Source organism: Staurois parvus, unplaced genomic scaffold (assembly GCF_062004578.1).
Source record: "Staurois parvus isolate SC_StPar_1 unplaced genomic scaffold, SC_StPar_1.0 ptg000141l, whole genome shotgun sequence".
Lineage (NCBI taxonomy): Eukaryota > Metazoa > Chordata > Amphibia > Anura > Ranidae > Staurois > Staurois parvus.
Window position 1 is genome coordinate 3,333,537 of NW_028317937.1, and position 72,089 is coordinate 3,405,625.

The window sequence follows — 72,089 nt, forward strand, 5'->3', positions numbered from 1 at the left end:
CCAGAAGAGTTGAAGCTGTTATAGCTGCAAAGGGTGGGCCAATTCAATATTGAACCCTACGAACTTAGTGTGGGATGCCATTAAGGTTCTACATTAAAGTCTACTTTGTCACTCTTATTAATACCTTGTCATCCAGTCCTCATCGTGTCTTCTCTACTTTTAACTCTCTTTCTCCACCACCACCTCCACCCAGTATTGCACTCACTGCCCACAAGATTGTCAATCATTTCAAAAACAAAATTGATGCAATTCATGAGGGCATCTCCACTGTACAGACATCTATCCCACTTAGCATACTTTATACTAAACCTTCCTCAGCACTTTCCTCTTTTGACCTTGCTACTACTGAAGAGGTCACTAAAGTTTCTCAGAAGCCCGTCTCACCACCTGCCCCCTGGATCCTGTTCCCTCACAACTACTATGGTCACCCTCTTCTTCTATCCTATACTTCCTCACTCACATCTTCAAATCACTCCCTCTCTACTGGCACCCCCGCCTTCCCTCTAAAGCATGCACAGATCACTCCCCATACTTAAAACGCCCTCACTGGACGCCACAAACCATACCCATTTCCCTGCTCCTGTTTACCTCTAAACTCTTGGAACGGCTAGTCCACAATTGCCTGAGCTCCTACCTCACGGACAACCTTCTTGACCTTTTTACAGTCTGGCTTTCGCTCACTACACTCCACTGAAACTGCCCTACTAAAACCCACTAAATGATTTACTAACTGCTAAATCCAATGGCCACTACTACATAGTCTTACTACTTGACCTCTCTGTGGCTTTTGATACTGTTGACCATCCCCTGCTCCTAAAACTCCACTTTCTTGGCCTGCAAGACTCTGCTCTCTCCTGGTTCTCCTCCTACCTATCGCAGCGCTCCTTCAGTGTTACCTATCACGCTGTTTCCTCCTGTCCACTTCCTGTTTCTGTAGGGGTCCCCCTCAAGGTTCTGTCCTTGGACCCATTCTCTTCTCCATCTACACCTCCTCCCTAGGTCACCTGATAAACTCCTATGGCTTCAAGTACCACCTCTATGCTGATGACACACAAATCTATCTTTCTACTCCTCAACTCAGCCACTTAAGTCTCCTCTTGCATTACTAACCTACTGAGTGACATATCAGCATGGATGTCACTCCACTTTCTCAAAATCTTTCTAAAACTGAGCTCATAATATTCCCTCCAGCCCGTGCCCCCTCCCCTGACTTCTCCATCAAGATCAATAATACAACCATCAGTCCATCCCCTCATGCCAGGGTACTAGCTGTAATCCTGGACTCCCATCTATCCTTTCAGTCCAAATCTTGTAGACTTCACCTCCGCAACATCACCAAGATGTACCCCTTTTTATCCACTGAAACCACTAAGCAACTTATTCTCTCCCTTGTTATCTCTCACCTTGACTATTGTAACTCCCTTCTCATTGGCCTACCTAATCGCAGGCTATCCCTTCTTCAGTCTTCATATATGCTGCTGCCAGACTCATCCACCTTACCAACAGTTCCACGTCTGCCATCCCTCTCTGCCAATCCCTCTACTGGCTTCCCATTGCCCAACAAAAGAAAATTAAAAAAACATTAACAATAATATATAAAGCCATTTATAACTCTGCCCCCAATTACATCACCAATCTTGTCTCTAAATATCACCCAAACCCTCCTCTCTGCTCCTCCCACAAGCACCTGCTCTCTAGCTCCCTTGTCTCCTCCTCCCAAGCTCATCTCCAGAGCCTCCCCCATCCTCTGGAACTCTCTACCCCAATCTATCCGACTATTGCCTACTCTACCCACTTTTAGGCAATCTCTAAAAACCTCTCTCTTCAGGACAGCCTATCCTGCCTTCAGCTAATAACCAAATCTTCTATTTTTCCTATCACTTCGTCCCGCACAGTTATTACCTTTTGTACCACCAGCCCCTCCCTTTTAAATTGTAAGCTTGAAGGAGCAGGGCCCTCCTAACCCTCTTGTATTGAACTGTATCATTGCTGCATTGTCTCGCTTTATATTGTAAAGCGCTGAGCAAACTGTTGGCGCTATATAAATCCTGTATAATAATAATGTGAGTGTAAAGGCAGATGTCCCAATACTTTTGACAATATAGTGCATTTTTTAGTTTTATAAATCGGCCTAAAATCAAAAGCAAGCATATAAATCGATCAAGCAGTGGCTAAATAATGATCAGGTGTTACAAATAAATCAGCAAGGTTTACGATCATGGTAACCATCACTACAATAACTCTAAATCATTCGGATGATATAGGTAAGTATTAAGTGCAAAAAAGCCATATCCCTAAAGGCCTATTCACAGTCACTGCAGGGATGGCTCTTCTCCTGCATCCAACCACATAGGTTAGCAACTGTATGAACAAGAATAGAAAGGAGCAAGAAACGAGAGTAGAGGGGGAGAAGAAAAGTCAAGAGACAAGGGGAGGGAAGGAGTTATCACAGACTCAGAAGCAGTCAGATGAGCAAGTTGGTTGGAGTGAGGGGAACTCATAGGAGATCCATGGTTACCAGACCTTGAGAAATTTAGACTGTGAGTCATTCAGATTACTGGACATCTGCTCATGGAGCATTATAGCAGTCATGTGTGTCTTCACCCCTTGAAAAGGCAATGCGCAGTGTTTTCCAGGCCTAGGCTATGGTCCATTTGGCTGAAATAAAAAGATAACCAGATTCTGTTGGGTTGTTTATAAGCCAGGTATCAGACAATGGAGTAGAGCCAATATTGTGTCCTTGCGGACCATTAGATGGAACAGGTTCTGGAGCAGGCTGAAAACCTTAGGCCAGAACCCTACTGGTCTTGATCAAGACCAGCAGATATGCAGGACATCCCCTTGTTGTCCACAATTACAAAAACATCTGTCACTACACCTGGAGGTAAGCATTTGCAACTTAGGCAGGGACCCAGTACCACCTGAACTGAACCTTATACACAGCTTCAAGCGTGTTTGTGTTGAAGGAGCATTTGGCAACTGTTTTCCAAGCCTTACTCCAGATCTATGGGGGACTGGAGGTCCCGCTCCCATTGGGACAGAGGGATGCCAATGACAGGTGTCCATTCAGGTGGAGTATGTTCATCTTTTTTCAAATTCTTTTAATTGAATACAGATTGTTAGGGCCCCTTCACCCCTACATGCTGTTGCATACACATGAACATGTTAGCACATCTTACATTATATATATATTATATATAAAAATATAATCGAAATGTAAAATCACATTTATTTTTACATTGTATTTCAATTATTTCTAACCTACTCCTAATCTGAAAAATCTTTAAAAACGGAGTTCCAGTTGTTTTTGTGTTTATTAAAAGTCAGCAGCTACAGTTTTTGTAGCTGCTGACTTTTATTAAACACACACTCACCTAACCCAGGATCCAGCAATGTGCTTACCTGCACTGTCCCTTCTCTCGCTATTTTCCCTCTGGTGTGGGCACCCAAACTTTGGGCACCTGAATGGTCCGGCAGTCCAGCCAGACTGGCAGCTCAGTTCGCCATAGAGAACGGAGCTGAAAGTGGCAACGGGTGCATGTCAAAACCAGGTACTCGCTCCCCCCACCCCAAAAAGTGTAGAGTGGGGAAGGGGGGGGGGGGGGGGAGTTGGGGAAGGAGGCAGACAAGCAGAGCCTCCCCTTTTGGGTTGAGCTCCACTTTAAGTCTGTAAACTTACTTTGTGACAAACCCTTAATGTGCTACACATTCCACAGATCCTGCCTTCTGAACTAGAGGCGCTGAAAAGAGAAGTTTCAGGAAGCGAAGTCAGTACAGGAGTCACAGCTTGCCGACAGGAAGGTACCATGGGATATGTAGTCCTTAGAAACTGAACGTGAACAGCAGAGTAGAAGCTGCAAAGCTTGCAAGGAATCCAAGTTGAGGAAAGATGGCCAGTAGACAGGCAGAACTCTCAGCATGAAAGATTTTTCAAGTAAGCTTATATTGGATTGTGAAATATAACCACTGTTTCTATTACTACAGACCTGATGCTATAGAATGAGAAATGTATGCTCTGACTATAGATCAAGTTAGAAATTTAGAATGCTTTGTCAATACATGACAGCTGAAGGAAAAGCGTGTCAGTAATTTCACAACACATTCTGTGGTAGGGTGCAGCACAGGTTTGTCAATTCCTATTGTACTTGTGCATTGGAGTGCTATTTTAAATGAATGATACTACAACCCACTGCACCCAGCAACAGCCATTCTAAGGCTTCCTGCGGTGTACCACAGCACACTGTTAAGGATGGACCATATATGAAGAAGAAATCTCTCTAACAGAGCTCTAGCTGGCCAGGTGATGTAGAGACAGGAGAAGCTACCACCTCAGCTGCACCCTATTGCCACTTTAAACATATTTAAATTTTCCTTTTCACATAGGGAGAGAGCATACCAAGATCTTCCACAATCTACCATAAAACCGAATGTTAGCCCCCAAAACAGATGGTATATTTCATGTGCTGTAAATTAACTTATTAAAAAGACAAAACACAACTGCATACTATGCAAGCATGATGGCAAATGCCAATAGTACAATTACAGTTGTCCAGCCACTGCTGCTAAACCCAAAACCAAAAATGTAGTGTATTGCAACTTACCAATTCTTAAATGTGATGGCTGCATTAGTTCTTTTTTCAAGCTTTTTTTCTCTTTATTTTCACCTGGTGATCCAGCCAATAAGTCTGTTATTTTTCAATTTATTTTAACAGATCAAGCTGTTCAGACAAAGAAGGTTGAGACAAACCATTTAACACTGACAAGGGTCCTTACAATGGTCAGTGTTTATTAGTTTATGTAAAACCTTTATCCCAAAAGAAAAACAAAATGCTGTAAAGGTATTAGATGGACTTGCCTAACAAATTGAAGCTGAACTCCAGCTAAGTGCTGGCTCGCACTGATGCAAATTCTACGCGGATCAGATACAATCCAAAAAGCATAATTTTCATGTAATTTACAATTATTTCCAATGCAGGCCGTTCACATAGATGAGGTGCGAATTTGATCCAGTCCAAAAAAGGGTCCTGTGCGAGTTTAATACAGGTGTGGAGCGAATTTCATCACGTGCTATGCCCAGTCCCCTCAGAAATCGCATTCAATTCGCACCTGTCACAGCAGAAATCGCACTGTGATACTGCACTGTGACATTGCATCAGATTCGCACCACATCAGTGTGAACCAACACTAAATCTGCTAGACCACCTAACACTGCCCTCTCCCCAGACTAACAATGCTGCTATCCAAAGGGTTGTTTTACTACTTCATCCAGAATGCAGACACCCTAAAGGTTGGTACACATGGGCTCAATATCGGCTCTCCCCTTTGTTGATCTGTACATATTTTTTATATAGTAGACATACAGCGGGTAAAATAAGTATTGACCATATCACCATTTTTCTAAGTAAATATATTTCTAAAAGGTGCTCGACATGAAATTTTCGCCACAGGTCGGTAACAACCCATGCAATCCATACATACAAAGAAACCAAACAATAATAATAAAACAAATAATAATAAACCAAAACATAGAAGTTCAGAAATTACATTATGTGTAATAAAATGGTATGACAGAGAAAGTATTGCACACATGAAAAAAGGGAGGTGCAAAAAGTCAAGGAAAGCCAAGACACCAGCTGGAATCTATTGGTAATTAGAAAGCGATCCTGCCCCTTGTCAGTGCAAATATCAGCTGATTCAGTCTCAACTGATGGCCTGTAAAAAGGTGTCTTATTACCAAGGTGTAACACAAGAAACACATCACGATGGACCTTCGTAACCTTATTGTTGCAAAACATGCTGATGTCATTGGTTACAGAAGGATTTCTAAACTTTAGAATGTGCCAGTGAGCACTGTTGGGGCCATAATCAGAAAGTGGAAATAACAATTTCACCATAAACCAGCCACGACCAGGTGCTCCTCGCAAGATTTCTGATAGAGTAACAAGAATTATTAGAAGGACCACTTGTGGAGAGCTTCAGAAAGACTGGGAATTAGCAGATACAATTTTCAAAGAAAACAAGTAATCCATTCAACCGCTATGGCCTGTATGCAAGCTCACCATGCAAGACTCCACTGCTGAAGAAAAAGGAGGTTGAAGCTCGTTTAAAGTTTGCTGCACAACATTTAGACAAGCCTGTGAAATACTGGGAGAATATAGTCTGGTCAGAGGAGACTAAAATTTAACTCTTTGGATGCCATAACACACACCATGTTTGGAGGTCAAATGGCACTGCACATCACCCCATCAACTAATACACACCATGTTTGAAGGTGGGAACATCATGGTGTGGGGCTGTTTTTCAGCATACAGTACTGGCAAACTTCATATCATTGAAGAAAGGATGAAAGGAAAAATGTACCAAGACATTATTGATAAAAATCTGCTGCTATCTACCAGGAAGCTGAAGATGAAACGAGGGTGGACATTTCAGCAAGACAATGATCCCAAACACAAAGCCAAGGAAACTCTCAACTGTTTTCAAAGAAAGAAGAAAGCTGCTAGAATGGCCCAGCCAATCACCTGACCTGAATCCAACAGAAAATCTAAGGAAAGAACATCGGAGATGTTAAAGGTTCCATGGGCCTCTTCTATGATTTGAAGACTGTGCGGAAGAAAATCACACCTGAGCAATGCATGCGACTAGTTTCTCTATACAGGAGGCATCTTGAGGCTATCATTTTCCCTGTGTCATTCCATTTTATTACAAATAACTTAATTTTTTAACTTATTTGGTTTTTATTATTTGGTTTCTTTGTATGTGTGGATTGCATGGATTGTTACCGGCATGTGGTGAAAATTTCATGCCAATAGCACTTTTAGAAATAGATTCACTGAGAAAAATGCTGACGTTTTCAATACTTTCTTTACCCGCTGTATAAACATACATACTCACACCTCTTGAAGATAAAAGCCTAGTAAGTGCACAGCACAAAATTTTCCTGTGCTCAGCTCTGCTAGACAGCATAGGATAATGAAAGCCCATTTCCAGTATTAAAAAAAAAAAAAAAAAAAGAAATGGGTTGCTTACATTTGCAATTTGGAAAATCCCCACACACTGTTCTGCAACACTGTGCTGGGACAAGCTAACATAGGGGCTTAAAAAAAAAAAAAAAAATATGACACAATAGAGGGTTAGACGTTCATATGCGTGTACCAGCAAACACAAGCAAAATGCAATATGGCAAGTAACTCTCATATTCAGAAAGGAAGACGCACACTGAGAAGAATTTATAGCAACTGCAAGACCAAATCCCTTTGCCTTCAGCTGTACTAGGAAGCAGAAATGATATGAAAACAATATCCATAGAAATCTACTGCTTATACTTTTAGGAAGCTGAACTCCAACTGGTATACTTAATTTAAGAACTTAAAACCTAATTTAATACAGTTGGGTATTCCTTTATTGCAGAATATGGTAAAGTTAACAGTCTGCAGGAGAGTAACATCTGGGCAATGGGTTTAAAAGTTCCCTGTTGAAAATAACTAGTCAGATGTAGTTAGCTTAGATGTATCCTTGATTGTCTAACTTTTTGCAGTGCTCTTTTTCTCTGACAAAGATGCCAAACCTTGCACCTTTACCAAGATGGCACTGAAACTGTGCAGAACAAGGCATGGTAAGTCAGTAATGGAGGAAAGATCAGAAACCACAGAAAACGTAGCTTCCAAAGTTCAGCTGCTCTTTAAGGCTGGGTATACATTATACAATTTTCCTTTAGGTTTGACCTCATATTGTATGGTTTTGGTAAATCTAAACACTATCAATTTGTATGTAATTAAGCAGGCCCTTGAACTACATAATTGAAGGTAAATCTAAAGGAAATTGAATAAGAAAATTGTATAATGTATGGCCAACTTAAGGATGCACCTAATGTGTTTATTTGTAAAACAAAAAATAAATAAATTAAGTGTGTGTGTGTACATACACATATATATATATATATATATATATATATATATATATATATATATACACACACATACACACACACACACACACACACACACACACTCTCCTAGATTGTAAGTTCCAAGCAGCAGGGCCCTCTAACCCCTCATGTATCGCACTGTATTGTTATTGCACTGTCTCATGTATTGTCCCCCATTGTAATGTAAAGCGCTGAGCGAACTGTTGGCGCTATATAAATACTGTATAATAATAATACTACACACACATATATACACACACACACACATATATATATATATATATAGGGTATAGGTACAATTATAGCTTCTGGTTAAAAACATATTGATAAATCCACATGGAGGTCTTTTGCACCAGAAACCAACTCTCTACTGGTAAGATAATGCACACCACATGTTTCAGATAGAATATTTATTATCATATATACAAACACCATTTATCAATTTCATGAGGTACAATTAAATAGAATGTTGGGTGCTGTGCACAAATCTGTCTCAGTATGTACTCAGTCCACTGAAATTAAAACCATAAACTCACTCCAGGCTGTGCATAGGGGAAGTTGCTGCATCCAGATTAGTTATCCATAATTATGCAACTATTCACTCTGTAGCAGCAAGGCTCATCTCTGCCAACCACATTCTTAAAAACAAAATATATCTGCTATGGGTCAACGACAAAGTTGGCACTGTATGCCTCTACAACAAGCTTTCAGCAAAGCCTGACCAGAGTCAAAGACTCAAGAGGGACATTATAAAGACAAAATTAGAATGTTAGAATGCCAATCAGGTCACAAGTTTACCAAAATTTCAAATATCACATTTATAAACACCCCCACCCCCCACAAATTTCACTTGGTTATGGTTACATTTCCTTGTGAATCAGTTGCAAGTTGGTCCTTAACATCCACGCTCCAAAACTTTCATATTATCCCTCATGTTATTTTATTAAATAGCCACATGGGTAAGCAAATAACCCCAAAAAGGACCCCCCCCCCCCTCCAAAAAAAAAGTTAAAAAGGAGAATTTGTTGTATCATCACTGTCAAGAAGGTTACAGGACTGTCTCTTTTTCCAAATGCAGTTTCGCTTGATGCAAAGTCACTAAATTGTCTGGCAGAAACGCTTTAACTGATTCAATACATGAAGGTCAGGTTCATGCATGTTTACAAAAAAAAAGTCACGTCAAAGAGAGTAAAAGGAGGGGGGAAACTTAACTTTTATAGGAAAACTCTACTCCATCCTTTCTTCTGTGCCAGCCATGTGTCCTAATGCCTATTCAGTTGGAATCATGTGGACAGAATAAAGCTGGCCATACATTGTTCAGTTTTTTTCAAGCAGCCCTCTGGCTGATCAAAAAAAAAAAAAAGGAACAGATTGCCTCATTCACACATTCAAGTTCGATAGGGAAATCCCCCCACTGCACCTTTTTATTGTAACAGCTGGACACCCCTGCTGTCAGAATACACTTATCAGCGCTGCAACCGACTGGATGTATGCGGTGATCGTACAGAAATTTACCACCAGTCTTGTTCGGACTTAGGCCTGTTTCATTAGTATTGGTTAAAAGGTTTTCAACAACAGAGAATTGTAATATCTCTCATGTCCGAACTTTAAAGCTTCTGCACAAAAACAAACATTTGCTGTAAATCATGAAAAAACATTTATCTATCAATTATTAGCTAAATCACAAAATGGTTGTCTTAAACAAATAAATCTTAATTCATGAGGATTTTGCAGCGGTCAAGGTTTGGAAATAATTTTATTCCAGTTGTTAGCTTTTATTTAAACTAGGGTCACATTTTTTTTTAGTTGAACTACTTTATTTGTTTTCATAGTAGACACCCTGTTGGAGATTCTGCAATAGCAAACTAAACTGAGCGCCTAAGTATTTAACCTATCCAGAACTTAAAAAAAAAAAAAAAAAAAAAGAAGGTGTGTGTATGTGTGTGGAGGGAGGGCAGTTGGGTTTAAATTTTTGTGACACCATAAGTAAAATTTACTTTAGTTTACATATTATATCATGTCAAATTACTCTTGGTAAGGAAGGCAACATGAGCACAGTGTGACAAATGTGCATACATTAAATATTTCTTTAGGGAACTTATTTTTGGCTTAATTACATTATTGCACCAGGCAAAAAAAAAAAAAAAACTGCAGCAATAAAGGAGGAAATGCAGGAAATTTTAAGACTAGTAAGGTACATAAAAGGTCGACAGCCCATTGTGTGCCGATTATAAATTAATGACAATTAAACTATTCAATGACATATCAGAAGAAAGACAATACAATATTGCCATTACTACAGTCACTGGCGAGTCCTAATAATGAATTACTCATGAAGGCTAGTATTAAAACTGTTTCTTGAAGAAAACATATCCATTTCTAGAAGCAGCTCCCAATATGAATAGGACACAGTCAAATTCTCTCCCAATTTTGTGCCCTTGACAGTTGTGATGGCAGCTTTTTTGCAGGAGAAAAGGAAGTGGACTTTACACTCTACAGTGTTTCCTTAGTGTTCAAAGCTCCGCCAAACTGGCAGTGATAAGGGCAGAAAAAATTATTTTGGCCCCATGTAAAAACTGCATAACTATGCATATGGATTTTACCAGAACTGCTAATCTGCTATTATGAATACAGCTATAGTTTGCAGCAAGCCAATATGTTTGTTTTATATAGTTTTTTCTAAAGCACATAAACAAGTGCATGTAAGTATACACTAACATACACAACAATTTATAGGATTATACAAAAGTGCAAGATAAGAGAAAAACATATTTCACGCATTTAGGATGATTTATGGAGCTGGAAGAAAGCAAACTGCAACAGTTGCCAAAATTAACCAAATGCCTGCTTTGTGTCAGAGGTGGTTAGAAAATTAAAGATCCGATTTGTTGTCCTGGCCAACATGGACACCTTGCAATGCTTCACAGTTAAACAGCAGGCCTTAAACAAACACAGGCCTTGCCTGCAGCCACAGATAAAAAGGCACATATACATAAATAGGTTGTACACAAGCTGTGTTACAACCAGCTCTCCAAACTACATGGGACAACTTTGTAACAAATTTGAACTCTGCAAGTATATTTCTCCCCGCTTACACACTTACATTCCATAGAACTGTAAGCAGGGAATATGTGGATGTAGATATAAAAACACCAGACTCTGAATCCAATCTTTAAAAATTCCTAAACAAACTAATCAGATCACCCGTGAATTGCCTTTCTATTGTGGGGTAATCTCAAATCTATGATTTTCTCTCCTTATAAAGAAATTAAACAGCAGCGGATCGTTAGAATATTTTTTTGTTTATGAAATATGACTGATCGTAGATGAGCAGTTTAACATTCATAGGTAGGGAAGAGAGTGCACAGCATATATGCCCACAAAATACCCTACATTAAAATGTTAAGGAAACATTACCTCTGCTCTATGCATCTGAATTTTTCCAGATTGAGACTTTGTGGCATTTAGCTTAAATGACAGAATAAAAATGAAACTAAAGCAAATGCAGTCAAGTTTGAGTGCGTGTACACCAACACACGCATGCACTGGACTGAATGTGCAGCAGGCCCCTGACTCCAATAGCAGAGGAATAAATCTACCATACAGCCCCTTGCTAGGGGAAAGTACTTTTCTCCCTAGTCCCCCATATGAAAGTTGTATGGAAAGAATATTTTGGAGAGAGACTCTGTTCAGGAGTCCACAGCAATATGCTCTGTATCATGTGCATTTGGCTGTGGAGCACTAGCTTCTGTTAGCAGCCCTGATGAGAGATTGCTTTGCTCTGAATTATCAAGGCTGGTATCTAAAAATCCTGGGTTACAGTCTGAGGGAAGGGATCCATTCTCCACTTTGGGTTCAGTCAGTTTGTGAGGGCTGTTTCCAGGTGTAGCAGTAGGCAACCTGGGAGGAGGATCCCCAGTCTGTGTCACTTCTGCAGTACTTTGTTCAAGGAGTTCACTGCAAGCAGCTTCCATAGTTGATTCTTCAGACTGTGGAGCTATACGAGGTGTACCAACTTCTATAGGTGATGTTTCGGCACTGCCCACGCCGGAGTTAGGATCCGTTAAAATCACGCCTACAGCACCCAAACTAGATGTAGTCGGTTGAAGGGCAAGTCCAGGAGCAGGCGGGGGGTTTACAATGGATGGCTCAGATGCAGTATTGTTATTTAGGTTATCTTGAAGGCTTGTCTGGTTCTGACCTGCCTGCTGGTTCTGAAGGAGCATTTCCTGAATCCGAATCTGCTGGAGGATTGCAGGGAGTTCATAGTGATGGAAAAAATAGATCATTGAATGCTGGAAAGAATAAAAAAAAAAAAAAAAAGTTACACATACAAAAAGTTATCTAGCTGCACTAAACCTGTTATGTGAGCAGTTTTTTATACTAATACAGTATGGAAGCAACATATCACAATCTATGAAAATAATTCTGAAACGTTCCCCAACTGTTCTTGAGAAAGGAGCCATGAGCATAGACGTGTTGACAGGTATACCTGTAGGTGGGCAAGACAGGAGTCAGCACAGAGGTGGATTCAAGAGGGATTCACCATAAAAATGTACACTGCGCAAAACAATTAAAAAGAACACTTTTTAATCAAAGTCTAGCATCAAATCAATTAAACTCCTGGAACATTGATCTGGTCAGTTAGGTAGCAGAGGGGGTTGTTGTTCATTTCATCAACACCAAAGCAACTGAAACTGATTAACAGGTGCACTAGATGGGCAATAATGAGACAACCCACAAAACAGGAATGGTTTTACAGGTGGAGGCCACTGACATTTTTTTCCCTACTCCACTTTTCTGACTGTTTTTCACTAGTTTTGTATTTGGCTAGGGTCAGTGTCACTACTGGTAGCATGAGGCAATAACTGGACCCTACGGAGGTTGTACAGGCAGCCCTACTCCTCCAGGATGGCACATTACAATACATGCCATTGCCAGAAGGTTTGCCGTGTCTCCCAGCACAGTCTCAAGAGCATGGAGGAGGTTCCAGGAGACAGGCAGTTACTCTGGGAGAGCTGGACAGGGCCACAGAAGGTCCTTAACCTATCTGCAGGACTGGTAACTGTTCCTTTGTGCAAGAAGGAACAGGATGAGCACTGCCAGAGCCCTACAAAATGACCTCCAGCAGGGCACTGGTGCGAATGCCTCTGACCAAACAAAATCAGAAACAGACTTCATGAGGGTGGCCTGAGTCAACAGTTTGCACAGCGCTTTACAATATAATGGGAGACAGTATAATTACAATATATTTCTGTACAGAAGGAATTGGAGCCCTGCTCATAGAGCTTATAATCTAAAGGAAGGGGGTGATGAAAGCAGGTTCACCCTGAGCACATGTGACAGACGTGAAAGGGTTTGGAGAAGCTGCGAAGAACGTTATGCTGCCTGTAACATCATTCAGCATGACCGTTTTGGTGGTGGGTCAGTGATTGCCTGGGGAGGCATAACCATGGAGGGACGCACAGAGCTCTACAGGCTAGACAATGGCACCCTGACTGCCATAAGGTATCAGGATGAAATCCTTGGGCACATTTTCAGACCCTATGCTGGTGCACTGGGTCCTGGGTTCCTCCTAGTACACGACAATGCCTGGCCTCATGTGATCAGAGTATGCAGGCAGTTTCTGGAGGAAAAAGGAATTGATACCATTGATTGGCCCCCACGCTCACCTGACCTAAATCCAATAGAACACCTCTGGGATATCATGTTTTGGTCCATCCGATGCCGCCAGGTTGCACCTCAGACTGTCCAGGAGCTCAGTGATGCCCTGGTCCAGATCTGGAAGGAAATACCCCAGGACACCATTCGTCCTCTCATTAGGAGCATGCCCAGACATTGTCAGGAATGCATACAAGCACCTGGGGGGCAATACAAACTATGGAGTACCATTTGGAGTTGCTGGAATTAAATTTCAGCAAAATGTACTAGCCTGCTGCATCATTTTTTCACTTTTTCAGGGTGTCTTTGAATTCAGTACTCTGTAGGTTGATAATTTTCATTTCCATCAAATGATGGGGCATCCTAATGTGACTAACACATTGCCCAGTCCATATCAGTATAGATATCCAGCATATGTTTCCCCATTGAGATATGATGTGTTTTTAAAGTGTTCCTTTAAATTTTTTTGAGCAGTGCATGTACAGACCCACTTATAGACAACGAAGCTTGCAGTGGACAGGATCTGGAACACTCAGACTTTAAAACACAAGACAAAATGGTGTCCAGAAAACACCAAAATACCAGCAACAGGGCAAGGTTTGTACCTGGAGTGGCCCACTGTATTACAGCAATGCCTTTACAAAAAACACTATAAGCTGTTCCTTTTTATAGCCTAATCTTTAATTCTGTCTGGGGTGTACCTTTAGTAGTAAAGTTAGTTTTTTTTTTTTTTTTTTTAATTTACAAATAAGCCTATAATAAGGCTTGAGAACAAAAGGACATTCATCAGCTGCACTCCAAACAATCCACTTTACTGATCCAAGATAAAACCAATACAAACAGTGGAAATACAGTGGGGGACTGGCAGGTAAACGCATTTCACGCTAAAGACAGAGCTTATTCATTACCCCAACGCTGCCTTTAGCGTGAAACGCGTTTACCTGCCAGTCCCCCACTGTATTTCCACTGTCTGTTTTGGTTTTATCTTGGTTCAATAAAGTGGATTGTTTGGAGTGCAGCCGATCAGGCGTCCTTTGTTCTCATCTAAGCAGAGCTGGGCTAACACCTACAGGAGGAGTTGTGCTTGGAGATTGGGAGTCTCCCTACCTTGAGCAGTGATAAACACCTATAATAAGGCTTACCTACAGTAACTATCTCCTAATTGTGCACCGTTTAGAAGATATTTACTTTAGTTACAGCCGGTGACATCACCGACTGCACTCTGTGGACAGCCTCCACTGAGAGAGCTGTGCATGCCTGGGAGTGATGTCACTGAGGCTCAGCCATTCAAATGGCTGGAGCCCGCGAACCCAGAAGGAAGCTGGTGAAGATATAAGCCCTGTCAATGGTGACACTGCGCCACTGGAGGGCTTTGTTTTAAGGCAAGTGTCATAATACGCTAGTATGGGATGCATGCTAGCACATGCAGTATGACATCAACCTGCAGGGGCACCATTTTTTTTTTTTAGGTTTACGTTAAAAACTTTAAGCAGCATTCCAAGCTAGTACTGCATTTTGTAGTGTTTAGTGGCTGTAAAAACAGAAGGTCATTACCTGGATGAAAAGCCAGGATGTCACAAGTGCCAGGCTGCTGTACTGTCCATTGAAGCGATAGTGGTAGGCATAAAATGCAAAGTGATACAAGTAGAAAAATCTGTAGGAAAAGAGCAATTAGATAAAGATAACACAGAAAACTATAAAATAAAAAAAAATAAAATAAAAAAAAAAACAAACACACAGAATACACTCCTTCCTATACTTAGGGCATTTTTACTGGCTTGTTATTTTGAATTGCAATTGAAGTAACAGAGGTATACAAACAGTTGTATATGATACTCCATCCATCATAGGCACCAGAGAACACAAAGTTCTGTTAGTAATCACCTTTCAACAAGAGAAACAGTCATTTACATCCACTCTTCCTAAACAAGTCTGTCTGAATACGTTTGCTGAGTAGTGTGGTTGTTACTCAAGTGCTACAGCAAGTCATGGTATGAAGGGTCAGCACCAGCATAAGGGCACTGGACTGGGAGGGGGGGGGTGGGGGGGACAACACTGTAAAATCACACTCTCCAGCCACTTGCTGGGTATTCAGATTGTTATAATACCAGTCGTCTGTTCCCCCCAGCAGGCAAATTAAACTTCCACACTACTCCCAGTAGGAGACAGGTCGTAGCATGGAAGTTTTCATTTGCCTGCCATTTACTAGGCTGCTGGCAGAGTGTGGAGAGTACAGAATAGAGGCAGGGCAGTCTGCATGTCTCGCTGTCAGAATGGACCTGCCAAGATGCAGAGGAGGGCGGATACCCGGTGTGTGCAGGGAGAGGTTGGGGCCCACTGTCAGGCAGGCTCTGGTCAGGAATGGTGGCATGGGTGGGTCAGGCTAGGGGTGCCAGAGGAGGGCCCTGTGGAACAGAAAGAAGAAGATGAAGTCCAAATGAATGAGCCCCCAGCTCTTTCCTGCAGCTGCCCCTGGAGATCATCTTCTGCCTGCCCGGGACTCAGCTACACCCCAGGAAGTTGTGAAAAGAGATGACCAGCTGACAGCAAATAACCACATAAAAGAAGCTTTTTCAAATAGGATTATATTGGATTGCAAAAATAACTAATTTGTATTGATATTATAATGCTGTTGCTTAAAAAAAAAAAAAAAAAAAAAAGAAGAAGTAAGTATGCTGTGACTGTAGAACTCCTTTAAAATTGACAACAGTCCTAAATTATCTCTCAGAATTTAAAATTCTATCTATACACAGACAATTATGAAGGATACCAACAGCAACTACAAAATCCCAGTACAAGCGTGCTGAGTAGATTCCTGAACAGAGCTCTGTATATCTTATAGAGACAAGTCTGAAGAATAGTTTGTAATGATGAACACATGTAAACTCGAAATTCAATCCACTGGTTTAAAACTTTACAAAACAGGCATGGTTAAAGTCTCTCCTTGGATTTGTACAGTTATTCACAGGCAGCAACCTATGCTACTGTGTCCACATCAAGGAGAATAAAAAAACCTGTAAATAAATTAACACAGTTCACAGGATGCACTTATCTCCTTATTCATTGAAGTGCTTACGTTCCTTGCTTTATGCTCCCAGCTTTTTATAGCAAATTGGAATCTCCATGTGTTTCAGCATATAGGCATAACGCGCGCATCATGTAGCTTTACCTGACCCTGTTAGAGCTATACATAAACGTGTTACAAGTTCCAGGTGGAACTTCTTTAAGATGTACCTGCCCTACTTCGAGGTTTTCAAACAGATAGAAGTGCATATAGCATGTCAATGAACAAAGCCTTAGCTGTATTCACACCTAACCTTATTGCCCAACAGTGTGTACCTACAAGAACCCTAGAGAAGTATCTGTGTGAGGCAGCCCCATTGAAAGCAATGGGAGGGAGACTGTTTGCGTCCAGGGCCAACCACTTGCAGGTACTTGCCATATAGCGATTATATGCAAGTGTCTGCAATTAGCTGCGGGAGCCACCTGCCTCCCCATTGCTTTCAATGGGGCTGCCTCCCACTGCTCATCATCCAGACCCCCTTGCTGGGGTTCTCCCAGGTACATCTGTCAGGCAAAAAACACCGGTGTGAATGTAGCCTTAACCCATTCATTATCAAATTGCTGTTTGTCAATACACTTTTTCTTTTTTGGGGGGGGGGGGGGGCTGTTGGGGAATGACTGCTAGTAAGATGAAACGTGATTTCAACGTAAGATGAAAAAGCAGAGAATTTTTTTTTATATATACATTATCCCATATATCCTACTTTTTAAGCTATAAAAAGTCCCTCTACAAGGGCTAATATGAAGGAAAAAGACTCCCTTTAAGCCTTTAGGGCAGGCATGTCCAAAGTCCGGCCCGCGGGCCATTTACGGCCCGAGGGTCGGTTTAATACGGCCCTCCATGTCAGTGTGTCAGTGTGTCTTATGGAGCGAATATGGAGCGGCCGGTCCGGTATTTCCACCGCGGCCGTGTCAGAATACCGGGCCGGCCGCTCAGCTCTGCAGCGGGACCTTACCTGTTCCTCTATCCAGCGGCGCGCTGTCTTCCCGGCTTCTGTAGTGTGGGCGCTGGGCATGACAGCCGGGTGCCAAGTGCGCATGCGCAAGAAGCGGTGCTTTTTGTGAATGGTAAGGCGGTATCTGGGACACATGACAGATCCCAGAAGCCGCCGGACCAATCACAAGTGCTTCTCGCTCATGCGCACTGGGCACCCGGCTGTCATGCCGAGCGCCATTACAGAAGCCGGGAAGACAGCGCGCGGCTGGTTCGAGGAACAGGTAAGATCAAAGAACAACTGCGGAAGTAAGAGCGGGTACCTGTCAAATTCAGGTACCCGCTCCCCACCTCCCCAAAGGTCAGCAGTCATCTGTGCTGTCCGCAGTCTCTGGTCATCCCTGTGCTGTCCGCAGTCTCTGGTCATCCCTGTGCTGTCCGCAGTCTCTGGTCATCCCTGTGCTGTCCGCAGTCTCTGGTCATCCCTGTGCTGTCCGCAGTCTCTGGTCATCCCTGTGCTGTCCGCAGTCTCTGGTCATCCCTGTGCTGTCCGCAGTCTCTGGTCATCTCCTGTACTGTGTCTGCAGTCCATTAGTTCAGAATTTTTTTTTTTTCCTGTTTTCTGCCTCTAAAACCTAGGTGCGTCTTATGGTCAGGTGCGTCTTATACGGCGAAAAATACGGTAACTTGGCATAAAATAATTTATTTGCATTTAATTGTAATGGTTCAAAGAATGTTTGGAAAAATGTTCGGCCCTCCACCATGTTCACTTCATCCAATCTGGCCCTCTTTGAAAAATGTTTGGACACCCCTGCTTTAGGGGATGCTCCATTACATTGTTCGAAATGTTATATTTTAATATTTTATTATAATTTTTGCATAAATTGTACTTTCATTTTTCAAATATACAATAGCCCGCACTTACCAGCCTTTGGTAAAAAATCATAAATCATTTGCAAAAGATACAGGAAAGGGGGGGTGGACAATTGATGGCTAGTGAGCCTGGACATTGAATCTTTGGACATCTCCATATCACCTGCTGCTGGTTTAATTGACTGATAACTTTACTTGGTGATCTTTATAACACAATTACTTTTGTTTGAAGATTATTTTGTCATTGGACGCCCACCCAGAACTGGACGACTGTGCTGTAGTCATCATTCAGCTGTACCGCAGTAGGGAAATGGTTAAAAACCAGTGCTTGCACAAATATTTGCTCGCAATAGTTATGCATGGTAATTATATATAATTATAGGAAAACTGGATAAGCTGCAGGGGTACATGTAAGCAAAGTGCTTAGTTAAAGAAGACTATTGCATTAGATTGAAGTAACTGACCTGAGCCAATGCCTTTTGCTGGTGTTAGTGTGGCAGCAAATAGCATCATACTGATCAGCAAGCCACACGATAAGAATAATGTAGAAGGCTGTAGTTGTGTCATTGAAAAATTCAGACATAATGGCTTCCATTCCTGTTTGGCAAGATAAGATTTATAAGTACAGGTTTACTGACAACTGAACAAAAATGAATCAGGATATGAAATAGACCACTTACCTACAAGTGCCAGGATCACAGTGAGCAATGGAGCTGCTGGGAATGCAATACTCATATTCATCTCCAACATCTGCAGAAGGTCAACTGTGTGGAGAAGGGGGTTACACAGAAGAAAGCACACAGGTAAATATTAAACCAGGAATGACAACGGCAAGATGAAAAAAATTAAAGAGCAATGAAAGGTTAAAGAGCAACTTACCAATGAAGACAAATATTTGATGATGAGAATACCGTAGGAGCATGGAGACTGAGAGAGTCTAAAGAGAAAAATTAGTACACAATTATGAAACAATAATACGCTAAGGTTTCAGAATGGATTCATTTTGAAGAAACTTGGCAATCTTACATAGTTTAAAATTAAGTTCAGGAAGCGCTCTTTTTTTTTCAACCAGTGCCTAGTTGACATTGGGCATACGTGTCCATGAACACGTTGATCACAATGCACACCATGGCATTGGTTTTCTCACTGTGGAATGCCTGCATACAGCATGAAAACCACAATCTCCCACATCTGCATATTGACAGTCAGAAGTGACCTGTGGTTATCAGTGCATTTAGGGGGCACTACAGGGGGTTCTGCAGGCAACAGAGTCTAGTGGGCTTTCAGTGCACTGTCTCCTAGTTGAGAAGACTGTATCCTAGCAACTCCTGTGTATGTGTCCCTATGTTTTTGTGGGAAATTGAAGAGTACACACCATTTTTTTATTTTTTTTTATTGCTTGTCTCGAGAAATCCTATCCCACATAACAATTACTTAACAGCATAACTTTAGGGATCTTCAGAAGACATATTTCAGTACATAAGCTCCTTCCACTACTCTGTAGTGGCGTTAACCACTTGCCGCCCAGCAACCGCATATAAGTGGTGGCAGGGCGGCGCTCGTAGGCAAAAGCACGTTTTAAAACGGCTGCCTTCAAAACAGGTAGGGGGCGCGCCCTACCTGTCCCGAGGGTGTCAGCAGCGGGTCTCCACCGCCGGGTCACGGCCGGTTTTTACCGGCCGTTTTCCCGCGATGAGCGGTGATCACTAACACAGAGCAGGGCTGCATTGTTTGCACACAGCCCTGCTCTGTGACAGTTCACCGACAAGCTGAAGAGGGAGAGAAGAGTTTCTCCCCCTCGATCAGCTCCCCCCTCCCTCCCCCCGTCCAGTACACACCCCTGCCCCCTAGTAAAACACTCCCCTTACACAGCAAATTCTAAAAATGTTAACCCCTTCCTCCCCCGTGACATTAGTACAGTTTCAGTGTTTTTTTTTCACTGATCACTGTATTGGTGTCACTGGGGATGTCAGTGACCCCAAGTCAGTCCCCCCCCCCAGTGTCAAAATGTCCGCCGCAGTCCCGCCATAAGTCGCTGGTCGCCGCCATAAGTCGCTGATTGGCGCCATTATTAGTATAAATAAATATTAAAAATTCCAGCATCTTTCCCGCCACACTATAACTTTCACGTAAACCAATTAATTTACACGTATTGGGGTTTTTTTTTAGCAAAGACATGTCGCAGAATGCATTTTGGCAGAAATTTATGACTAAATTTGATTTTTGCATTTTTTTTTACTAGACATGTTTTATAGCAAAAAGTCCAAAATATTGTTTTTTTTTCCTCAAAATTGTCAGCCTTTTTTTTTTATAGCGCAAAAAATAAAAACCGCACAGGCGATCAAATACCACCGAAAGAAAGCTCAATTTGTGGGGAAAAAAAGGATGTAAATTTCATTTATGTACCGTATTGCATGACCGCGCAATTGTCCGTTAAACTAGCACAGCGCTGTATAGCAAAAAAAATGGCGTAAATTGCAGTATCTATACGATAGTTTGTAGACGCTATAACTTTCACACAAAGCAATCAATATACACTTATTGGGATTTTTTTACCAAAAACATGTAGCAGAATACATTTTGGCCTAAATTTATAACCAACTTTGAGTTTACTATATATTTTTTATAGCTGAAAGTAAAAAATATTGTTTTTCTTCAAAATTGTTGGCATTTTTTTGTTTATAGCGTGAAAAATAAAAAGCGCACAGGTGATCAAATTACCCCGAAAGAAAGCTCTATTTGTGTGAAAAAAAAGGACATAAATTTAATTTATGTACCGTATTGCATGACCGCGCAATTGTCCGTTAAACTAGCACAGCGCTGTATAGCAAAAAAAATGGCGTAAATTGCAGTATCTATACCATAGTTTGTAGATGCTATAACTTTCACACAAAGCAATCAATATACACTTATTGGGATTTTTTTACCAAAAACATGTAGCAGAATACATTTTGGCCTAAATTTATAACCAACTTTGAGTTTACTATATATTTTTTATAGCTAAAAGTAAAAAATATAGTTTTTCTTCAAAATTTTTGGCGTGAAAAATAAAAAGCGCACAGGTGATCAAATACCACCAAAAAAAGGCTCTATTTGTGTGAAAAAAAGGACGAAAATTTCGTTTGGGTGCAGCATTGCATGACCGCGCAATTATCAGTTGAATCAGTGCAGCGCCGAGTAGCAAAAAGAGGCCTGGTCATTAAGGGGGGTAAATCCTCAGGAGCTCAAGTGGTTAAAGCAGAGCTCCAGTCAAAAAGTAAAAAAATAAAGTCAGCAGCTGCAAAAACTGTAGCTGCTCACTGTTAAAAAAACATCCACTCACCTGTCCCTCAATCCAGCGTTGTCCTCACCGCAGCTGGGTTTACCATCCTATGTCCCCGGCAATGGCAATGGCATCTTCAGCATGGGCACCCAGCTGTGAGAGCTTGAGGATTCACAGATGGGTGCCCACTGTGCATGCACGAGTAGAACTTCAATGTCACGTGTCCCAGAAGACTATGGGGGGGGGGGGTGAGGAGGACAACTTTCCCCTTTAGAGTGCATCTCCACTTTAAGCTGGCTATAGACGGATCGAAATCTGGTCTGTTCAGCAGGGCCTGGACAAACTTCACCCATGTGTGGCTGTTTCTGCTCGACAGAAGTCAGTCAGTCTACCAATCTGTCAGGTGGGCCTGTTGGAAAAATTTCCTCGAACAGCAGTTGCTGATCAGTGTATTCTAACAGTGCAGTGGAGAATCCCCATTGTCACAATACTAGGGGGTTGATTTGCTAAAGGCAAATAGTCTGTGCACTGCAAGTTCAGTTGCTCTAGATCTGAGGAGAACATGCAAGGAAAATAATTAACTAAAATAAACAGCATTTTTGCTTGCACATGATTGGACGATAGAAAATCAGCAGAGCTTCCCCTCATTTCAGAGCTTCCCCTCAGATCTAGCGCAATTGCACTTACAGTGTACAGACTATTTACCGTTAGTAAATTAACCCAGATGTCTCAGCGGGATTCCTCTATTCACCTCAATTGTGTGGATGGAGGAATCAGTTTGTTTTTTTATTCATTCAGCATGCTGGCTGAACGAAAAAGAAAAAAGAAAAAAAAAAAAAAAAAAAAAAAACACGATCCAACCATGGCCAGCCTTACTGTCCCTTTTTTTTTTCTTTTAATTTTCATTACAGAAAAGGCAACGGATAGACAAACTCCCTTCCCTGGCTTAACAGAAATGACAAGGAGAAATTTTCAAGAAGAAACTGAATTCAAACATATATAAGACACTGGGGGATTTAAACATCCATTATACATGAACATGTAAAGCATTCTCTATTAGGGTACTAACAGTTTATTGAAAATTTCCTGCACTGGATTCCACACATAAATACACTTCTGTAAACTGGCTGTCATAACATGACAAAAAAAAAAGGAAAAAAATCAACTCACAAATATAACCATGATGACAAAGGCAGCAAGATATGAAGTCCGAGCCATCCACATACTGACAAATCGATAATGTTCTCCTGACACCACATTTCTTAGGAAACCTGAGAAAAAAAAAAATAAAGAAAAAAAAAATAGGAAAAAATAAACATACATAATTTAAACTGTCCACAAACCAATGCACAGTAATATGAATGGTTCACATATCTGCAATACACACCTTTATTCTCCTCGTTTTCTGCCAAAGCTTTCACACTTGACATAAGAATATCATCATACCCAAGAAATTCATCTAGCAGAAAACGGCTAAATCTGTCCCCAAAGCACAAGTCTCGCGTTGGGTCTGTGGAGAACAATTAACATTAGTATAGAGCAAAGGTTAATGTGTTAGTTGAGAACCTATATTCAGTCATTACATTACAGGCCCTAGTAAAAAAAAAAAAAAATAATAATTTACACACATTTATACAGGTTCCTTTCATCAAATTACCTCACCCCTAGCGGCCAAATAAAATCTCCTTGTAAAAGAGAACACTACGCCTACTTACTATGCAAAATAAGTAGCTAGACAAACCCAACTTTTTACAGCTCAGGCTACTCCCTTCCACCTTCTCAATGAGTAGCAGATCACTTCTAATACTTAGAACAGAAGTGAGGTTTGTACATTACAATTATAACTTATTCTTTTTTTTAATGGTATTACTATTTTAGAAAACTCATTATCACTATAAAAGGATGGGTAAAAGTTACATGTTAGAATATCCTCCAAATGTTTAATGTTCATTTAAAATTATCATATTTAAAATGTGCAGTGCTCAGTATAAATGAGTACACCCCTTTTGAAAAGAAAGTTTTTAATCAATATCTCAATGAACACAAATTTGACAAAAATTTTATAGGACGTTTGTTTTGCTCATTACATGAAAGTAAGGTTAATATTTTTATTATACAGGATTTATATAGCGCCCACAGTTTGCTCAGTGCTTTACAATATAAAGGGAGACAATACAGCAACGATACAAGAGGGTTAGAAATATAACTTAAATTACAAAATCTTCAGTTTTACTCAAATCCGTTGATGCAAAAATTAATACACCCCACAACAAAAACAACTGCATCTAGTATTTTGTATGACCTCCATGATTCGTAAGGACAGCACCAAGTCTTCTAGGCATGGAATGTGCAAGTTGGCGACATATTGCCACATGTAACTTTTTTTTCCATTCTTCAAGAACAAGCTCTTTTAGAGCCTGGATGCTGGATGAAGAGTGATGCTCAACTTGTCTCTTCAGAATTCCCCATAGATGTTCGATTGGGTTCAGATCAGGAGACATACTTGGCCACTGAATCACTTTCACCCTGATCTTCTTCAGAAATGCAACAGTGGCCTTAGAGGTGTGTTTTGGATCATTGTCATGTTGGAAAAGTGCATGACGACCAAGGGCACGGAGTGACGATAGCATCTTCTCTTTCAATATAGGGCAGTACATCTGTGAATTCATGATACCATCAATGAAATTCAGCGCCCCAAAACCAGCAGCACTCGTGCAGCCCCACAATAGGACACTGTCACCATGTTTCATTGTAGGCACCATGCATTTTTCTTTGTACTCAACTTTGTGACACTACACAGTTTTGAAGCCATCAGTTTCAAATTTATCTTGGTCTCATCACTCCAGAGTAGAGTCCCAGTAGTCTTCTTTTTCAGCATGGGCCCTGGCATATTCTAGGCAGGCTCTTTCGTGCATGGGCTTTAGGAGCAGCTTCCTTCATGGACGACACCCATGCATCCCATTCTTCTGCAGTGAACACCGCATTGTGTCACGGGAAACAATCACCCTAGTCTGGCTTTCTACTTAGCTAAAGAGCTAACTGCAGTGAACTTGCATGGGGATTTTCTTCAACCCTTCTCAACAGAAGACACTCCTGTCAAAGTATTAACTTCCGTGGGAGGCCTGGAGATCTCTGTGAGATGGTTGCAGTTCCATCTTTGATAAATGTTTGCATCACTGATAATAAAGCTTTGATGATCTTCTTGTAGCCGTCACCTTTCTTGTGGAAAGAATTTATTTTCCTACTCAGGCCTTGTGACATTTCTCTTCTATGTGGTGCCATTGCTGACAGCATGAAATGGGAAGGGGTTTTCTTTGTTAAGTAACGCCCTTTTATAATAAACTGTCTGCTGGACACCTGTTTAATGAATAATTAAGACTCACCTGTAGCTGAATTCTTATTAGGATTTTGTTGTCTAAAATGTAGCTTTGCTCCTAAGACTTTCATTGGGATGTATTCATTTTTTCAACATAGTTTTGAATGAATTTGATAGGAAAATACTTTATGTGTGCAAATTAACAAATCGTATGTGCAATCAATGCCCTGCATTGGTGGGAGTATTTTGTAGTATAGTGTCTCATAAAAAATGTTGATTCTGAAAGTAAAGTAAAGGTTTTCTGAAAAATCTGTGGGGTGTACTCATTTATGCTGAGCACTGTATGTAGAGTTGTTTTGGTAAATATTGACAATTTATGGCCAGAAAAAGTAATTTAACCACTTCAGCTCTGTGTGCATGTGCACACCCTTAATACAGGAGCAAGCAGCGACATACCAGTATCTCGCTTTGCCTCCATGAGCCATGCATGGACAATGCATGGATCACGCAGGCTATTTATCCTATCAAAATGCCTCAGCTTCATAGAAAAGCAGTACCATGGGCATGATCACAAAACCCTAACAGGTTAGGGTAAGAGGAACATGCATTCATGTTCCCAACAAAAGAGTGTGTACCAACTGTTCTGGTGCCTGAGTGCACACTTCCTCCAGCATGCCATTGGAGGAGAGGGAGAGAGGGCGCACTCCAGAAGTGATATAGAGAAGAGTCTTGAATGTTGAAAACAAAATCAAAAGGAAAAAAGTGCTACAAAAATAGCTTAGTCTATTACGGCAGAACTGAAAAAAAAATATGGCCACCATGCTAGGACACTAGTGAAAAAATGAGCTGGAAGTAAGAGGGGTTGTCCTAAAATGGGCAGCAGTTCATTTTCCAGTGTCCAATCCTGCTGTAGGTAACATATTACCTAAGGGTTAAAGTCTGTGTAACTCAATGGACAAGAAAAGAAGTTACTTGTTAAAAGATTAACACTGTATTGGTCCCAAACCATAAAATTGTCCCTTTAACACAATTAATTTTTTGCCTGGCATTAGCAGTTGCTTTTATATTTCTATTTGATACGATCTGTAACTTGCTACACCAAGACACTGGGGCTGATTTACTAAAACTGGAGAAATTTATAATCCGATGCATCTCTGCATAGAAACCAATCAGCATCCAGGTTAATTTGTCAAAGCTTAACTGAACAAGAAACTGGTTGGCCATCATGCACAGCTGCACCAGATATAGCACTCCAGTTTCAGTAAATCAACCCCACTGTGTTTTGCTTATTCTAAGCCTACTTTTCACCTACCAAGTGTCACCACCATAACAGGGATGTTGAGTCTCTGCCGTGTGCTTTGAGAGAGACGGAGAAATCCATATTCTAGTGAATACTCCACTATGTATTCTTCTTGTGGCCACACTAGGAAAAAAAAAAAAAAAAAGTGAAATCTCTCTGAAATTAGAAGTTTAAGGGTCATGGAAATAACATGAGGTATGCTACTGTTTACTTCACTTTCTAAAAAAAAATGTAGTTATGGTTGCCTGGTTGTCATGTTGACTCACTTTGTGTCACTAACCCAGAAGTAGTATAAAAGAGAAGGACTTTTGACTCTTAAACTCTCCTAATTTTTGCACACAAGTCAGAAAAAATACTACTAAATTAAAAAAAATAATAACTTTTACCAGTGGATCAGCACAACAGCCACATAAGTAGCATTTTAGAAGGTGGTCACTAATGGCAGCTTCCAGACATCTTGGTGAATCACTGGCTTGGGCCAAAACAAACATGCAGAAGGTTACATCTGAAAGGAGTGATGACCTGTTCTGAATATCTGTTCAAGGGCAGTGACATTAGTAGTAGTGAAGCCAGAGTTAAAACAATAGGCCCAGGATATGCACCTTTAGCCCTGTGCACACGAGGCAGTACTGCTGCACTGTATCCTTTCCGATGCTTTAGTGCACCCAGGAGGGACATGTGCAGCATCCAGTCCTACAGCAGGCAGCCTATCAAAATATATGACAGGCTGGAAATGAACAAGGCTGAAAGTTGTACTGAGCGGTACCAGTGTTTAGGGCCTTGTACGTTCAGGGATGAAGGTCTGGAACGCAGACCTGCATTCTAAACCTTTGTCCCTGCTGGTGTATACTGTAGCAATTGTGCACACAGAGATGGACGCGGTCATCCATCTTGCTAAAAATCCTCCATCTTGTATCTCTCAACCTTCAATCCACCCTCCCTCTCTGATGAGTGTCACACATGGTCCCTGTGTCTGGGTTCAGAAGTGCACAGGCAATCAGGCACAGAGGGACAGCTTCATGGTTATAAATCCCAAATTAGCTGGTGCCCGGGTGTCTGTTAGCTTCTCAATCTGAGAGAATCATAAAACCATAAACCAGTCCTTCACTGGGCTTCAAAGACATTCCAGCTAGCCGTAAAACAGACAACACATTTAAAACCCACTTTTCCATATAATTTTATATCTGAAGATGGGAAATAATTACATAAAAACCAAGCATATATTCGGATAGCTCAGTTTAATGCGAGTGGTCTGATTTCTTACTCCCCCTATTTGAATTCTACAGGAGAGCAGAAAGCCATATAGTTCTAGCTGAAATAGTGAACTATGCCATGTTTGATTTCTAGACGTTCAGCAGATGAATCTGCATATTAATCTACCCGTGGATAGAATGTTACATGTACCTAGGGAAGGTTATTGCCCATGGTTTAACTTGGGAGGGATTTTGGTTCTAGTCTGAGCCCCCTGCCTACAACACCCCTTCCCAAATGAGGCGATTGGTTCTCTGCTGTAAGGAGACACCCTGCTGAGTTCCTAGAAAAAGGCTGTTGTGCTTGGAGTTGAAGAAATCTCCCTTTTAACATCGGAACTAACTTGGGAGAACGGCACCCTTTTGCTCTGAAACTTGATTTGCTTAACCCAGGACTTTTGGCAAGTACTCTACCACTCTAAAACTTCTGTTATCTCTTTGCTGTATTATTGCTCTGTGTGTATATATATATATATATATATATATATATATATATATATATATATATATATATGCTACATCTTTTTCTGTAAATATTGTTCTTGCACCCTTTTGACCTTTTTAGTAATAAATCCTATTATCTGAAAAGTGTTGAACTGTTTCTAAAGCTCTTTAATGCGAACAATCCGTCTCTGAAGATCGCTACTGTGTGTTTTAAACCTCTATATATCTCTGCCTGCGGTGACAGTGGTATACAGACGATTATTCAAACATCATAGTGTTATTGCTAATATTGGCGAGTTTCCTCCTTTTCGCTACAAAAAGGCGGTGGTGGCAGGTTAATTGCGTAATTAACCTGACCCAGTAACAATCGCTCTCAGGCTGCTGGCACATAGATTGTGGTCCATTAGCTGGAAAATCTTTGTGCAGGGTTCAGCTGAGCGTGGCATTGTTACGCACGTAACAGCGCGGTTTTAGATTGGCTAGTCCTTCGGTCACGAGTTGGTGAGAAGGGCTGGGGTCTGAAGCAGCGACCGTCACATATACAGCAAATACTGTTTAACCAGCTTGTCAGATCAGTTGCATGTCAAACTACATGCTACAATCCTTCCAACGAGATCCCAGGAATACCAAATACCAGAGATCTTGCAAGATGATACTGCAGGACAGTGCAGGGGAAGTTTAATTCCATCACTCCCCTAGTTGCTATGGACGGAAGCCGGGAAAAGAGAAATATATATATATATATATATATATATATATATATATATATATATATTCCTAACTTTTTCTTCCACTGGTGTTTTTAGATTTCAGTGTAGTAAATCAAGAAAGGGAAGGGGTCTGGATAAGCAATCCTTGTTTTTTTAAGTATGTTTTTTTTTTGGTACTTTAACCTGCACTCTTGCAATATAACTAAGATGTATAAAGGAAAAATTCCAAGAACAAACCATTTTTTTTCTTTTTGCTGCCTTTTCCTGAGTTTAACCAACTTGTTTTTGGATGTCTTGTTTAACAATGTTGCATTTGTGAATAAACATTACCTCCAATAAACTAAAATGATTCCAGGCTTTCCCCTTTTTGTATTTACCACCTTATTCGTTCATTACTTCTTCCAATAGGTTTTGTTGCAAAAAAGCCATCATCCATTACATAGTCCGTATCCAGCAAGTGCTTACCTTTACTGGCAGCATCACTAAATGACAGGGATTGGCTCTGATTGTCATTAGTCTGGGTTACACTTTCAAGTGATGGTTTTAAGAACACTTTTGGTTCAATGTCAAGTTCAAACTGAAAGAGAGAAATATTAAATATAAAAAGTAACTGTAGCTTCGTGATATTCTAAAGACAGCTTCAATGTGATTTAATATATCTTTGGACAATCCTAAATATATCTCAGTCAAAACCCAGCAAGAATGTGCTAGAGCTCAATTGCTATTGCCACACAATTGACTTTTTAAGGCCCATTTACGCCAGAAACTGCACATTTACTGTGTTTTTGTGTGCGCATTGGCATGCATTTGATGCATGTTTTTCTGTGTGTGTACATTAGCAATGCATTTTTCCCTAAGCATTTGCCCTTTGAGGTCACTTCTTTCTCTTTCGCCTTTTATGTGCACTGCGATGTGGAAAAATGTAGTTTGCTGCACTACACTACACTGTAATGGTGTGAACTATTGCTCATAGTATAAGCTGGATTTTGGACTGTCTATGCAGTGGGAATACAGTCAAAAATGCATTCCAGACATCTTTTATTTCTAAACTCATTTTATTAAAGGGTATCCCAGGGTGCGTGCACTCAGGTGACCTGGCTCTACCCTGTGTTTTACATCACATTGACTTTGTCAATGACTGATAAATTATATCACTGAACAAGAGTGAAATGCTATTTCTAAAAATAGTTCTGTCTGTTTATTTATAGAAAGTGATTATTACTGTTTTAGGATTATTTGTGCACTAATCTAAGTGGAATTTAAATTTTGCACATATAGTTATTTATGTGGTATTTCATTTAAACTGCTGTAAATATGAAATAAGTACTGCACTATAACCAATATTTGCACATAGGACGTTTTTGCAACTGCTGCTAGGAGCGTCAGGTGTTTTTTTTTTTTTTTTTCCTGCCTCTAAACTCCCCTGCATATGATCCTATGTGTCCATGCACACAGACTTAACAGCGTTTAGTAGCAGGGTCTTTTAGAGGCAGAAAAAATCCCACTGCCAGTGCGTCCAGGAGCAGCTTTTGGCAGAAAAAAAAAAAGCTTGGTGCTTGTAAATGCGTCTAAAACGCTCTACATCATCCCCAGACGCCGTGCCCTGCATCATCCCCAGACGCCGTGCCCTGCATCATCCCCAGACACCGTGCCACAACACTCATGGCCGCCGGCCTACAGCACCCACGGACTGCAACTTGCCAGCTGCTGACCCAGCCGCCCACCACTCTCACTCTCCTCCTACAGATGACCTCCGCCACGACGTGACAGACTCTCCGCATCATCACGCCCTGATATGAAACCTCTCACCTCCCTGATCTGACCAGCACTCCGCTCACTCTAACATGCCACCTGCACTCCTCCTCATATTCCTCTCCTCCATTCCCAAAATTGCCTTCCCCTACTCCCCCAAAACAGCTCTACATTGCTCCTTCACTTCTTCCTTCTCCCCACTACAGCTCTCACTACCTCCTCCTAATACTCCACTCTCCCGCCGACCCACACGCCACCACTAACAGATCCACTCGCTCCTGCACATCCCGTTCCCATGCCACCTTCCTCACCCTTCTCCTTATCGCCGGTGACATCTCCCCGAACCCTGGCCCCCCACCTTCCCACTCCCTCTCTAGGCACCCTCCTGCTCCCGCCAGCCGCCGCAACCCCCTCAACCTCATACCCGTCCCCCTCCTCCGCGCATCCACCCCTTCTCTCTTGGTTGCACTCCTGAATGCCCGCTCAGCTTGCAACAAGCTCACCGCCATCCAGTACCTTTGTCTCCCACTCCCTCCTAACGGTCACCGAAACCTGGATCCAACCCACCGGCTCCACCTCCCCTGCAGCACTCACCTATGGAGGCCTCGTCTGGACCCACTCACCCAGACCGAGTGGTCGCAGAGGCGGCGGGGTCGGCATGCTCCTGTCACCGTTGAGCACCTTCCAGGTCCTCCCTAACCCCCCCCCTCCCTAACCTTCTCTTCCTTTGAGGCCCACTGCATCTGGCTCTTCTCTCCCACCCCCCTGAGGATTGCAGTACTCTATTGGCCTCCTGGATCCATATCCCTCTTCCTGGACGACTTTGCCACCTGGCTTCCCCTCTTCCTCTCCTCTGAGTTACCGACCATCATCCTCGGGGATTTCAACATCCCCATCAACTCGGCTACTTCCCAACTCCTCCTCCTTCGCGCTCACACAGCACACACAGTCCTCCACCCACACCAATGGAAACACCCTGGACCTCGTTTTCTCCCACCTCTGCACCCCCCACGACCTCACTAACACCCCCTTCCCCCTCTCTGACCACCACCTCCTCACATTCTCCATCTCCCCCTCCTCTAACTCCCCCCCCCCAAAGCGTCAAACCATCACCCGCCGTAACCTCCACAACCTGAACCCAGCCCATCTCCACCCGGCAGCTGACTGTCTGTACGATAGTATCCTTCCTCTGTCATGCCCTGACCTGGCCACTACTGCATACAACAACTCACTGTCGGCTGCCCTTGACTCCCTGGTACCCCTAACCACACGTAACGTCAGACCCCCGACTGCTTCAACCCTGGCTCCCTGGAGCGATTATGGCGCAAAACCAGATCCCTTCGTGCGTTCTCCCTCTACAAAGCCGCCTTCCTCACCTACACCACCTCCCTCCATATCGCCAAGCAAGCCTATTTCGTTTATCTCCACTTTCAAGTCCCTCCTCTCTCCCCCCCCACCTCCACTCAGTACCTCACTCACCACCCACGAGATTGCCAATCATTTCCAAAACAAGATTGACGCAATCCGTAAGGACATTGTCAACTCACAATCTACCTCTCCACCTTGCCCCCCCCCCAATCACCCCCTCAATTTTCCCTCCTCCGACCTCATACCCACACTGCCCCCCACCATACCTAACACCCCGCACACTATCACCTCCCCATCGCTCCGCTCCTTCAGCCCAGCTACCACTAAGGAGGTCACTAAGGTCTTCACTGAAGCCCGCCTCACCACTTGCCCCCTGGACCCTATCCCCTCACAACTCCTCCATTCACCCCCCTCCTCCCTCACCCACATCTTCAATCTCTCCCTCTCCACTGGCACATCCCCCTCCCCCCTAAAGCACGCACACATCACCCCCATACTCAAAAAACCCTCCCTTGACCCCACGGACCTAAACAATCTTAGACCCTTCTCCCTGCTACCATTCACTTCCAAGCTCCTTGAGCACTTGGCCTACAATCGCCTAAGCGCCCACCTCACTGATAACCTCTTTGATCCACTACAGTCAGGCTTCTGTCCTCTACACTCCACCGAAACCGCCCTACTTAACATCACTAACAACCTGCTAACCGCCAAAGCTAATGGCCATTACTCAGTCCTCCTGCTCCTCGACCTCTCCGCGGCCTTCGACACAGTCGACCACCCCCTCCTCCTTACAAAACTGCACTCCCTCGGCATCAGGGACGCTGCTCTCTCCTGGCTCTCCTCCTACCTATCCCAACGGTCCTTCAACGTTACCTATAACACTGCCACCTCCCCCTCTGTTGGAATCCCCCAAGGCTCTGTCCTTGGAAGCCTCCTCTTCTCCATCTACACCTCCTCCCTTGGCAAACTGATACACTCCCACGGCTTCAACTATCACCTCTATGCTGACGACACACAAATTTACCTCTCCACCCCCCACCTCACCCCTTACCTCTCCGCCTGCATCGCCCACCTCCTGAACGACATATCAGACTGGATGTCGCTCCATTTCCTCAAGTTAAACCTGTCCAAAACCGAGCTCCTGGTCTTCCCCCCAGCCCGCGCCCCCCCATCCTCTCCATCACTACTAGCAACGCTACCATCAATCCCACCCCACACGCCAAAGTCCTGGGTGTCACCCTGGACTCAAACCTTTCCTTCCAGCCTCATGTCCAATCACTATCAAGGTCATGCAGGCTCCACCTCCGCAACATCTCCAAAATACGTACATTCCTCACCCCAGACACTACTAAACAACTCGTACGCTCCCTCATCATCTCACGCCTGGACTACTGCAACTCCCTTCTCACTGGCCTACCCAAACAAACACTATCCCCATTCCAGTCTATCCTGAACTCAGCGGCTAGACTCATCCACCTCACCAACCGCCCCACATCTGCCACCCCCCTCCGCCAATCCCTTCACTGGCTCCCGATTGCCCAGCGCATCAAAATTCAAATTACTAACTCTGACCTACAAAGCCATTCACAACGCCGCCCCAAACTACCTAACTGACCTGATACCCAAATACCACCCTACCCGTGCCCTTCGCTCCTCACAGGATCTCCTACTCTCTAGCTCCCTGATCTCCTCCTCCCATGTCCGACTGCAGCACTTCTCCAGGACTTCCCCCATCCTCTGGAACTCTCTACCCCAATCCATCAGACTGTCACCTACCCTCCTCACCTTCAGGCGCACCCTGAAAACCCATCTCTTCAGGGAAGCCTACCCCACCCTCACCTAACAACCGATCTCCTCCACTTCTCCCACCACTCCATCCCCCACAGCCACTTCCTCCTGTTCCACTTCCCTCCCCTCCTAGATTGTAAACTCGAAAGAGCAGGGCCCTCAAACCCCTCGTGTATTGTATTGTTACTGTTTTGTCTCATGTTCTGTCCCCCTTGCTATTGTACAGCACTGAGCAAACCCTTTGGCGCTATATAAATACTGTATAATAATAATAATAATAATAATAAATAATAATAAACACTAGGCACATTTTGCGCTTGAGCGTTAAAGTATAACTAAAAGGCAAAACCTTATTTTAAGTTTTGGACAGAGCAGAGAGGGATTAGAACCTCTTTTCACCTAATGATCTCGCTAGAAACACATTTCCTGTATTAGCATGCCACTACTCAGGATGAAGGAGCACAGGGGGCTCATTTGGACAGCTGCATTTTCAGTCTACAGAGAAGAAAGTGTTGGTGGACTAGCAGATTTAGATACACTAACAAACTCAAGCCAAAATTCCAGGTGATACTTTATAAGCGATTACAGCAAACTTTATGTATTTTACTTTTGGGATAAAGGATTTAGATAAATAACATATCATTGTAAGCACCCCTGTCAGTGGTAAATGGTTTGCCTCATCCCCTGTACCTGATACTTTTGCAGGAGAGTTTGTTCTTTTGAAATATACCAGACTTACTGTCCGAAACACCAGTTGAAAATAGAAAAAAAAAGAAAGCCTAAAACAGAAAACTAATGCAACCATCACATCTAAGAATTAATAAGCTGCAATAAAATAAATGTTTGCTTTTGGGTTTATCATTGCTTTGGGCACCATATTAAATTAAACAATGCCCATGTGTTTGTGTGGCCTAAGTACCCCAGCTTACCGGCAAATGCTTGAAATCCTACTTGGAGGCTAAGACCTGTGGTTCTAAGATACACATCCTGTGTTTATTTGTATGGTGCAAGTGGTCTCTTTGCCGAGGTCTTTCAGAGCTAGAGCTCTCCACTAATAAGGGAGCATGAGCTTTGCTTGATTTCAGTGCTACAGGTCTTACTCAACAGGGAAATCTCGGCTTCCACATTGAGAACAAATTCTACATTCCACACTACAGCATCCCAGCAAGGGACAGGATTTTCTACTTTGCCTGTTAATCCTGCCAGTGAAAACGAACTATAAGACCTTGCACACATTTTGTTTTGATGCTCAGGGAATATATTTAGTCAGTCAATTTAAACTGAAATTTCAACTGGGCTTCAACACGTTTTCTTAGATTTTTACTCTCTTCACTTTTTCCCCCCCATTTAAAGTGTTACTAAACCTAAAACCCTGCATTCACTATTACTGGCCTCCCACAGTACACAAAACATGGAAATGCAATTATTTTAGTAAATATAAACTGCTAAATACCTTTTCTCATCAGCAGTTACAGCAGTCTTGTGACTTCTTATCGGTGTCCAGCAGAGCACTGGCTAAAGCTTGATTGTCCAGTGAGGCTGCATAACCTCTGTCTGGACAGCGCCGATTGGCCCTGTGCTGATAACATGCACTCTCCCAAAGGAAAAAAAAACTCTAGCAATACACACTGAACTGAGCATGTGCAGTTTGCCCCAAAAAGCTCTATCAGCAGATGGATAGGGGATAGTAAAAGAAGGGGAGGATCAGAGAAGACAGGATCAAACATCCTTTTTACACAATGTGGAGGATTAACCCCTTCGGCTCCACAGAGTATAACAGTCATGCTTTACTGATTTTACTGTTGAAGGTTTAGTAACACTTTAAATTGACACTGTCACAAGGCATATGTAGAACCACCTATATACAATTATACACAGGTAGTGACAGGCCAACTTTATGAAGACACCATTAGTCTAAATAAACTTGCCATGTCTTTACTATAGATACAGGATCAGGTATTTACTATTTCCTTCTCCTCATGTAACTACAGCCATGCAGGACATAAAACTGTAAGCATCCAGGACCAAACAACTCCCAAGTTCAATCATAACCAATCCAGATCAATGAACCCAAGACTCCCAGTGCAACTGTACGTTAAGTAGAAGTTGTTGCGGTGCGTGAACCTCTAACTGCCACAACATAAAACAATTGCTGTCCAACTAGGATAGGATACAGCCAATAAGTACATGATACTTATTTAGAAGTCAAAGGGTTGAAGAGCAAAAACATTCTTAAAAATGATTGCCATTGGTCACATCTTTTTAATGCACCAGTGTTCAGAAAGTCAGCCTGTCAGCTGTTCGGTTTGTCACTGAATGTAAAGATGATAAATAGAAATTCATCTGTTACCTTAATAGAACTATTCTGGTACATGTCCATACTCATCTCTTCTTCATCCTCTTCCACATCCTCCTCTGCAAGAGGTTCCTTCACTAATCCAGGGAAGGTGTCACTGTCATAGAACTGTAGAAATATAGGTGCACGGCTTGAATTTAACTGGATCTCCACCCGTAGAATTCCATCTCTAGGCCATTTATCTCGCACATGCTCCAGGCAGTTAATGGGAGACCGGGAAAATGCGATGTGAATGTAAGCAAGGATGAAAAGTACCAAGAGAGCCTAGGTGAAAAGCAAAACTTACATTAGAGACATATATGGAACCTCGCACTGCAAACAACTAATCAGTGCCACATAGTGTATTACGCTCCCTGGTAATCACAGTGCACACACTTGTCCCATAAGACATACTATACCACATCTGGACATATTCAATTCTTGCATCAATGTATACATACAGTAGGTATAGAAAAGAATCATCCAACTTTTACCCCCTCCCTGCCCAGACCAATTTTTGGCTTTCAGCATTGTCGCACTTTGAATGACAAATGCATGGTCATGCAACACTGTACCCATAAAAAAAATGTTTTCTTTTTTTTCCACACAAATAGAGCTTTCTTTTTACATATTGTCACCACACCAGTACAGCATTATCATATAACTGGTGTGATGGTGATCAGGGACACTGACTGGTGACAGTATGTATAAAAAAAGTTACATTTAAATTCTTTTTTTTCTAATCTTTTCTATTCTTTATTACATTTTTTTTTTCAACAGACTGTGACCAGAGCAATACAGTATTACCATAGTAACATTGTACTACTCTGGGCAAGTGATCAAGATTTTTTTTATTTTACACATAATTGCTTACGCTAATGTATTTCATTGATATTAGCAACAATTTTTACTGCAACTGATTAATTCAGTGTCTTTTGTTGTGATTAGTCAAAGCTCACAATGTGGTACAGATGGGATGTGATTGGCCCAGTCTGTACCAGGTGAGCACTGTGAACAATCACAGCTAACAACACAATTGTATACAATGGATGGGATGAATCCATCCATTGTATACAATACTGGCAGCGGGCCGATGTATTGATCAGTCACCGGACACAGCTGGTGATAGATTGTGTGGCCGTGTGAGCGGCGCCTTCTCTTTTTGAATCATATGACGTCCTGTCAGAAGCATCCTGCCCAGTAGTCAATCTGCTATAGGCCAGACGGGAAGGTGTTAAAATAATCATTTTGTTGCTTTGCAGCCTGAACTGAAGACACAGATTTTGTTCTATCCAGCTGTATTTACTCAGCGTATAACATCCAAGTGAAAGAAACAACTCCAACATGTCAGGAAAAAAAATAAACAAAATTCTAAAACAGAATCACGGAGTTGGAAACAAGGATCACCCCCTTGTGTCAGTATTTTGTTGAACCAGCTTTTGCGTTATTAACAGCCTTTAGTCTGTTGGGATATATCTCTACTAACTTTGGACATCTAGACTTTGTAATATTTGCCCACTCTTCTTCTTTGCACAACTGCTGAAGTTCAGTTAAATTCGATGATGAAGGTTTGTGGACTGCAATCTTTAAGTCATTCTACAGATTTTCAATGGGCTTTAAGTCTGGGCTCTGACTAGGCCATGCAAGGTCATTCACCTTTTTCTCCTCCACTGTGTGGTCATTTTTGCTGTGTGCTTTTGCCCAGATGTTAACCCCTTCCTGCCTAGTGTCATTAGTACAGTGTCTGTGCTTTTTATTAGCACTGATCACTGTATTAGTGTCATTGAATGTCAGTGCCCACCCAGTGTCAGAATGCCTGCGCAGTACCGCTATAAGTCGCTGATCACTGCCATTACTAGTATGAAAAAAAATTCCAGTATATACACACACACACCGCCATTTATAGGTGCTATAAAACTTTCACGTACACAAATTAAATTTACACGTTTTGGGATTTATTTTTTTTTTAGCAAAGACACATAGCACAATACATTTTGGCCTAAGTTTATGACAAGATCAGATTTTTTACTGGATATGTTTTATAGCAAAGTCAAAAATATATATTTTTTCAAAACTGTCGGTCTTTTTGTTTATAGAGCAAAAAACACAGAGCCGATCAAATAACACTGAAAGAAAGCTCTACTTATGGGGGGGGGGGGGGACAAAAATTTCATTTGGGTGCAGCGTTGCATGACCGTGCAATTGTCAGTTAAAGTAATGCAGCATTGTATCGCAAAAAATGGCCTGGTCAGGAAGGATGGGGGGGGGGGGTAAATCCTCTGGAGAGCAAGTGGTTAAGAAGGTGATTAGCTACACCTGATTAGAGTTTACAAGTCACTTTTAGGAGGGTGGGTTAATTCTTTTTCCAACTCAGTGTTTGTTTGTTTTTCTTTTTTCTGACATGTTGGGGTTATATCTCTCACTTGGATGTTATAAGTTGCGCTGAGTAAATACAGTAGCATAAAACAAAAACTGTGTGTCTTCATTTCAGGCTGCAGGGCAACAAAATGTGATTATTCCTTTCTATACCCACTGTATCATATATACTGATACTAAAAGGACACATTTCACAAAACGCAGTAGCATTAATTAGAACTGTGGCCTGAGAGGGAATCTTGTTAAACAATCGGTAGGGTTTAACACTAGTCTGTTCCCTCTCGACTGTAGACATCTTGCACACTTCCCATCTACAGCCTCAAATGGGAAGGAGAAATGGGCGGGCATATTGCAGCGAAGAATTGGAATTAGATTTGGCCCAATATATTCAGCTCATGTTCTGGGGGTGGAGGGAATTACAAACTGCTCCTTTACAAACATCTCATACAATTTCAGTCTCTCTTAGATATTTGTGGCTGTCAGGTGGCTGGTTCATTTAAGCATATTTCCTGCGACTGCCTGAAGGGGAAATGTTTTTGGAGTTTTTCAAATAATTTACTGTATAAAGTTGCAAGCAGGTCTTTTAGAAATGACCCCTACAAATAACCTGAAATATATGTATTTGTTACTGTGACCCAACAGGTAATTGCTCATGTGTGAAAAACCCAGACTATCCCATTTATGGCAGATAAACACCCTGTTTCACAATGCAGTCCAAAACAATGAAAATATTACTGCTCAAATGCCCGCTAACCTGTTTCAGTCAGATCAGCATGTGGATAGACTGTTGAAGTCTACTGAAGCTTGACGAACCAATCCTGTCTTGCACCAAACTGGTGGCCATGGAGAACAAGAGCACTTTTACCCATTTTAGTCACGTTTAGGCAACAGGGAGTCTGTGCACAGACAGCCACCATTTTGTTGACGCCTACCCGGTTACAAGTCATGTTCTTTGCAAAGCTTTCTGCTAACCAAGACCATATGATGGATACATTCCCAACTGTATGGGAATCATGGATTTATTTTCTACCTACCTTTAGCTTAGACTTCTTGACCCCATGAACACGGATTGTCCACAGCCGCTTAAACCATCCCCCCTTTTTTTGTCAGTTACGTGTTGCTGGGGGTTGGTGTTGGGAGTGCCCTAAACTGGAAACAGTGCCCTGGCATAAGAGTTATCTCCTACACCATTTACTCTTACGTCTCTTTAACTCTTCTTCCCTTGTCTCCTCCTTTCTCCCTCCTAAGGGTTAAAAGGGTCCAGAGCCAATATTTGTACCTCTATTTTGCTTTCAACTCTATATAGCTGCAGTGGTAAATCTCAGTTGCTCTTGCTCCCACTACAGGTTAGTGTTATTGTAGTCAGTTTAGTCCTGTTTTTGCTTGTTAATTACATTCTTTCAAGAGAATGCACCTTAAACTTTGTCATTTTTTTAAGCATGTGGATACTCTGTGCTAAATTTCTTCTAAAACTGACAAAAGACTAAGAAAAATTAACAAAAAGCTACTGAAGAAAAATGGCATATTAAACAAAAATGAGCTGTGGCACTTAATATGTGCAGTGGCACTTAATATGTGCATTTGCACTTACTGTTCTCTTTTAGACACGCTATAAAGTCCCACAAATACCTCTTGATACTGCTGGTGAGATCCACCTAATTCTACATCCTGTAATTATGTGGCAACAATGCAGCACTGCTCCTGAATTAAGAGCAGCATTGCAGGCTGTTCCAGCTGCACTACACTGGGATGAAAACAAATGTTGCAGGTGGTATGGCCATCAGAATTGTCACTGCTGATTCACAAGCATGTAGCTTGTTAATCAGCACCTGGCCAAACCTAGTCCTGCCAACTGCCTAACTTTCTGGATTGGCAAAAATGACTTTGCTGCATTTACTGTAGTTAATTGGGTTGATGTGGAGGGTAGAGGGGCTAGTCAGGATAATCAGGTAGGAAGATGGGTTAATGTAATGAGAGGGAGTGGTAGGGGCTCACAGAAAAGGAAGGCCAGCCTTGGGTTTGAGCACCCAAACAGATTTACCAAGTTGAGTGAAGATGTGGGGGTGGCAGCCCTGGATGTCACTGCTATCCCTAACAGCCGGGTATGCAGACCATCTGAGAGGGGTGGTGAGGGTAGTGCAGGAAAGCCTAGACAGTGGGTGGTAATAGTGGATTCTATAATCAGAAAAACTGATAGAATAATTTGTCACCAGGATCGCCTCAACTGAATGGTTTAAGAACGGTTTTGCTGCACGCTTTGTCTACATTTCATTGGTGATAGCCTCCATTTGCTTTTATGTATGTTCATCACTTTTAACCATTAATAAAAGAATTAATATTTTGACCTACTACACTATGGCCACTATTCTCTGCTCCACATCAAGCATTTAACCCCCCAGGACCATATAGTGACCACCCTGAGGCCCAGAGGAGAGTGACTCATATAAGCTGACCCCATCGCAGCTTCCACCAGTAGAGAAGATCTCTCAAGGCACCAGTATTGTGGGACAGCCTGTCCAATGTGAACTGCACCTTCCACAGGAAAAGAGGGGACCTCTGGCTATTAATATTGCGCTTACCTAATGCACATCTGGTGAGTGCGCATTTCTTATATTTCCTACACGGTTTTGACGAGTGCCTCACTGGGAGTAACAAAGTCACCATTTCATCCAATTGTCATTTACCGGACATTGTTCCTATGGACTTCATACTGTCTATTTGAGGGTGTCGCCAGTCTCTGATATAGCACATTTAATTTGTATATTAGCGCTGCACTTTTTCATTTCATATTGTATATATTCAAGAGGTTATATGGTTTCCTTGTAGTGTATCAGCAGCTTATGTTCTCATCATCTTAGCGCTCGCTGAATCACCTTTATATTCTGAATGGTTTGCCGTCTCCCTGGTGCCAAGGTTCGGCATGTGGTGGACCGGGTTGATAAATTACTGGGAGGAGCTGGGCATGACCCAGCTGTCTTGGTCCATGTTGAAACCAATGACAGAATACTTGGAAGGTGGAGGCTCCTTAGTAATCAATTTTAAGAACTAGGCTGCAGGTTGAAGGGAAGGACCTCCAAGGCGATATTCTCTGAAATATTACCTGTGTCATGCGCAACTCAGAAAAGATGGAGAGATTTGGAGAACTAAATGCATGGCTAAAGACCTGGTGTAAGAAGGAAGGATTTGGGTTTCTAGAGCACTGGGCTGACTTTTCATTGGGGTGCAACCTATATGCTAGAGATGGTTTGCACCTAAATGGAAGGGGGTCTGCTGTGCTAGGGGAGAGGTTTATGGGATGGCTGGATGAGTATTTAAACTAGGATCGAGGGGGGAGAGATAATTAAATTATATTGGGGCAGACAGAGGTCAGTCCTTAGTGGTGAGTGGAATGGGGAAAGATGGGGGGAGGACTATGGAAGGTGATAAGAAGGTGCCCAAGTTACAACCACTGGAATTGGAACCATCTGTACAAATATAAAAAAAATGCAAAATACGTGTGCACAAGGTGTCAATGACATAGTGTTTGTTCATCGATGCCAGAAGTCTGCCAAGCAAAATAGGTGAGTTGGAAGCTTTGGTGCATGAAGAGAACTATGATTTAATTGGCATTTCTGAATTTTGGCTTCATTCTTCACGAGTGGGCCATTAATATTCCTGGCTCTTTCAGAGAGACAGCGTAAAAAGGAAAGGTGGTGGTGTCTGTCTCTACGTCAGAAGTGATCTCAGAGTAAATGTGAAAGAGGACCTAGTTGATGTAGATTGTGATGAGGCTCAAGCATTATAGGTGGAACTGCATAGGGGATGCATACTACAAAAGGTAATCGGAGTTTGTTATAGGCCTCCCAGTGTTAATGAGGAGGTGGGAACTCAGCTCCTTGCACAGATTGAAAGGGCTGCAAGGGCTGGGACAGTGATAATAATGGGGGATTTTAACTATCCGGAAACTGACTGGAATAATAGTACTGCAGGAACAGTTAAAAGGCAAAAATGTATAAACCTACTACAGGACAACTTTATGGTACAGTCCACAGAGGCCCCAACTAGGAATGATGCTCTGCTGGACCTGCTAATCTCAAACTATGAAGTGCGTATTACTAATGTCCATATAAAAGAACATCTGGGTAGCAGTGACCATAACATGATTTAATTTGTTAGCTGTAAACATCAAGCACACACAGGAAAAATAAAAACGCTCAACTTTAAGAGAGCTAACTTTCCAGGGCTGAGAGCTGCTCTCCAAGACTTAGACTGGGTGGGAATATTGGCATTGATGAACACAACACAGAAATGGGAGTTCTTGACTGTATATGAACGCTTTGCAAAATATATTCCCATGGGCAATAAGTTTAAAAGGCTAAAAATCAAACCTATGTGGCGTACAGCCAAAGTAAAAAATGCTATTAATAAGAAAAGAGCTTTTATTAAATATAAAAATTAAGGAACGCTATCATCGTTTAAATGTTACAAGGAATGTAGCAGAATATGTAAAAAGGAAATAAATGTCGCAAATATTGAAAACGAATGACAGATTGCAAAAGATAGCAGGACAAACCCCCAAAAATTCTTCAAATATATTAATAGTAAAAAGGTTCGGTCCGAGCATGTAGGAACTTTACAAAATAATCTAGAGTGGGTGACTGGGGACAAAAGGAAGGCAAATTTATTAAATACCTTCTTCACCTCTGTGTATACAAAGGAGCATGGGGGAGCTCTTGTCCATAATGGGCATGGTATTGACACAGCTCCAGATGATCCACATTGGCTCACAATTGATATGATCCAAAAATATTTAGATAGAATAAAGGTAAATAAAGCACCTGGACCAGATGGCATACACCCACAGGACCTTAAAGAATTGAGCTCTGTCATTTCAAAGCCATTGTTTCAAATTTTTTAGGGACTCTTTAATGACTGGCATAGTACCACTGGATTGGCGTAAGGCCAATGTGGTGCCTATATTTAAAAAGGGGTCAAAATCTTTACCAAGTAATTATAGACCTGTTAGTTTAACTTCTATACTTGGGAAGATACTGGAGAGTTTAATAAAAGACCACATAGATGAGTTCTTGCTGGAAAAAAATATTTTAAGCAACAGACAGCATGGATTCATGAAAGGCAGAAGTTGTCAAACAAATCTGATTTCTTTCTATGAGGAGGTGGACAGAGGGGTGGCGGTGGACGTGGTATACTTGGATTTTGCAAAAGCGTTTGACACAGTTCCCCACACTTGGCTAATGTGTAAAGTCTACAGGCCTGAGAAAAATATTGGTATGTAAATGGATAGAAAACTGGGTAACAGATCGTATTCAGAGAGTAGTGGTTAATGATTCATACTCTGAATGGTCTAGGGTTGTTAGTGGTGTACCCCAAGGTTCAGTGTTGGGACCCTTACTTTTTAATGTATTTATAAATGATATAGGGTCTGGGATTAAAAATCCCATTTCAGTCTTTGCAGATGACACCAAGCTGTGCAGTGGAATAACATCCTTACAGGATGTCTTCAATTTACAAGCCAACCTCAATGTACTGTTTAATTGGGCAACTATGTGCAAATGAGGTTTAATGTTGATAAATGTAAGGTTATGCACTTGAGGGCTAAGAATATGCATGCATCATACATACTAGGGGGGGTACAACTGGGGGAATCAATGGTGGAGAAGGATCTGGGAGTTCTGGTAGATCACAAGCTTAATAATGGCATGCAATGCCAAGCTGCGGTTTCTAAAGCGAGCAAAATCCTCTCTTGTATTAAAAGAGGTATAGACTCCAGAGAGAGAGATATCATATTACCTCTGTACAAATCATTAGTAAGACCTCATCTGGAATATGCAGTTCAGTTTTGGGCACCAATTCACAAAAAGAACATTGGGGAACTGGAGAAAATACAGAGAAGGGCAACCAAACTGATAAGAGGCATGGAGGAGCTCAGCTATGAGGAAAGATTAGAGGAACTGAATTTATTCTCTCGAGAAGAGGAGATTAAGGGGGGATATGATCAACATGTATAAATACATCAGTGGTTCATATAGTGAACTCGGTGTAGAGCTATTCACCCTGAGGTCATCACAGAGGACAAGGGGGCACTCTTTACGTCTGGAGAAAATTAAATTTAATCTCCAAACACGGAAAGGTTTCTTCACAGCGAGAGCTGTGAAAATGTGGAATAGACTCCCTCAAGAGTTGGTTCTGGCCAGCTCAGTGGATTGCTTTAAAAAAGGCCTGGATTCTTTCTTAGATACACAGAATATAACTGGATACTAACATTTATAGGCAAAGTTTATCCAGGGAATATCCGATTGCCTCTCGGGGGATCAGGAAGGAATTTTTTCCCCTGCAGGAGCAAATTGGATTATGCTTTGCTGGGTTTTCTTGCCTTCCTCTGGATCAACTGTGGGTGTAGGATTATAACTTTTTTTAATGGTCAAACTGGATGGACTTTTGTCTTTTTTCAGCCAGACTACGTAACTCCAGAACACCTAAAAAGCAACCTCTCTGCAGAGGTTAACTGCTCATTTATATCTAAGGAAAGAAAAAGCATTTTTACTTACCTGATTCTCTGTTCCTCCAGCAGACAATACTTCCACATGCTCTTGCAGTAGATTGTTCCTCAGTGTCCTTACAGCCAATGCAGGGCTATGGTCCCTGCAGCAATCCTGATGACATCAGAGGAACTTAGCCCTCCAGAATGCAGGGGAGACAAGGCTGTAGGGACCAGTCTATCAGCCCAATGAAACCTGCAGGTTTGGAGGATCAGGTAAGTAAATCTGCTTTACGAAGTCCCTTAGACCTAGAGGAGCAGTTAACCCTTGCAGTGCGGGTGCAGCCCTACCATAAAAAGAGGACTTTTAGGTTCCCTGAAGTGTAGCTAGTGACAGCCCGCATCATGCATGTCATTTTTGAGGTTGCCTTTCGTACCACTTTACAGAATAGTTACCTTTAGCAGCACAAAGAACTCAAATATCCTACGGAAGGAGGGAGGGAAGAGTCGTGCATACGTCACCGCCATCTTAAAGAAGAGGGCATGGAAAAGCCGATCCCGCACGTTAATAAGGGGGTTCTGGTTCAGGTTGGGGGTCCGCACCCGGTTTCCATTGGTGTTGTTGATGGGGATGTTCCCTTGATTCTCAGACATCTTGCTCGTGCCTTGAAAGGTGGAAGAAGAAAGAAAGAATCATTTGACAGGGGAATAAACCTCATACATTAAGATGTTTCCTTCCTGGGGGGCTGTGGTAGCCGTGCAGCACAAGTTCCCACTCAGGGTTATCACAACCCTCTTCCTCCCACACAGCCCAAACCAACCTGTGCGCCTACCTGGCTACTATCCGGGGGAAGGGGCGCCACTACCCCTATCGCTGTGGGGAGGGGACCCCGTGAAATCTCTGGGTAGCACAGGGACTACCTAACGTCCACTTCCTGTCCCCCTTCCGCTTCCTCTGGTCTCAGCCATTGCGGTGACCCTGAAAGCCGCGGAGCACTATGGGATACGGGGCAGGGCGAGCATCAGGAAATCTGCATATACCCACAATACATCGCGCTCCGTGGCCATGTCGGAGCAGGAAGTATTCCTCCGTGCGGAGAGTAGGCGGGGCCGTAGAGTAAGGTCACGCCCTTCTGTATAGGCTCGGTGTACCTGTGGATGCTGAGACTTGTCGGTAGGAGGGCGGAGCTGTGATGTTGCCGGGAAGGTGAAGTATATAGAAAGGGTGAGGTCTGGGGCTGGGAGTGCACAGGAGATGTGCATAGGAATATCCCTCAGATAGAGGTATAGGAGGGGCTAAGCTGGGGCTTATTGCCGTTATGTGCCAGTACTAGGGGTGCATGTATGGGAAGGCCCTGTTCACACCAGTGCGATGCCTCATACGTTCTATGTTCAGTCAGCCAGCTGCATTGACAGTCATTCTTATGTAGGCCATACATGGGTCGCATTCTCAACGAATGTTCTTCAATCTTGGAAGCCGATGGTGTCACCATCGATTTTGAAATTCAACCAGCCAAGCCTTTAATTTTGCCTCATGTTGCTACAGAAAATAATTTTTGTGGCCAATAATTTTCTTTTCTTTCCAGGTCACAGCTCACGCTCATTTCTTTTTCAGTTACATTTCTCGCACGATTCTCCCATCATTGATTAGAAATTTGTTCGTTTTTCCAAAAATTTCCAACATGCCCGGTCACTCAAATTTGATGATCACTCAAAAATCGGCCCTTGCTGTGGCCTTCTAATGGTGCGAAGTTCGAATGAAGATTCTTAGAAAAGATTTTTGAAAATCAACCCATGTCGATTAACCACTTGCCTGCCGGACACTTATACCCCTTTCCTGCCCAGGACAATTTTCAGCTTTCAGCGCTGTCACACTTTGAATGACAATTGCACGGTCATGCAACACTGTACACATATGACATTATCATTTTTTTCACACAAATAGAGTATTCTTTTGGTGGTATTTACTCGCCGCTGGGGGTTTTATTTTTTGCGCTATAAACAAAAAATGTGTTTCTATTGTAAAATTATGCAAACAGGGAATTTTTCTCCTTCACTGATGTGCTTTGATGAGGCGGCACTGATAGGCAGCATTGATGAGGTGGCACTGATAGGCGGCACTGACTGGCAGCACTGCTGGGCATTGACTGGCACTGATGGATGGCACTGCTGGGCACTTGTTGGTGGCACTGGTGGGTGGCACTGCTGGGCACCCATCATCAGGGCACTGATCATCAGTGCCCTGATGATCAGTGCTGATCCCTCCTCTGACAACTGCCGGTTCTTAGCAGTACTTTCCTCACGCTGTGACAGCATGAGGAAAGTGCAGCCAATAACCGGCAATTGCATTTCCCGGTGATCAGTGTGTCATTGGACATGGCTGATCATGTGGTAAAAGGCTGCTGTGATTGGCCTTTTACTATATCGCGTGATCAGCTGTGTCTGTAGGACACCACGATTATGGAGATCGCTGGGTGCGCGCCCCCGGCAGCTCATAGGAGGGCGCATTCTGGGAGGATGTCATATGACATCCTCCCAGAACTGGCCGGCTGCAGTGAAGCCGTCATTCTACTATCTGCGGTTGGCAAGTGGTTAAGGCTCCGTTCACTCCATTTCAGATTGTGGGCGGCATCGCCGTGAAAATGCGCATTTGCGGTTTCAGCAGGGAGTTATTGCTGCACGTTTTTCATGCAAACACACTTGCGGGATGTGTGACGCCCTAAAACGGTTCCAGGACCTTTTGTGGGTGTTGCACGTCCCACGATTTTGTTTGCTTGATAGTGGTGTCTTTGTCACATGGAAAAACGCCGCATTTTCAGGAGCCATTGAAATGAATGTCACCTGAACACACAAATGCACATTTGCACATTTTCACAGCACATTTTAAAATCATGGGTAGAAACGCGACGATTCCACCCACGGTTTGAAACGCCCTAGTGTGAATGGAGCCTAAGGGCCAATTCATGCTGCCTTGCACTAAGATGTATGGAAAATGTATGTACTTTTCCACCCATTAAAGCCTAGGTCCACACTTATGCAGTTTGTGTTTGATTTGTTTCTGCAGTGCTTTTCGTGGTGCATTTTTGATGTTTTGTGTATTTTTTTTTTTTTTGCCAACTTGTTGCTTGGCAGACTAAAACACAAAACGCATCAAAAACACAAAAAAAAACGTACTACATGCATCTCTGCAGCATCTCCATTAAACACGTTTTGCATTTAAAAAAAAGTCCCTGACCCTTTCCAAAAAACACACCTGGTGAAAACACAGAGATGTGAACGTGTCCCATAAGAAATTATGTTAAATGGACTATAGTGTGTTTCTGCAAAATGCAAAACGCACCGTAAAACACTTGAACCTGTGAACCTAGACTTAGTCGCGTTTTAATACGCACTGATGTCCATTGACATACATTTTGATGTCCGTTGACATGCATTCGCAACGTTATTTTGTGAATAGGACATATTGGAAATTATTGTTTTCAGATGTCCTTCCATTGATCTGTGTTTTACAGCTGTGCTAAAACGCAGATCAACGCACAAGTGAATTGACTAAGTAAACAATTTTTTTTTTTTTTTGATACAGTAAGGTTTTTTTTAACACAAAAGGTCTGTTTGTCAGTATTTCAGGCAGACTTGATCAGATGGTCCATTCACCTCTATGGGCCAGCGGGCATAAGCAGACTTGTGTCTGTTTACACCCACCTCCTCCAATCTGATCTGGTCCCCTAAAAACAGAAGATTTGTCCTCCTCCATGTAGGTGGATTGGAGGATAGTCCGGTGTAAACGGACAGTGCAGTCTGTTTACGCCTGGCCTCCCATAGAGCAGCATAGGCTCTGTGTCCGCTTTGCATAAACACAGACCTGTCATCTGCCTGCTCTGATCAGCAGACACATCCCCTGCTGATCAGAATGGAATCCACCCCATGTGAAAGAGGCCTAAAGGAGGGTTATAGCTAAGATTTCACCAATACCGTTTTTTTTTTTTATCAGCAAGTACGAGTACTGATATTTGTGCTCAAGTACTCGCTGTTACTAATTACTGATACCTTAGAACTGCAATTTGAGCACATACAAAATGAATGGGCTCAAATCGCACTGCAAAGATTTGCATGTGATTTGAACAGGAATGCGGTGTGATTCCTGTCTGAATCACATGCGGTTTCCCTGTGGGTGTGGTGCATTTTGCAGTGTGATTTGAGCCATACTAAATGAATGGCTCAAATCGCACTGCTCCCACAGGGAAACCACATGTGATTCAGACCGGAATGAGCTGAAGTAGCACGATTTCAGTTCAAATCACATGCAGTTCTTTGCAGTGCGATTTTAGCTCCTTCATTTTGTATGGGCTCAAATTGCACCGCAAAGGTATCTGTTTCAAGTATTGTAGCATTTGCAGGATACTCCTGCAAATGCTTAGTATCGGCACCAGTATTGGTATCAGTGTAACCCTAGTTATATCCCCTGTCGGTTTTTCGTCATCTGTCACCATTGGGGAGATTTCCATTCACTTCCTGTCCCATAGCAAAAACAGGAAGTGAGAAAATCCTTACAAAGTGAGGAAATTCCAGGGTGTCACCAGAACTAGTGTGCCCATTGGAAGATTTACAGTCTATGTATTGTTCTGATGTCAACCCAAAATTTGGGCTTTTCTTTTACTCTCACCTTCAGTCATAATGATGAACAGGACAAATAGAGAGTGTGAATCTCCCTAATGGGGTACAGACAGCAATAAAAACCTGATAGGTGTTATAATCCCTTTCCACTCTATCCAAAATTAAAAAAAACTGAAAATTGCCTTTAGTTACACTTTAAGAGTTCTTTCACACTGGCATTAAATTTTAAAGCAGCCTAAAAACGCATTAATGCACCTATAGCGTGAATTAACACTTTGGATGTGGTGTACAGGCGTTAATTGCAACGCTTCTTAAAAGCCCTGTGTGTTTTTTTTTTTTTTTTTAATTGTTAAGGTTTAAATGGGAAAATATCACCTTTGGCACTTTGCAACCACACTGTAAACCCCATAGGCGCTTTTACACTGTGCTTAAGGTGCAGTTGTGGTATGTTTCAATAGAAGTGAATGGAGGCAGTTGCAAAGCGTCAATGCCTGCCAAACTCTGCAGGCAGTGTTATTTTTGTCTTGCTGCAACATGAAGCAATGCTAACACTGCAGTGTGAACACCTTCATCCGCTCCCTATTTTAACAATTTTAAGTGGCATTGATAGGCATTTGGGAAGCGTTAAAAACGTGACCCAGCTGCCTATTTTCAATGCCTTTGTGAAAGAGTCCTAAAGTTCTGTTCACACTACCACGCTTATAAAAATACACTTGTAGTAATTGCAGTTTTTCTGCACCTTGTTCTGCATAGTTCCTTTTTTCTCTAGGCATCTTCAAAGACGGCAGGCCTGAGAGATGACTACCTCCACCTGACAGGAAACACAATCAAAAATTGACAGAGCTTAAATTCCCCACACTTTCCTCCACTCCTCAGTTTTTGATTGTGTTTCCCTGCAGTGAAATGTTTATTATTTTTTTGCAGACCTAAGGCCTTGAGCTGGAAGGTTCCCCCTGGGGGGTGGACAGCTGAGCCGGGAAGAGCAGCCTGTAACTAGGGTCACTCATCCACTCCAAGGGTCCCAGTTCATTGGAGCTTTCCAGTCACAGGGGAGGTGTGCCTGGCATTGCAGGGACGAGCGTGCTTCCAACCTCTTCCGGGGCAGTAGGGAAGCATGTCCAGGAGAGGAGCGGGCTGCCAGGTGGCCTCTCGCAGGAATGCGTCCACCGACCGGCAGGTTGATCATGTGGTGCGGCAATGTAGGGTGAGCGGGGCGGCCGCGGTGGAGTCCACTACTAGTTCTGCCAGAAGGCAGGCAGAGATCCAAGGGTCTGTGGGCACAGAACCGGAAGTGGGAGCAAGGCTGCGTACCAAGCCTCGCTGTCAGTAGACTTCCGTCGAGGGTGGGACTTCCACCTTAAGGATGGTGGTGCCAGTCCGCATTTCTTTCATCTTGAGGCCAGTGAGGAGCCTCCAGGAATTACCCCTGGGAGTGTGGACCCAGGAGCCCGATGAACGCAATGTAGTCCCAAAAGGCCCTGCTAAGGATGGAAGGTGAGGCAGTGGTTGCAACCAGTGAGAAGCCAGTGAGAAGACCATGGGCGGTGAGTCTGACTCGACTGGTGGGGGAAGAGGGGGGGGGGGGTAAAGTCCTCACCCACTCTCCTACAGGTGTGCCTAGGGGGTAGGAATACTATTTTAATATGGGCCCCTTGTTTATCTCTCTCTACAGCCGTGTGGAACCGTCCAAGAGAGTACTCACAAGACTCCTAAGGATAAAGCCGCTTTCATCGCTAGGAATACTGATGCCTGGATGCATAGAGTAATTGATTGTGTCTCCCAGGGTTCCAAGAAAAAGTGGAGAGCCTAGACTGAAGAGGTGTTAGAATCCCTGGAAGTGGTCAATAAGGCAGTTGCCTACTTAGCAAACGCTGCTGGTGAAGACATCAGCGCTTATCAACTCAGCCCGGAGGGTGGTCTGGGTTAAGGTCTGGGAGGGCAATTAGACATAAAGAGCCCTACTGTATGGTCTGCTCTTTGAGGGTTCCTTGCTGTTTGGCTCAGGGCTAGACCAGGTGCTGTCAAGGTCCACTGAAAAGAGGAAAAAATTCCCCGTCAAGGCCAAGAAGGATGAGGGGAAGAAGTTTTTTTCGAGCTCCCCTTAATCAGAGCTAGCAAAGGCTTAGAAAAGGCTTTCCTAAGTAATGGGCCAGTAAGGAGAGACAAAAAAGGAGTTTCCTTTTTTCCAGCTCCAAACCCACCAGTAAGGATCCCAAATGACATAGATCTCAGGGTGGACGGAAGATTGTCCAGGTTCCTCCAGCAAAAGGGGGAATATTTCAGAGAGCCCGTACTCCTGCGGTTGATAAGGAATTCTCTTCACTCCCCCCTCCAGCCTATGTGTTGATTTATCCCCCCAGAGACAAGTCAAAGGGTCTCTTGAGGGTATCAGTGATTTAGTGGATTAGGAGGTAATTGTCCCTGTGCCGATGGACCAGCTTTTCTGGGGGTTTTATTTCCATGTCTTCGCACTCCTGAAGCCCTAGGGGAAATTCCGATTGATCATAAACCTAAGAAGGTTGAACGGTTTCCTGCGGTACAAAAAGTGCTGTATGGAGAGTATTTACAGTGTACAGAAACTTCTGCTCAAGGGAGTGTTTATGGCCACTGTGGAGTTCAGGGATGCCTACCTCCACGTACCAATTGTCTCAAATGACCAATCCTTACGGTTTCTCTATATTCACAGAACAGGGGGTCAGTCATTGACAGTTCCGAGCCCTTCCATTCAAGCTGGCGGCCAGTCTGAGAATCTTCAACCTGCAGGGAAAGAATGACCCCATTAAGATACATAGTTTTCCGGCTTGGCATCTAACCTTGGTGTTAGAGGCGTTAACCAAGCCACTGTTTGAGCCAGTGGCACAGATTTCGGTTAGGGTGTTATCTTTTAAGTTAGCCTTCCTGTTAGCCATTGCAACGGCAAGGATAGGCGACCTTCAGAGCTTGTTGATCAAGGAACCCTTCCTGGTGGTAGTAGAGGACAGCATAGTGCTTAGACAAGATCCTCTTTATTTGCCCAAGGTGGCATCACAATTTCATAGGACACGAGATTGTCTCTGTCACGACTTGACTACTGTAACTCCCTCCTCACCGGCTTACCTCATCACAGGCTTTCCCTGCTTCAGTCTATCATGAATTCTGCGGCCAGACTCATCCACCTTACTAACCGCTCCGTATCCGCCACCCCCCTCTGCCAATCCCTCCACTGGCTTCCGATTGCCCAACGCATAAAATTCAAATTACTAACATTGACGTACAAAGCTGTCCATGACACTGCCCCAAACTACACCTACCTGATATCCATCTACCACCCAAAACGTATTCTCCGCTCCTCACAAGACCTCCTTCTCTGTAGTTCCCTGGTCTCCTCCTCCCATGCCATTCTCCAGGGCTTCCCCCATCCTCTGGAACTCACTACCCCAATCCATCAGACTGTCACCTACCCTCCTCACCTTTAGGCGCACCCTGAAAACCCATCTCTTCAGGGAAGCCTAGCCCGCCCTCAACTAATTTCCGATCTTCTCCACTCTTCCTACCACTCCATCCCCCACAGCTATTTCCTCCTGTACCACTATCCCCTCCCTCCTAGATTGTAAGCTCCAAGGAGCAGGGCCCTCGAACCCCTCGTGTATTGTATTGTTACTGTGCTGTCTCGTGTACTGTCTCCCATTATAATGTACAGCGCTGAGCAAACTGTTGGCGCTATATAAATATTGTATAATAATAATACTGTCCTTTTGTCAAAACCCTATGAGCGGGAAAAGAGTTTTCATTTTTTAGATGTCAAACGATGTTTGCTGACATATTTGGGTAGAGTAAGTGACTTTAGGAGGTCGAGTCACCTTTTGATTTTGCTTAGCGGCCCGAAGAAGGGACAGCAAGCATCTAAACCGACAATAGCTAGATGGATCAGACAAGCCATCCTTTACACCTGAGGGCTCACTCTACTAGATCACTGGCGACCTCTTCAGCAGAGAGGGCCAGAGCATCGATTGAACAGATCTGCCAAGCAGCCAGATGGACAAGCCATGTCTGGTGTTGAATAATTTGAGGAATAATACCTTTCATGCACCAGGATGCCGGAATACTCTTGCATAAACTGAGGAGTGGAGGAGAGGGCGGAGAATTTAAACCCTGTAAATTTTTGATTGTGTTTCTTGTCAGGTGGAGCTAGTCATCTCTTAGGTCTGCCGTCTTGGAAGATTTCCCAGAAACACCGTTACCGGTAAGTGTAACTGGTACTTTTTTTTTTTTCCAAAGGCATGCTTTTTCTAACCAAACTGTTATGGGTGAGAGAACGTTGAAAGGCATAACAAAAATAAAAATGCCTCACAGCTGTGCTTGGAGATGAGCATAATTCTAATGGCTAGAATAAATAAATATTCTAGCCAATAGATTTAGATTACACTCATATGCTTATAAGAGCGCCAAACTGCCAACCTATGGCAGCATGTTTGGTGCATAAATTCATATGCCCATGTGCATGAGTCCTAAGTGCCCATTCACACTTGTTTTTCAGAGGGCTTTGACAGCTGGAAGTTGTAGTATGTCACCTCCTCACTGCTTGTTTTAACCCTGTAAGGCCCACACCATTTTGCCACAACCACTTGCATTGCACACAGTTTCATTGTGGCCCCATTAACCTTAATGAGTTGTGTTTGATGGCGATACTGCCTGCCGAATATGCCAGTTTGCTATGGTGCACCTGACTAGGCTTGCTCCTGTGCCACTGCTCTGTGTGTTCATTTACACATGGAGAGCAGCTTGTTCCTCCCCTGCTCTCTCCTCGTTGGCTTACTGGCTCTAATTGACAGTAGTGGGAATTAGTGACTGCCAATCCTGTCTCAGCCAATGAGGAGGGAGAGACCCAGGAGAGCAGAGGCTCTTATGCACATCGCTGGATCAGGAAGGGGCTCAGGTAAGTTTTAGGGTGGGCAGGGGGGTGCTAAACAGAATAGAATGCATGAAGGTAAAAAAAACCTTGAGCCTTTACAACTACTTTATCGGAGGTGGTTTGGGGAAGGGGCAGAAAAACCATGTCTCAACCATCTGTTTTTACCACCCCCTGGCTGCAAGTGTAAACTATGCCTTAGTGCTAATTTGCAGCAGATGACAGATGCTGATATCAAGGCAAATTTGAGTACCTTTGCTAGCTATATGTAAAATAAATTGAGAAAAATTATCAAACCTGGAGCAGCCAGAATCTGTAGCAGCTCTGCATGGCAACCAATCCGCTTCTATTTTTAATTTTCCTAGCTTACAGCAAAATTCCAGGTTTCAAGCTGGTCCAGGCAAACTATTTCCTTCACTATCCAATGCAGTGGCTGTGAGTGCTGTATAAACTACATGTAGCCTCAGTTACATACAGCATACAGTGCTATGTTCCAGCATTGGGACTGAAACTTCCTGTCCTGCTCTCAAAACAAAATCGAGTGAATACATGAGTAAAAAGCTTCCACTGATTGGCTGTTGTGGAGAGGTGGGCTGGTGACATCATGATCTCCAACTCATTCATGGAATACAAACCTTCCTGTGAATGGCTGAGCAGTTCTCAGCCTGACATGATTTTGTTTCAGGAACTGAATAGGATCTTCCCGTCATGCTGCTGGAGCCCAGCACTGTATACTGTATGTAGCTGAGGCTACTTAGCATTTAAACAGTGAAGTAAATAGTTTGTATGGACCAGCTTGGTCCAAACAAACTATTTAAAGTTACTAAAACCTGGAGATCAGCTGTAAGTGAAAAGGCTGTAGTTAGAAGCGGATTGGTTACTGTCACAGCTGCTCCAGATTCTGTCTGCTTGAGGTTTTGGGTAATTCCCCCCCGCTGATTTAAATATGTAACTTTTTTGAATATCTTCCTGGAGTTTAGGTTAAGGGGATGGTTTTCCATTTAATTTGTCAGATACACAGCTGTTGGGAAATTATATTGTTCTAGCACAAGGGTCTCCAAACTTTTAAAACAAAGGGCCAGTTTACTGTCTTGCAGGCATTCCAGGGGCCGGACTATGGCCATTGTGAGGAGAAAATGCTGTTGCATCAGTGGGAATAAACAATGCTTCATCATTCATATGAGTGGGAGGAATAGTGCGAATTGCTGGTATCCGTGGAAGGAATAGTGCTCCATCTTTGGTTTCAGAGGAAGGAATAGTGCTCCATCTTTGGCGTTAGTGGGATGAATGGTGCTGTCAGCAAGGGGAATAGTACCCACATTTTTGGTGGCAGCCAAAGGAATAGTGCCCCATTGTTGGTGTCAGTGGCAGGAATTATGTCCCATCATTGATGTATGGGGGAGGAACAGTGGCAATTGTTGATATCAGGGAAGAAATTGTGCCTCATCATTGGTGTCCATGGGAGGAATGGTGCCCCATTGTTGGTGTCAGTTTGAGAAGAGCGCCTTGTTTTGGGGGACCTATGGCCAGATAAAGGCAGGCCACAGTTTAAAGACCACTGTTCTAGCACACTAAGCATAAAACAAAATCTGATATGTTTTCAGGGGGTGTAGAAATTGATGAGAACAATTACCATATACAAAACACTGTTTCATAGTTGTCATCCAACTGACGAATATCTATTTTAGATTAATTCAGAGTGGAATTCTGAAAAGTAACATGTAAGCTTGTAGTTTTGCCTCAATAAATGATCTATTGCAAAATGTATTTCTTCTTTTACCCAGGAGACCCCATTGTGCCTCAACTTTACACTAAATGTTCTCCTTTAATCCTATCTGTGTTGATAAATGAAGAGTCAATAACCTACAATGGATTTTTACGATGATATGAGCAAGATGGTCACAATGATGCTCCTGCTGAGGAGAAGAAAGAAAGCCTTGGATCAAAAGAGAAAACGGCAGCGTCGCTTCTGGGTTCATCCGCTAATCTCTCAGAGGCTTTCTATAGGGCATTTCTCCATTTTGTTCAGAGATCTTCGAAAGTATCCAGAGAAGTTTTTCAGCTACACTCGGATGTCTGTTGATACTTTTGATGCTCTTTTGGAGGTACTGCGTCCTAGATTAATGAGGATGACCACAAATATGAGGAAGAGCATAACCCCTGAAGAACGTCTAATTGTAACCCTAAGGTATGAGCTCTCTATTTGGAGAACAATGTCATTTCCACCAGTACATCCCTTCTTCTATGTGCAGGATCTCTCTGTGTTGCTTTTCTCGTGTGTGTGCACCTGCGTGCATGCAGGTCACCCATTCCTTGATAACATATTTTGTACAGAACACCTTGAGGGAAATTTACTAAGACTATGGCAGCCAGAATCAGGGGCGGCTGTGCATGGCTACCAGTCAGTTCTTATTTTCAAAGCTTAACCTGTTGCTGACCGCATAAAGAATACATTCACTGGCCACTTTATTGGGTACTAGTGCCAAGAAAATATCCCCCACACCATTATACCACCACCAGCCTGAAACGTTGATACAAGGATGGATGGATCCATGCTTTTATGTTGTATACGCCAAATTCTGACCCTATCATCTGAATGTCGCAGCAACCAGTCTGCACATTATCCGTTGATATCAACAAGGCAATTTTCTCTTGTCATCTTCCAGGACTGCACACTTGAAAGATGACTAGCTCCACCTGACAGGAAACACAAACAACAATTGACAGAGTTTAAATTCCCTGCCCTTCCCTCCACTCCTTAGTTCTTGATTGTGTTTCCCTGGCAGCGGAACATTTGTTTTTTTGCAAGACCTAAGGCAGGGGCTGGAGGTCCTTCCTGGAGGGTAGTAGCCGAGCCGGGGAGGGCAGGCTTCCACTTATCCACTCCAGGGCTTCTGTTGGTACGGAGCCTTCCAGGCCCAGGGGGGTGTCCCTCATTCCGTGGACAGGCCTCTTCCTCCCTCTTTCCTGGCAGCAGGGAGGTATGTCAGATGAGGCCGGGCCGCAAGATGCCGCTGACGTCATACGGAGACTCCTTTTGGGGGGTGCCAGGCGGCCGTAGTGAAGTCTTTCACTGAGTTCTCCAGTGAAGTCCAAGGTGCAGTACCGGAAGTGGGACTGGAGGTGGCTGTGTTCCAAGCCTCGCTTCCAGCTGAATTCCAGGACTTAAGTCACTATGTAAAAAGTGCAGGCACACTATGAGTTAAACTTGAGATACCATGCACATCATAGGACTTGTTTACATCTGACAAGTTTATGGCTCTGCGGAGGATACACTCTTGGGGCTGTGAGAGGAGAGAAGCATACAGAACAACTATACCTGCCCCTTCTCTCAGCTGTCCATTTACAGAATCCTTTGTATTTTGTGAATATGTTCACATAATACAAAGGTTTTTGTGATTGGGCAGGAACAGCTGCATGAACTCTACTGTTGAAGATCCCGATAGTCCAGCTTTGGGCTCCAGACAATACAGCGATAGTTGTCTTCTAGGAGTTCCCAAAACCTGTCAGATGTAAATAATAGAAACAAGTCCAGGAGGTGTCACACCTCGTTGGACTTAACTCATAGTATACATTCACTTTTTACAAAGGAGCTGAAGTCCTGGTCTGCAGCTTTAAAGTGGAGATAAAATATCAATTCCTCAAATAGAGGCTTTCAGTAGGTAAGCTTACATTTGATGAGAGAAAAAAAAGTTTCCACATTTCTGCAGTATTTGTTGTGATTTGGGCATTTCATGAGGAAATGATCATGAAGCAAATTAACTCATGCAGTTATGAATCTTAAGCTGGGTATACATGTATTGAAATTCAGCTAGTGCAACAGGCACTGGTCAAATTTTAATCAGATGCTGGGCATTGGATTTCTAAGCAACCACTTTCGTCTTTAAATAGCTTGGCCCAAACAAACTATTTATTGTAACACAAAACCTGGAGTTAGGCTTTAGTATACAGTAATATTGAATTGTACAGTATAGGTTTAAAGTACATTTTGCTTGATATACAGTGAAATTGAAGTGGACATTAAAGTGTTGCTAAACCCACAACCGTAAAATCAGTCTGTGTATACAGTAAAGCATGCTTGTTATACTCATTGTGGAACCTAAGGGGTTAATCTTCCACATTGTGTAAAAAGGCTGTTTGATCCTGACTTCTCTGATCCTCCCCTTCTTCTGTCTCCAATCCATCTGATGATAGTACAGAGCTGTAGGATTCACTCTAGCAATACACACTAAACTGAGCATGTGCAGAGTTTTTTTGGGGGGGAGGGGGGGTTTCTTTGGGAGGGTTCATGTGATTAGCACATGGCCAATCGGCACTGTCCAGACAGAGAGTGTAGATGATGTTTCTTCAACAAATACCCAGCAGTAGCTTAAGAGGCCATACATTGACCCAGTTGGACCAAAGATTGCAGGAAAAGCCTGGAACGTGACCCTCAGGCAGTGGGCTTTGCAGTATGGGGCTTTCCATACCTTAGAGCACTGTGTTAGTAAGCCATAAGGTGCTCTCCAGATGAAGAGCTGTGGCACAGCCTCTGGTGTGACCTAGTCTCTGAAAATTAATTCTGTGAGAAAGCCCGGAATGCGACCTTTAGGCATTTGGCTCTGTATTGTGTAGCTTAAAGTGATATTAACCACTTCCCTACCCTGCCATTTCTGACACTTTTCAGATGCATGATGCCGCAGGCATCCTCCTGGTATAACTACTTGAACTCAAGGACCTCCATGGACACGGGCAGGAAGTGGTTTAAAGTTTTGTTTTTGTTTTTTGTTTTTTAAATAACATGTTATACTTTCCTGCTCTGTGCAATGATTTTGCTCAGGGCAGTCCCAGTCCTCCTCTTCTCCAGTCCCCCACTGTTGCTCCTGGCTCATATTGAATGCCCCCATAGCAAACTACTTGTGCATGGTCTCCCAATCCCCACTCTCAGTGTCCATAAGACACAAAGAATGGGGCTCGGCCTCGCCCCTGCTTCTTCTTCGCTGTCTGTTATTGACAGCCACAGGAGCCAGTGAAGAGACCCAGAAGAGCAGCTGTTCATTTGCACATCGCTAGATAGCAATCGGGCTTTTGTAAGTGCAAGGGGAGCTCCGGGAAACTGCATACTGAAGGTTTATAACCTTCATGCATAGAACCACATTAACAGACCCTTGTGTACTGTGTCAGCTACAGAGCACTCTCCATAGCCTCTGGTGCCTCTCTCTATGAGGAAAACCTCCAATTGTGGCTAACATAGTTCACTATGTGACTTTCAGCACTTAAGTACTGCTGTACTGGCTACCCACAGAATGCTATCTAGGTATGGAGCTGTGACACAGCTTTCAGTGCCAGTCACTGATAACATGCCTAAAGGATAAAACCTTTTCAAAAAAACTATAAATGTACATGCATTTGCAGGTAAAAACTGATGCATAGAAACATGTTACACACTAAATATAGATGTAACATGTTACTAAAGGTGAACTTCACTTTTAATGACTAGATTCTGATTCTACTCCTCTTGCCATTTGTAGCAACTGCTTGGGCTGTTGATAAGTGAGGCCTTGCCTCTCCTGATCCTGGTTGTTTATCTCAGCTAAGTGGTGCAATAAATCTTTTCAAAGACACTCAAGATAACAGTCCACCTTCAATCACTGACCTCACCCTATACCCCCCTACTGTTTCTAGGGCCAATTCACCTGTATCCATAAATGAAACCGACACCTGTAACCTGGAGTCAGGGACCCCCTATCTCAAGTTCAATAAGTTACACAATGTAACCTGTCCAAATGCTCAAACATGACTAACGTGAAAAAAAAGTTTCAGAGTGAGTCCATAAGTCATAGAAAACTAGGGGTGCACCGAAATAGAAATTCTGGTGCCAAAACCGAAAATTCAGGATGCGTTTGGCCGAAAATCGAAATGCGCAGTTTGTTAATAAAATAGATATATTTTGGTGGCAGTGGGTGGAGCTTGCAAAGAACCTTATGTAGCTGTCACTAGTGTTCATGATATGGATAGAAAACTGTGCTGCCCAGAACCTCCGGCAGCTTAGGCTGTACAATGGAGTATGAATTCGGGAGGGGCATCTGTAGGAAGCCACCAGCTTCAGTCAGTACACAAGCCAAGATGGAGGGAGGTTTGGGGCAGTACAGCTTCCTATCAACATCATCAACACTAGTGACTCTAACACCCTGGTCACACTGGATGCGAATTAGCATGCAATTTAAAAATCGTATGCCAAGTCGCACCCTATTGTCCACAATTAGAGCATTCATGTCAGTGTGGTTCCAGCATGGTCGGAGCCGCACCAATTTCTAAAGCAGTGCATGTACTACTTTTGGTACGATTTCATAGACATCTGTGTCAGATGTCTTGCAAATCACACCTGAAATTGACATGTCATCCGGCTTTGAAATCTGCATTACACCCACTGGATGCGATTTGCAAATCGCATCCCAAATCACACCCTTTTGTCCAATGGTCATATCGGTGCGGTTCCGACTTGGTCTTGACGTGACCGGGGTACTACTTTAGAAATTGGTGCAGCTCTGACCAACTCGGAACCACACCGATATGACCATTGGACAAAGGGTGTGACTTGGCATGCGATTTGCAAATCGCATGCCAATTCGCATCCAGTGGGTGTAATGCAGATTGTACTCCCACCACCACCAGAGAAGCCAAGGAGCTGCCAACAGAAGGTGTAGAGAGAGGGTCTGGGAACTGTAGCTGCCCATCAGATTCTGTGCAAACAACACTAGTGAGCCCAACGCTGTAATCCTGGGACAATGAAAGCAAAAATGGGCATGTAGCATTTAAGCTATTTATGGGCAGCGCGTGCTCAAGAGGCAGCTGCTTTGGAACTTGGGCAGTTGCCCCACATTTTTTTCGCCTCTTCCTTAATGCACAGTTTTTACCAGTTCCTTAATGCACAGCCTGCGCCCCTCACCCTGTTATAGCCGTGAACCAACTCCATGAAGCGGCGCCGCCACTAACACTGGGCATGCACCAAGGCATCACTATGCAGCCGCACCTCCCTCCTGTAGGAGGAGGGGCAGCACAACCCACATCTCTCCCCAGGGGGGGAACAGAGCTGGGAGGAACTAAGTTACCACAGCCGCATCTACTGTTTCTCTGTCTGTACTGCACTTGGCAAAGAACACTGGATAACAGTACTTTCGGGCACCTGTATCGGACAGTTTTTTTATTTCAGCAAAATGCCGAAAGGGCTGTTTTAGGCCGAAACAATTTGGCAACTGAAATTTTGGTGCACCACTATAGAAAACCATATTAATTATTACAGTAAAGATCAGTAGGCGTAACATTCTACAAGCCAGAGGTGTAGTAGCTATACCCGTATTGTGAACTGCATGTAAATAGGTAAGGAAGGAAGGGTGGGAGGGGTAAGGGGAGAGGGCAAACGTGTATTAACCATGAACTAGGACACACTCTTGAATTAGATAGAGCCAGTTATTACAGAGAGGGAAGTCAAGAAAAACGGATCGTAGCCAAGGCCTCCTGGGATGGGGGGGCCAAGAGAAAGATCAGATAGGAAGGAATGGAACAGGATTGAAAGTAAGGAAAGAGAGCAGAAGAAGGACATCGGGGACACCCTAGCCAGAAATTCAGGACCATTAATGCCTATAACAGTGTGTAGCTGTCAGGGACATGGAAGGATGATGTACTGTATCCATGGGGTCCAGGTTTTTAGGAATGTTTTGTGTCTAGAAGGGACCCCCTATTCCTACAGGTTAGCTTTCAGCAGTAGCTTCTATAGCTCCACAGGACCTGTGGCCCACTCTTATAATCACTTCTGATATTGTTTAAATCATTTTCAGTTGATATTCTAACAATGTATACCGCAGGCCTGTATAAGAATTTAGGAGGTCAGTTCAACTATCAAGGGGTAGACCTTGCATGCAAACTTAAGGCCCAGCTGACTGTTAGCCTTGCTTTACTTGTACCAGGTTCTTTTCCTGATTACCCCTTTGGGGCTTACATGATTATTTGGTATTTTTCCCTAAGTACATTTCTCCCTTTTATGAATTGGTGATTTTGGATTTTAACCAGTCATCTGCCCAGTCACTCAGAATAAGACCATCTTGGTTGTTAATGATGGACTTTCTAAGATTATAGCTATTCTGTCCACCATGATAGACTTCAATTTTCTTCTTGGACTTTTTTTTAATGTGCGTTTCTGTAAGTTTTTTCCCTCTAAGAAGGTATCTGATCTCCGCTTGCTTTTCATGGGGTTATCTTCTTAACCTCCTTAGCGGTAATCCCGAGTGTAGCTCGGGGTAAAATTTCTATACCAAAAGCGGTAACCCCGAGCTACACTCGGGCTTACCATGCGGCGTTCTCTGGGGGTCCCTGCAGTACTTACCTTGTCCTTCGCTCCCGCGATCTGTCCCCTCCAGCGTCCCCGACCATCTCCTCCGGCCGATGCCGGCATCCGGCTTCTGTGTTCCGGTCCCTGTGACGTCGGGACGTACGGGCGCCGGAACCAGCGGGAAATTTGAATTTTTTAAAAAATGTCATTTTTGCTGTCATTGCTATTTCAATGCATTTCACATACATTTTGTCCCTACTGCTTTGTCCTGTGCCCTGCCTGCATTTTGAATGTTCTTTCTGCCTGGAAACTGAGAAAAGTCCATGGCGTCCAAAAAGTGTCCTTTTACGTCAAAAGCGGTTTTAGAACAGCGAAAGTAAATCAGAACCACTTGCAGAATTGAGTGATAATGATTCGTGGGGAAATTCGTCATCAGACACTGAAAACAATTTTGCGACTTTGCTCAGCGATGTGCGAATTTGCCTCTGTATTTCAAATTTCAGTGCTTTTGGTTTGATTATATTATTGAATTAAATTTATTATTATTATATTATTATTTTTTATGATTATTTATTAAATTATAATTTATGATTTCGTGTTTCAAATTTTATCATATCCGGAATGTTTAATAGACTCTTGTTCAGACAGATTTCAGTGAGTTATTCCTAAAAATTACAGCTTACAATAAAAAACTACATATTTCCATGCAAAAAAATGGTACCGCTTTCAGCACAAAAAGTTGGAAAGAATCATACCGCCAAGGAGGTTAAATTTAACTCATTTTCATGGTGTCCCTGCTATTTTTCTGTCTGCATAGTGAGGGATCATCATGTGTCTACCCTTCTTCTAAATTCTAAGAAAATGTTTATCTGTTGCAGACCCTTCACTTCTCTGAAGTCTAGTAGGCATGTTATTTGTTACCCTGCCATGGTTCTCCTATGGGAACAGGATAATTATGAAGGTCCCTCATGGGATTTGCTTATACAATATTTTTCTTTACTGTTCTGCAATCCTTTGAGGGAGAATTTAGAGACTCTTCTCTTCTTTCTTTGTTCTTTTTAATTGAATTTTCCTAGGAGTAACTCTGGGATTCCTACTTTCCTCTTCGTATAGCAGGATTTCCTCCTTTCAGGTATAACCTGCAAGACCTAAAATCCTATTCTGTCATTTCAAAGACAAATTTACTCTGTGCCTAGCACACCTCTGGAACACTCTTGTGTGTCTGAGTAGAAACTAAAAATAAAAGCAGTGCAGCGCTAAAATATAATAAGGTGTATATATATGTAATAAATAGTAGTAATGAGGTGATAGAAATATATATTGTGACATAAATCAAATAGCCAATAACTGATTAAATAGCAGTCCACATAAATTATGTCAATATATGATATGCATAGAGAGAAAAAAACGTCCCATTGAAAATGCAGGATGTAATGATGATATTGGGAGTTAGATTTCAGCAACTAAATATGTGAACAGTTCCAAAATTCAAGTGCGGATCTTTATGGCCCCAGTGTGAGAAAAGGATAATCCGGTGACCTGCGATAAATAGTAAGATTGCAAACTCACCTGAAGCGCAATCTTAATGTGCATTAATCATATAAATCAGCCAGAGGTCCTCCTCTCTAATGGGGTATAGCCTGGTACAGGAATCACCTCCTCTGTCGGTCTGGGCATTTATGATATCAATCAGAGGTCCCTTTTGGGGGGTGTGCTGTATTAGGGTCTGGTCACAAATAGGTTCCCTCCTCTGGACTGGAGAAACACACCTGGGGTCCTGGGGGGTTTAAATGCTCGTTGCAGAGCAAAAGATATAGATACCCATAGTGTAGTATGCTAAGTTTTATTGGGAAGTTATCCAAATTCATAAAAGATATAAACGCACATGTGGAAAATTGCAAAGTCTTCAGGTACAAAATAACATGCAGCCTAAAAGCTGCTTAATACACTGAGCAGCTCTGAAAGAAAGATGGCCGCCGGGCCTCCGTGATCCACTAGCGTGATGTCACGGCGTAGCAAGGCTCCTCAACGCGTTTCGTATCAGAATAAGTTTTCAAAAGGGTGTTGCCATAGCCACCAGACGTCTTGTAGTCCTTGTAGATGCAGAGTGCGTGCGCATATTATCGGGCGCCATCTTGCCGGAGATCTACACTTACTGCACATGCGCGAGTACCACAAACGCCATGTTTCCCTGGATCCCATCTGGCTGGGGATCCACACAAAATGCGCACGCGCGGGCGGCGCAATCGCCATTTTACTGTGGATCTCTGTATGCATAGGTCTAGGCAGCAGAAGGACTTGTAAACAAAACATAATGGGAACTATTGCGGAATGAGAAAAGCCACATTTATATGGCAACTTGCATCTCAGCCCTAAAAAATTCTATAAAAAAGAGAATTGTATTAAAAGAGAAAATGTGCTGAATTAATTATAAAAGATATATGCCTAGTCACATTTAAAATAGGATATTGTCATTGTAATGTGACATAAATAACTGTAGTCTTAGACACCAGGGGTAGACAATAAATAAAAATAAAATCTAATAACCGCAAAAAGCATAGTTATATGTTAAAAATTATTAATATACTAGATTGCATAAAAAAACCTTATTTATAAAATTGTATAATATATTATCTTATGCACAAATCATTAATTAAAAATCAATACATAAATAAGGTAAAAAGACTCATTGCTGTCTGGAGCTATGTGCATCTGACCTATCTTCAATAATAAGTATATAAATAATCCACAAAACATTATGATAATTGAACCAATAAATGTAAAGTCAATAAACACAATAAAAAATCAAAACACAATAAGATCACACTAAAAGTCACATGATATTTGAAAAAGCCAATAAAAAGGACACCCAGAAAAGAATATTAAATCTCAATAAATAATGTAGAATGCGTGAGGGACATATAATGTATCAACTGTTATCTATGAAGAAATTTATGTCTATATCGACATTATGACATGCAGGGGTCAGGGTCTTCATTTCATATATATCCACTTCGTTTCCATCTGGGAAACGAGTCTGCATTTATTTGAGCACGCCAGTGGTGTTGGACCATATCAATACCTATAAATTTTAAAGTTGATGGATCCCTGTTGTGGAAATATCTAAAATGCTTTGACAATCAGTGCTCTCTGAATCCCCTCTTTACATTATAGCAATGTTCTCGAAACCTGTCACATAATCTCCTGGTTTGCGGCCAATATATTGTTTCCGGCACGGACATTCGAGGAGATATACGGTGTATCTGGTATTACAGGTTATAAAATGTGAAATATCAAAAATCTTTCCAGTCGTGGTGGATGTAAAAGTCTCTATTTTCTTTTTAGACATCCTACTCTGTTGACAAATAGGACATCTTTTACACGGGTTGAAACCATTCATATTAGTGAAAAGACTGGGTCTGGGAGGGGGATCAATAACATTGGGCGAGATTTTATTCCTGAGAGTAGGTGCCTTTCTAAAAACTACCTCAGGCCTGTCTGGTAGAACACTAGCAAGTACGGGGTCAGCTTTTAAAATGTCCCAGTTTTTTCTAATAATTTTACTATAACTTTCTGCTGTATGAAAAATGTAGTGATAAAAGGACAAAATTTATTTTCCCTCTGTGTGGTTGGGCCAGACAACATCTCATCTCTGTTCATTTTAGCTACATTATTCATCTCAATATCTAGATTTTTTTTCTTCATAGCCTTTTTCTACAAATCTATGCTTAAGAACTTCAGCTTTGGTATGGTAAGTTTCAATATCCGTGCAGTTGCGCCTAACCCTCATAAACTGGCTTTTAGGGATGTTCGCCAACCACGAAGGGTGATGGCAGCTGTCAACCGGGATATAGCTGTTTCTGTCTGTTTGCTTAAAATATGCCTCTGATGTTAAGTATCCTCCTTTGTTCAGTATCGTTCTGTCCAGAAAGTTAATTTCAACAGTACTATATGTATAAGTAAGCTGAATATTTAAATTATTATTGTTCAACGTACCAAAGAAATTGACAAGGGCTGTTTCTTCCACTTGCCATAAAAATAAGACATCATCTATATAACATTTATAAAAATAACAGTTCGGACCATTCCCTGGCATATATTAAATCTTGAATATTCATATCCATGAATAGATTAGCCAGGCTGGGAGCAAACTTGGCCCCCATTGCAACACTTCTAGTTTGTATGTAGTAAGTTTTATTGACTCAAAAATAGTTCTTTCGCATTGCGAAGTCCAATAGATCTAAAATGAACATTTTGTGGGCTATAGAGATATTATCTGTTAAATCCAAATAGTAATTTACTGCCATCATGCCACCATTATGATCGATGTTACTATACAAAGAGGCCACATTGGCCGTTACTAAAAAAGTTAAGAGCTCCTGGTTCTAATTTAAAGATTTAATTTCGTTTAATACTTGTTTGGTATCTTAAATATATGAAGTAGTGGTAAGGACCAGGGGCTGCAGAAAGTTATCTATGTACTCCCCGATCCTAGAGCATAGAGACCCTATGACACTAACAATAGGCCTCCCTGGTGGTTGCACTGGGTTCTTGCGAACTTTGGGCAAACAATGCAAAACGGGGAGCTTAGGGGCCTTAGGAAAGAGGAACTTTCTTTTTTATTTATAACATTCTCATAACCCTTAGCAATCAGGCTCTTAAAGGGAGCGTTTATAAGGGATAAGGGGATTCCTTGGTAAAATTGAACATGTATCCTTATCGAGAATCCTTTGGACCTCAGCCATGTAGTCGGTTTTATTTAAAACTACTACGCCCCCTCCCTTGTCTGCTGGCCTAATGACTAAGTCCTTGTTCTTCAGTAGGGAGTCCAATCCTATTTCGATGCCTCTTGGGTTGTATGGGCTGTGGTAAACGTGTGCACCAAAGACTGACGCAGTCCTCCATTTTGTTAAGAATCTCCATGTTGTCCCTCATTTTTCCCCCTTTCCTCTCTGTTAATCCACAGGGACAAATGTGTGTTGGAAGGGTCACAGGCAGGCTAGAGCACAGCAGGGAGCCCAGAGCTAAAAAACACCTCTCTGAGCAAGGTGCCTAGCAGTCTGAGCAACCTGTACCATTTAACACATCATAAAAAAATAACAGAGCCTTCCCAGGAGTTCAAGGCATTCATCGGCTAAAAACTTTTCAAAATCCATTTTTCCCCTATGTCTCATATCTTGGAGTATGAGAGACTTACATAAAAACCTGACATATCGTCAGATTGGCTAAGAGGAGCCGAACAGTTTGATAGGTCACTCTCCTTGTCTTGAATACATAGAAAAGCAGAAAAATAGATGTCGTGAACCATTCAGTGTAGAATTTCATAATTCATATCTAATCAATCCTCAGACGTGTCTGCATAATAATCTACCCGCGGGTGGAGTGTCACTTGTGCATAGGAAAAGTTATGAGCCAAAATATGAACTAGACGAGATTTTGGCTCTAGTTTAGGTCCACACCCAGACCTCCACGACCTAAACGGGGTATTAGTCCTTGACTTCAGAGACACCCCCTGCTGGGGAACTACAAATTAGGCTGTCAGGCCTAAGAAGAGTAAGTTGAAGACATCTCCCATTTTAACATCAGTACCACCTGGGGAGACCTATGCCCTTTCGCTCTGAAACTTGGATCTGCTAACCCAGGACTTTGGCAAGTACCTTATCCCTTTCACCTCTCTCTGATATCTTTTTGCTCTGCTGTTGGTCCCTATATATATATATATATATATATATATCTTAGTTACATCTTTTTCTGTATATATATATATATATATATATATATCTTAGTTACATCTTTTCCTGTAAATATTTTTATTGCACCCGTTTTGACCTTTTAGTAATAAATCTTTCCTTCTGAAAGTGTTGAACTGTTTCTATAGTGTTTTATTGCAATTTACGAATTCCTGCCTCTAAAGAGAACGCTACTGTGTTTGTTTAACCCTCTATATAACCGTGCTATACAGATGATTACCTCAACCATTATAGTGTTATAACTGATATCGGCGAGTTTCCTCTTTCTCTGTACAAAAAGGAGCTGGTGGCAGTGTGAAGGGTTAATTGCGTAATTAACCTGACCCAGTAACAATCGTTCAGGCTGCTGGTACATTGATTGTGGTCCAAGTAGCTGGAAAATCGTTGTGCAGGGTGCAGCTGGGTGTGGCATTGTTACGCACGTGACATCGCGGTTTTAGATCCGCTAGTCCTTGGGTCACGAGTTTCGTGAGAAGGTCTGGGGTCTGAAGCCGCGATCGTGACATGGGCGTTTTGGTTTGATGGCTTCTACATCTTTTAATACCATTTCTTTAAAAATATTAATGTACGATTGTGTCTGGGGTGGAGGATTAAATAGTGAGGCATTTCTGAGATTCGAGCATGTAATTCTGCTTGTTCTATTCTCATTATTAACTGGTTTATTGAGAAAATATTTTTTGATGGATAATTTTCTTGTAAATCTGTGGCTATCCACGTAGGTCTGAAACTTGTTAAGTCTGGCTTTTGGGGCATACTTGAGGCCTCTATCCAGAACATTAAGTTCTTGCTGTGATAGAGTAACTCCACTTAAATTGAAAATGCCTTTGCCCATCAGGTTCTTCTCTTTTTTGGATCTATTGATCTTTTTCCCTCCTCTGCTTCCTTTAACCTTACGCCTCTTTTGCGCGTATTGCCTGTCCCTAAAAAATGAGGCTGTGGGTGTGATTCGGCATGATATTCTCTAGGTCTTTGATCACTGGAATCCCCCTGTGTGGTTTCATTTCTAGATTGGGGATGATGATGTGTTATTCTGGTCCTTCTATTAAGGTTGGCGTTATAATTAGAATTACGAGGCGTTCCCCAATTCTTTCTAGGTGTCTCATAATGGTAAGAGGCATCTGTGTCCTGAATATGCCAATTAGGTTGGTGGTAAGGATGTCTATTTTGAGTAGGAACCTCAAAAGGGACCTCTGATTGACATCATAAATGCCCAGACCGACAGAGGAGGTGATTCCAGCACCAAGTTGTACCCTATTAGAGAGGAGGACCTCTGGCTGATTTATATGATTAATGCGCATTAAGATTGCGCTTCTGGTGAGTTTGCAATCTTACTATTTATCGCACGTCACCGGATTATCATTTTCTCACATTGGGGCCATAAAGATCTGCACTTGAATTTTGGAACTGTTCACATATTTAATTGCTGAAATCTAACTCCCAATATCATCATTACATCCTGCATTTTCAATGGGACGTTTTTTTCTCTCTATGCATATCATATATTGACATAATTTATGTGGACTGCTATTTAATCAGTTATTGGCTATTTGATTTACGTCACAGTATATATTTCTATCACCTAATTACTACTATTTAGTACATATATATACCTTATTATATTTTAGCGCTGCACTTTTATTTTTATTGTCTATTGAGAAGGTTTGTGGTTCCTTTTTGGTACAATAGCTGCTATTATGTAAGTGCTCGCCAAGTCCTCACATTTTATTTTTGAGTAGAAACTGTTCTTGTCCTTTTTATTCTTGTTTAAATAATTTGAAATAATTTTTTTCTCAAGTTTACATTCATTACATTACATGACTTAATTCATTGTTACCATAATTGATGACAAGATTAACAAAACAGAGATAGAGAGAATGTGAAAATCACTGCATGAATTTTATAATTTTCTCACTGCATGTTCCTTATGTAGATTATTATGTTCACAGATTGAAAGTCCATTATTATTTATTTATTTTTTTATTTCCAAATTAGGTATCTTGCCACTGGTGAGTCGTTTGCTTCCCTCCGTGTTCTTTTCTTGATGGGCACTACAACAATAGGGAAGATTTTAAAAGAAACATGCCAAGCCATCTGGGAAGAGCTAAAAAGTTCCATGATGCCTGAGCCTACAGAACAGCAGTGGTTGGAGAATGCAGACCTGTTCTGGCAGCTTTCACAGTTTCCAAATTGTATTGGGGCATTAGATGGGAAACAGATTCGGATTCTAATGCCTCCAATGTCAGAAGCAAGGGCATATAATTACAGAAGACATTTTTCAATAGTGCTAAGTGCTATAGCGGACAGTTCCTATAATTTTATGGCCATAGATGTCTTTGGCAGTTCTACTGACACCAAGTCCTTCCGCTCTTCTCCTATGGGACGAAAACTGGCAGAGGGAAAATTTAACATTCCACCAAGGCAACCACTGCCAGGAAAGAGTGAGCCAGCTGTCCCATTTGTAATGGTTGCTAGTGAAGCATTTGGACTTTCTGAAAACCTTCTTTGTCCTTATGCCCAGAGAGGGCTTACTAAGAAAAAAAAAGTTTTTGGTTACAGACTAGGCAAAGCGAGACGTATGGTGGAGTGTGCCTTCAATATTCTATCAAATAAATGGCGAGTTTTAAACAGCACAATGCAGCTGAATGTGGATACAGCAGCCACTGTTGTACAAGCTTGTTGCATCCTTCACAATTATGTTCACCAGAAAGAAGGGCATACTGATGATGAAATTGTGAAAGATCACCTCATACAAGTGGACTTTAAGCCTGTACGTGCTCCTTTGTATGTGCATAGAATCCGGGACCTGTTCTCTGACTACTTTATGAGCACAGTCGGAGAGGTTTCAGGACAACACTCCACTGAACAGTGAAACTATACTTTTCAAGGGAACTTTCTGTCTGTCATTCCATAGCTATTGTGACTAGACACGTGGGTAATTTTTGAACAATGAGTGGAAAACTGCATGTTTACCATATGTAATAAATGCCAAAATGTGCTGCGCTCCACTTGTTAACAATATTATCAAATCATATATTCACCTATATATACACATGTGCTCCTATTGACAATTTGTGCAATAAAAAATAAAATATATTGGCTATAAACATCTGCTATAAAAAAACAGTGCCCATATGCATAGCAAAAAATTTCTATATATACTTCTTCAGAAATACGTGTTCACTTGAAATAAATGAATTCAGTGCTTCTTAATTCACCTTTTGCGAGAAATAACTTTAAGATGTGTGCACCCCACCGGTTGTGCTCTCATATCAAAAATATGACCAAACCGTTAAGAGAGGTCATATAACACTTGTGTCCCTTTTAATTGGACCAAATGTGGATGGGATGATATCCTGCTGAATGGGATCCCCTTCACTTCATCAATACGCTCTCCTCCCACAGTGGTTTATATAAAGGAATAAGCAGATCATAGTGTTTTATCCTTAGATAACATTTTACTAATAAAAGGTAGTGAACTCACATGATATCTGTATATAAACCACTTTATGCAAAAAATATCCTCCTGAGTTTTGGCAGTGATGAAAATCCTAATTGTACCAGCTGGTGTCAGTATGGAACCATCGAGTGTTGTTACGTCAAAGCTTTGGGGTTTTGACTTCACAACGCTCGATGGTTCCATACCGTTCCAATACGTGTGCAAAAGGTGTCCATGAATTTAAAGTGTTTGTTCA

General features: G+C 42.4%; 1 protein-coding gene across 1 annotated transcript; it reads right to left on the minus strand.

Moving 5' to 3' along the window:
• Positions 1-8,322: 8,322 nt before the first annotated feature.
• TMEM259 (transmembrane protein 259) lies at positions 8,323-45,834 on the minus strand. Its single transcript, XM_089673581.1, has 12 exons — positions 45,671-45,834; positions 45,294-45,502; positions 35,999-36,268; positions 29,206-29,317; positions 26,349-26,459; positions 23,108-23,230; positions 22,891-22,991; positions 19,338-19,395; positions 19,139-19,222; positions 18,923-19,055; positions 15,143-15,242; positions 8,323-12,222 (listed from the first exon to the last, which is right to left on the minus strand). The coding sequence occupies exons 2-12, from the start codon at positions 45,489-45,491 to the stop codon at positions 11,617-11,619; spliced, it is 1,896 nt and encodes a 631-aa protein (XP_089529707.1). The 5' UTR covers positions 45,492-45,502; positions 45,671-45,834; the 3' UTR covers positions 8,323-11,616.
• Between the last annotated feature and the right edge of the window lie 26,255 nt (positions 45,835-72,089).

Bases quoted from the DNA above. Each gene is read 5' to 3' on its own strand.
- TMEM259 (XM_089673581.1), bottom strand. From the start codon at position 45,491: ATGTCTGAGAATCAAGGGAACATCCCCATCAACAACACCAATGGAAAC. The intron at 22,992-23,107 runs GTGTGTATTGCA...TTTTTTTCTCAG, and splicing joins AGAAAACGAGGAGAATAAAG to GTTTCCTAAGAAATGTGGTG. The intron at 19,396-22,890 runs GTGAGTTGATTT...TTTTCTCTTTAG, and splicing joins TTGTCATCATGGTTATATTT to ACTCTCTCAGTCTCCATGCT.